We start from the raw sequence: 72,089 nt of genomic DNA, 5'->3' as shown, positions 1-72,089 counted from the left end.
AACAAAATGAAAATTGTTGGGCTGCATACTCCCTATAAAATAATGCTCAAAACACTGGTACTTTTTTATTATTAATTGATTGTATGGACAGACATCCCAGTTAATAAGAAATCAGCTGGTCCAGCTGCAGGATTAATCAGAATATTTGATCACCTGGGACAGCAGTATCTTGGAGGAAGGGGTAGCAAACAGCAGTTGCAGTGGAAGAAAAGCAACAGATCTTGACAAATACATAGTTAAAGAACCATTAGCAGGTTCTGTTAAGCATAGGGCCAGTGACCAGTTATCAAACAGTCCATCTATCCATGTAAATGATCTAGTACTTTGTCCTCATGCCTCATATGTGTGTGTATATATCACTCTGGGGTGATCATTGTCATGAGTGTTTAGTTTTAATATCAAAATACTGTGATTGGGGTGGGGAGTGAAGTGACCTCTAGGTGTCTGAACGTTAACTGAAGGGGTTGCAAAGCTTAGCATTCACTGAGGGTGCCAAATTCTCTTGCACCAGCCCTGGAAATCAAATTCAAAACTTTGTAGCTTTGGGCCTCTAGCCCTTTTGGTGACCCAATGCCTTTCCTATAAGGAAAACAAATAATTCCAATGGGAAATCAAGAACTCTGTCTCTGTGTCCTTTGCTGCAGGGAACAGAAGCAAAACAATCACATTAAACAGTTCATCTTCCTCTATAGCTGGCTTGGATAGTTAGCATCTCTTCTGCCCTCCTTGTTTGAAAGAACTTGGCAACTTCCCCTCCAGAATCCCCACACATTTGCAGCCAGCCTTCTAGATCTACTGCCAGAAAACAGACCCAAGCTTGAGAAAGCTGTGGCTGCTAGCTGAGGCTGAGATTCAGCCTTCCTGCTTTCTCAGCTCACAATCATCAGTCTCTTTCTTTTTCTCAAACCTTTTCTAAAAAGCTCTCCATGTCCTTCAATCAGCTAATTTGTTAACTGAAGGTGTGTCTCCTCAATTACCATTAAAACAGTTTTCTTTGTGTTCTCATAAATGCTTGGAAGCTTCTAGTGTGGCAAAATAATGACTCAGAATCCCTTGCTACAAGAGGTGTGAAAAATGCTTAAGTCTGAATGGATGTGTAACTTTTATTTTTTTCTACATGTATGTACTGTATGTGTGTGTGTATGAGAGAGAGAGAGAGAGAGAGAGAGAGAGAGAGAGAGAGAGAGAGAGAATGGCATAGAATACACTTTCATAAACACATAACTCATTCCTGCCTGTTCCTTTGGTTTTCGATCTCAAAAAACAACATCAGCCAAGTTATAGCACAGAAATTTTTTCTCATTTTATGAATCCCTCCCTTTCCATTGAGCCCATTCATTGCAACAGATATTCTGAACAGTGACTGGATAACACCATGGTTCAAGAACAGAGATTTCTGCTCTGTAGTAAGGAGTTATGAATGTGGGCTACTATTAAGACTTGTTATTTTACATTAGCTCATTCTATTTTAGCACAGGTCCAATTTTATGCAATAAGACCTAGGGGGGAAGTTATCAACCTGTGTTACCATTCAAATGAGTTATTTTACCACAAGTCATGCTATTTTAGCACAAGATGTCATTGCAGAAAATGTAAACCTGTGACAAAATAGCACAATTTGTGGTACAGCATCCTGTCTTAACCATAGCCCACGTTGATAATGTCCCGAATCCAGTTACTAATAACTATGGTTAATAGTAAAATAACACATCTTAACAATAGCCCACGTTAATAACATCTCCCTGAAGTAAATCATATTTGGGATGCACTGTTACTACCACATAGGTCCTCCAAAAGTGATTCTGGGTAAAATGATATACTTTCCTGCAGCATCTTAGCTGGTGGTGCTTTTGCTATTTTATTAAAGACAACTTTAAAAACTGCTAATCCAGCATTAGCTCATAATGAGTGAGCCAAGTGTCAGTTCTTAGTATTTAGATTGGGGGAGTAGCCTAATAGAGCAGTAGGCTGAGAATTAGAGAAACCTGGTTGATAATTCCACTGTAGCTCCTTGTGATCTCGTGCAAGTCACTTAAGGGCCTTTTTGCAAAAGGGTTGCTGCATGGCAATGGACTTGCTTTGCGGCAATCTGGAACTACCACCGGTCCAATGTGGCTGCCGGCAGTAGTTCTGATTTGAGTGTGTGCCATTTCTGGTGCGCAGGAAAATATTTTTGGAATTTTTACCACAGTGCTAACCTGGTGGTAATTGCTGTCCAGTTACCGTTGGAGCCCTTACCACCATCTCAATGGGTGACTGTAAGTGTTTCCCACCTCATGGACACACGGTAGGAGTAATCTTACTATTGGGCTCATTTTCGAAAGAAAAGGACACCCATCCTTCGACATAAATCGGAAGATGGGCATCCTTCTCACAGGGTTGTCCAAATTGGTATAATCGAAATCTAAAGCCAATTTTGGATGTCCCCAACTGCTTTCCGTCGCAGGGATGGCCAACGTTCAAGGGGGCATGTTGGAGGTGTAGTGAAGGTGGGACTTGGGCATGCCTAACACTAGGATGTCCTTGACCCATAATCAAAAGAAACAAGGACGTCTCTGACAACACTTGGACGACTTTACCTGGTCGTGTTTATCTTACAACCATGTCATACTCAGCTCCGTCACAGCAGTATGCAGGTACCTGGAGCAGTTTTAGATATGGTATACAACACTCACTCCTCGATGCAAGCTATGTTAAAAGAAAATTCAAATGATATTAAAACTCTCTCAGAAGCTGTTCTGATACAGGCACAAGTGACTGCACAGCAGTCCGTTAAGATTGAGAAAGTGGATACCAAAATTCAAGAAATGGGAACTTTGGAATCTGCTTTGATCAACGATAATAACTTTTTGCATAAACGTTTGGAATATCTGGAGAACCAGGCACGAAGATTTAATCTCCGATTCCTTAATTTCCCCAAATCTCCGTTAATTCCTCCGATTGAGATGGTGAAAAAATATTTGATAGACATTCTAGGAATGGATAAAGACTCATTGCCCCCCCATAACTCGGGCATATTACATCTGGAATACTGTGGGGACCTTGGGAGATCCCACAAGGCGAGAGATGGGTGAAGGAATGAATCTTACTTCCTTCCTGGAAAGTTCGTTGGAAGTTATTATCCATAGGACGACTATGCTGGTCACTTTTGGGCTTGAGCCAGATCGGAACGCTGTATTAAGACTTTCTTTACGACACTTGGATAGGCTTTTTATGGGTTCTAAAGTTAGAATTTATCCTGACCTCTCTAGGCCAACACAAATGAGGTGCAAGGCCTTTTTGGAACTGCGCCCCAGAGTCGAGGTCTTGAGAGCAAACTTTGTATTACGTTTTCCTTGTATATGTCAAGTAATGCTTGAGGGTAAACAATTTCAATTTATGGACCCTAAACAGCTTAAAGATTTTTTGGAAGCTAGAGTTAAAGTGACAGTTGTATGCCCTCCCACATAGTAGGCTGGAGTTTGAGCACAGAAATGGTAAATGTGTGTTAATTTTTAATTCTGTTTATTTTTATTTTTCCTTTTCTTGGAAACACTTTTTCTTTAATAGTGGACGGAAAATAATGTCTGTATCATTTCCTTAAGCTTTTTGCATTAATAAGTTTTTTTTCTTTTGAATTGATGATGGATTGCTAAGTCACATTGGTTTGTGAATTATTGAAAATATTAATAAAGATTAAAAAAAAAAAGAAAGATATAGTAGAATTGGAAAAGGTGCAGAGAAGGGCGACTAAATTGATAGCGGGGATGGGACGATTTCCCTATGAAGAAAGATTAAGGAGGCTAGGGCTATTCAGCTTGGAGAAGAGACGGCTGAGGGAAGACATGATAGAGGTATATAAAATAATGAGTGGAGTGGAACAGGTGGATGTGAAGCGTCTGTTCGTGCTTTCCAAAAATACTAGGACTAGGGGGCATGTGATGAAACTACAGTGTAGTAAATTTAAAACAAATTGGAGAACATTTTTCTTCACCCAACGTATAATTAAACTCTGGAATTCATTGCCAGAGAAAGTGGTGAAGGCGGTTAGCTTAGCAGAGTTTAAAAAGGGGTTGGACGGTTTCCTAAAGGACAAGTCCATAAACCGCTACTAAATGGACTTGGGAAAAATCCACAATTCCAGGAATAACATGTATAGAATGTTTGTACGTTTGGGAAGCTTGCCAGGTGCCCTTGGCCTGGATTGGCCGCTGTCGTGGACAGGATGCTGGGCTCGATGGACCCTTGGTCTTTTCCCAGTATGGCATTACTTATGTACTTCTGTCCTCCTTTTTTTAATACGTGGAATATATTTAGCCTGGGCTTCCAGGATGATGTTAATGAACAGCATCCACGCCTGATGTAAATTTTTGACCCTCGCAGTCGCTCCTCTGAGTTTTGTTTTACCGTTCTTCTCATTTTATCATGGTCTCCTTTTTTAAAGTTAAACGCTAACGTATTTGATTTCCTATGTATACTTACTTCAAAGCTAATATCAAATCCGATCATATTATGATCACTGTTATCAAGCGGCCCCAGCACCATTTATTTATTTATTTGTAGCATTTGTATCCCACATTTTCCCACCAATTTGCAGGCTCAATGTGGCTTACATTTGCTGTAATGGCGGTTGCCATTTCCGAGTAGCAGAATTACAAATGGTATTGCATTAAGGTGCATACATATATGGCACCAGATCATGCACTCCACTAAGGACTAAGTGTAGAATTTTTCCTTCTCTCATCGGCTCATATACCAGCTGCTCCATAAAGCTGTCCTTGATTTCATCAAGGAATTTTACCTCCCTAGCGTGCCCCGATGTTACATTTACCCAGTCAATATCAGAGTAATTGAAATCACCCATGTACCAAGACAGTTGGCTCCTCCCCAGCAGGGGCATAGCCAGATTTCGACAGGAGGGGGGTTCAGAGCACGAGGTGAGAGGGCACATTTTAGCCCCCCCCGGCGCCGCCGACCCTCCTGCCCGCCATCAACTTTCACCCCGCCACCGCCGCAACCCTCTCGACCCCCCCTTCCTGCCACCAACCCTGTCCCGCCGCCTACCTTTCCTGGCGGGGGACCCCAACCCCCGCCAGCCGAAGTCCTCTTCTTGGCCACTCGGCGTTGCTTGCTGAATGATCTGATCAAGTTTCTGTGTGTGCGTCTGATGTCCTGCACTTACTTCAGTTTTCCCTTCTCTGTCTCTCAGCTGTGGTCCCACCCTCATTTCCTGTTTTCGCAAGGGCAGGACCAGAGCTGAGAGACAGAGAGGGGAAAACTGAAGTAAGTGCCAAGCCTGCATGCTTTTTACCGCATGAGGTAAGTCAGGATGACTTTTAAAATTCAGAGGGAGGGGGCCTGGAACTGGAAGGGAGGGAGGGACGACGACCCTGGAACTGGAAGGGAGGGGGGACCCTGGAATTGGGAGGGAGGGAAGGGGGATGCTGGAACTGGGAGGGAGGGGGGATGGATGACGACTGTGGAACTCAGAGGGAGGGAATGAACTTCTGGTGGGTGAATATTATATTCAGCCTTCCCTTCCCTCTGAGGGCGGGGCACTGAGAGCGAGTGTGAGGCCTGTGGTTGGTCCCTTCTACTTCTGACGTCGCATTTCTTTCCCTGGCAACTATACAAAGTTCCCTCGAGGGCAGGGCGATTACGAACCCTATGAACACTACAAGGCTTCACTGCCACGCTGCCACGGAGTCAGCTTCAGAACATTGGAGGTGCGAATTATTATATTAGATATTGTATGATTTATTTAGTGTTTCCTTCTTAGATGGTAATGAAATGTATTTAAAACTCTGTAACAGCACTCCTTGCTTGTTACCCTAATTACAGTAACTGACTACAAATGAAGAGTTGTCCTACGGGTGGGCGGGTGTTGGGGAGGGTGGATGGGAAGACTAAACTATATCCTGCAGTGCCTGCTAGATTCTATCTGTTAATGCTGTTGTACAAGGTTTTTAAAACTAAGTGGAAAAGACTATGGAGATTAGTTGATAAAATTTGCTTTTTATATTTTTATTTTACCTAACATTAACCTGCAATTTCCTCCTTTAAACCCCAATCTTTAAGTTCCCAAAGCAGTAAGCAAAATAGTGTTCACTTACCAGAGAAATGTCCTCTTCTCTTGAAACTTCTCAAAAAGAAAGTTCAGTGGGACCTTTCCTCTTTATATAGTTTTGAATCTAAGGGGCCTTTTTTAAACAGACTCTTTGAAGCTGACTCAGCAACTTATGCAAGTATTCTACTTCCCCACACCTTAATTAACACTTAATTGAGGTCTCTGACCTGCTTATTTTCGAAAGAGAAGGGCGCCCATCTTCCCACACAAATCGGAAGATGGGCGCCCTTCTCTCTGGTGCAGCCAAATCAGCATAATCGAAAGCCGATTTTGACCGCCCTCAACTGCAGTCCGTCGCAGGAGCGGTGAAAGTTTAAGGGGCCATTTCAGAGGCTTTGCGAAGGCGGGTCGGGGCGTGGTTAACACATGGGCGCCCTCGGCCGATAATGGAAAAAAGGCTGGCCCTGACGAGCATTTGGCTGACTTTACTTGGTCCATTTATTTTCAGGACCAAGCCTCAAAAAGATGCCCAAACTGACCAGATGACCACCGGAGGGAATCGGGGATGACCTCCCCTTACTCCCCCAGTGATCACCAACCCCCAACCACCCCCAAAAAAATTTAAAACCATTTTTGCCAGCCTCTATGCCAGCCTCAAATGTCATACCCAGCTCCATGACAGCAGTATGCAGGTCCCTGGAGCAGTTTTAGTGGGTGCAGTGCACTTCAGGTAGGTGGACCCAGGCCCATCCCTCCTCTACCTGTTACATTTGTGGTGGTAAATGTGAGCCCTTCAAGACCCACCCGAAACCCACTGTATCCACATGTAGGTGCCTCCCTTCACCCATAAGGGCTATGGTACTGATGTACAGTTGTGGGGAGTGGGTTTTGGGGGGATTTTGCGGGGCTCAGCACCCAAGGGAAGGGAGCTATGCACCTGGGAGCAATTAATGAAGTCCACTGCAGTGCCCCCTAGGGTGCCTGGTTGGTGTCCTGGCATGTGAGGGGGACCAGTGCACTACGAATGCTGGCTCCTCCCACGACCAAATGGCTTAGATTTGGCCGGATTTGAGACGACCGGCCTCGGTTTCCATTATCGGTGAAAACCGAGGCCGGCCATCTCTAATTCCGGCGATCTCAACATTTAGGTCGACCATCTCTAAGGTTGACCTAAATGTTGAGATTTGGCCGGCCCCGTATTAGCGAAACGAAAGATGAGCGCTCATCTTGTTCGATAATACGGTTGGCCCCGCCCCTTCCCAGGGCCATCCTCGGAGATGGCCACCCTTAGAGATGGGCGCCCCTGTTCGATTATGCCCCTCTTGATGAGCTACCTCTCCAGCAGCCAAGGAACAGAAAATAACTGCCTTTTAGAACAAGAGGTTTTGGCTGTTTAGTTTCTACCTCTAGAAATGGTTTCAGTTTAAAACTATGGGAAAAATGCCTATTTCTAGAGAAAATTTCAGTTTAAAACTATGGGGAAAGGGTTTGTACACCATGGCAACTAGTTAATGATGCTTGCTTCTCTCTCTCGCTCTCTCTCTCTCTCTCTTTTTTATTCCCCCCTTAATACTAAACAAGGTTCTGCTTGCTTTTCCCTCTTTCTCTCTCTCTTTTTATTCCCACTTAATACTAAACTAGATCCTGCAGTGCCTGCTAGATTCTGTTAATGCTGTGGTACAAGGTTTTTAAAACTAAGTGGAAAAGACTGGAGATTAGTTGATAAAATTTGCTTTTTATATTTTTATTTTGCCTAACACTAACCTGCAATTTCCTCCTTTAAACCCCAATCTTTAAGTTCCCAAAGCACAAAGCAAAATAGCGTTCACATACCAGAGAAATGCCCTCTTCTCTCGGAACTTCTCAGAATGAATGATTGACTTTTTACACCTCTTTAACCAGTGGTTTGAAACGTATCTGACAGTGGGATTTTATTGCTGCACAACGTAGGCTGACTGCTGTCATCATAACTATTACTTTACAAACCTTTCACTGCCTCAGCCTGCTAAATTGTCCTGATCTTGATTCAGACTTCATATGCAATGACAATTGGAGAACACCTTAGAACATTTGGGAAAAATGTGAGTTAAGCATTGCAGCATACAACTGCACATAAATCTAAACTGGACACCTGCTTAGTGCATGCTAATGGAATTAGCGCATGTTGAATGCTAAGAAGCCTATAGATATAAAATGTACGTCTTAGGATTTAGCATGCTAATTCAGTTAGCATTCGCTAAACTTCAGTAAATGGGTCCCTAAGGAAGGCAGTTATTGAACTGCTTTATAGCTCTAATGTGCGTTATTTGCCCCTTAATGTGTGCTAAATCGTTCTAACCCAAGTTTTGGTGTTGTAAGGTAGGGATTTCTAAGTCACAAAAAGATACATACTAATGAGAAGGAAAAAATTCAAATATGTGCAAAACAGCTTATTAGTATGCAAATCTTATAAGGCAACATGCAGAGATACCAGAAGCCATGTTACAGCTTGGGAAAAAAACCCCAGCAAAAAGCTGTGGTTCTTTTAATTTCCTGAACGCAACAGGCTGTAAAGTTATGTCCCAATGATCCTGGGTTGCATCTTAAAGGATCTCTCCCATCACAAACCCCTTCCCAAAATGGCCCTCTATGTCATACCCCTCCCATTCAAGTCACCTCCAAGCAGAAGATCCCCCTTCCCCATACACACACCTGAAAGCTCCCTCTGATGTCAGTCTCCTCACCCTGATATACCACACAATATACAGCACTCACCTCCAGAAACCCCCTTCCTTTTCTCTGGCCTACATGTGATTTTCCATGGCCCCTAGCGGGCAGTTGCTCCTGCCCTTGCTGGCACCAAGTTCAAAATGGCACCAATGACCCTTAGGAGAGGTAGGACTCTTCAGTTTGGAGAAGAGACGGCTAAGAGGAGATATGATAGAGGTCTATAAAGTACTGAGTGGAAGGGAACAGGTAGACGTGAATCATTTGTTTACTTTAAAAAATACAAGGATTAAGGGGCATGCAATGAAGCTACTAAGCAGTAAATTTTAAACAAATCAGAGAAAATATTTCTTCACTCAAAGTGTAATTAAAATCTGGAATTAGTTGCCAGAGAATGTGGTAAAAGCAGTTAGCTTAGCAAGGTTTAAAATGGTTTTGATAATTTCCTACAAGAAAATATTTCCCATTTTTTAATAGCAATACTATACTGCTCGAGGTATTGAATGTCACTATAGGCAGAACTCCTTTTTTTCTGTATATTTGCTCTTGTGGAGTTTTCTTATTTATTTTTTCCCCTTTTGTATTTTTGTGATATTACTACTTGAGGTCAGGTTTCCATATAAGGTCAAATGGCCTTGATGGAACAACTTTCCTCAGGATTTAACAACAGAAAAATATGATTGTTTTAGAAAGAAATTAAAAATCTGGTTATTTTCACAATGAGGGTGGGATAAGGATTGGAATTTACTGATGGCTGCTGTTATCTATGATTTTTTAAAATGTGATTTTAATTATCTGTGCTGTTTCTTGTGTTTTTTTATTTTTCATGTACACTATTTTGATTGTTTCCTTGAAGACAGAGGAGATATATAAGAATTTAAGGGGCCCTTTTGCTAAGCCATATAAGCGCCTACGCGCACCCTAAGTACACCAATTCTGAGTTACCACCCGGCTACCACGTGGCCTGTGCGGTAATTTTATTTTTGGTGCGTGTCCGATGTGCGTATCTGAAATATTAGTATTTTCTGGTGCATAGGCGGTAATCAGCATTTGGGCGTGTGTACACCATTACCACCCAGTTACCATGTGAGTCTTTACCACTAAGTCAATGACTGGTGGTAAGGTCTCAGAGTCAAAACGGATGCGTGCCAATTTTTATTTTGCTGCATGTCCATTTTCGGTCAAAATTTTAAAAAGGCATTTTTTTTACAGGTGCACTGAAAAATGTTTCTGCACGCGCCCAAAACACACGCCTACACTACCGCAGCCCATTTGTCAGCGCACCTTAGTAAAAGGACCCCTTAATATTAGGATCACATCCATTTAACCTTTCAAAAAATTCCTGCATTTAAGATTGACTACCCCTCCAAATACAAAAAATATCATCAATATAGCATTTCCAAATGCAAATATATTGATAATATTTGGAGGGGTATACAATCTTGCGCTCAGAAAGGTCCGTATAGAGACAGGCAATAGAGGGGGCTACAGTAGCCTCCATTGCCATCCCTTTAATTTGGAGAAAAAAATCCCCTTTAAAGTTGAAAAATTCTTGCCCAAAATCTGCTGTGCTAAATTCAATAGAAAATGAATCTGGCTGAAAATAGAGACAAACATTGCATTTTCATCAGATTATTAAGACATATTGGAATGTGTTGCAATATCATCAAGTGTTTCAAGGTATTTCTCATTTTGCCTATCAACGTGATTTACTGTTTTGGAAGTAGTATCCTTACTCTGTGGAGGTAATATTTCAAATGTTCTTCCATGTAAAGAGCAGAGACATATTTTTGAATGGGGGTCAGTTGGAATGGGTGGATTGAATATGGAGGTGGAGTGTGTCAGCCTGTTTTGAATTGACTTTGAAACTTGCGCTGATTGGTCCTTTTCATTTTTGACGTCATCAATATATTTTAACCCAAATTGAAGCTGCACGTTTTTTGGCGGTTGATCTGGTTGGGAGTCGGGTACAGTTTCCTAGCCTGATAGCTCTGTTGAACATTATGGCTCACTACGAGTTCACCCGTTCCTCTGCTTTTTCTTTTTTGCTTCAAAGTCCTGGAATGACCTGCCCCCCCCCCCCCCCCTTATTAGGTCTGAGTACAATTTTACCAAACTTAAAATGCTCCTAAAAACTCATTTCTATCAATTGGCCGTTGGACCAGCTTCTGTTAATGTCTGAACTTCTCTCGACTGGCACCTGCAGACCCAGACTCCTCAGATCTCCGCCTCTTCTGTGTGACTGTTGACTGTCCATCTACCTATGGCATTTCATGCTAGTTTTATGTTCAATTGATTTTTGTTTCTATTGCTAAACGCTGTGATCAAGTGTTTTGTAACAGCAGTATGTATGTCAAACCATAAATAAACTATAAACTATATAGATGAATTCACTTTTAGATGAATTGTCTCTTTGGAGCATTTGGTCTTTAGACAAATTGTATCCTTAGACCAATTGGCCATTTGTCGAACTGTCATTAGCTGAAATGTACCAAACCCCAAGGACTCATTATATGTTTGGGTGTGTTAGTGTCTAGTAAGAAGATTAAGGAGCAAAGAAGAAAAAAAGTGTTAGGTTATCTGAAGTAGTCATGGATTTAAGGAGAATAAAAAATAAGTTTACAAAGAAATAGAAAAAGTCCAAGGTGAGGGGGTTCAAAGGCAATGCTATTCTTTTATTCATAAATATACAAAATTAGAGAGAAGCCGGGGAAGGGTAAATATTCAGCCTGCAGTGGTGAGTGTTTTGCTGACCACAGCCAGTGTTATTCCCGGATATTCAATGCTGGGCCACACCTGAGCTTCAGCACTGAATATTTATTTTTTGTGGAGCTGAGCATAGCCAATTAAGTCAATATGCAGCACTTAACTGGCCATAGGTTACCGCATAAAGAGGCCCTTTTACAAACGCGGTGGTAAGCCCAAGGCGGGCTTACTGCATGGCAGGGACATATCTGGACTTAGCTGTTAGGGGGGTCCAGAGCCTAGGTGAGGGGGCACATTTTAGCACCCCCCTGGCACCGCTAACCTCGCCCGCCGCCGCCGCCATTGCCGAACCCCCCCCCCGCCGCCAGAACCACCTCCAACAACTGTGGCCCGCCCGCTGACGACCCCCCGCCCGCCATCACCGTGACATCGCTTACCTTTGCTGGCGGGGGACCTCAACCCCCGCCAGTCGAAGTCTTCTTGCTTCGTTTGGTTTTTGGGTCTGTTTGATGTCCAGCACGTACAACATGCAGGATATCACACTCACAGAAACAGAACAAAGCCCTGCAGATCGCAAGGCTTCATTCTGTTTCTGTGAATCTGACATCCTGCACGTTGTGTACGTGCAGGACGTCAGACAGACTCAGAAACCAAACGAAGCAAGAAGACTTCGGCTGGCGGGGGTTGGGGTCTCCCGCCAGCAAAGGTAGCAGACAGTGATGGCGGGTTGGCGGCGGGAGGGGGGTTGAGAGGGTCATTGGCAGGGGGGTCCAGGGCCAAATCTACGGGGGCCCTGGCCCCCGTGGCCCCATAGCAGCTACGCCCCTGCTGCACGGTAATCTGGAGCTACCGTCAATGGTAGCTCCAGTCCCAGTGTGTGCCATTTCCCATGCTGGGGAAAACAGGGCTCTTTAGCATGGCACTAACCCAGAATTAATTAAGCAGCGTTGTGTGCTACCCGATTATCACTGGGTACGTGTGGGAGCCCTTACCGCCACCTCAATGGTTGGCGGTAAGTGCTCCCCCTTGCATGGCCATGTGGTAAGAACAATCTTACTGCATGGCCATGGCTATTTTCAGCCTTTTTAACTCATTGCGGTAAAAAGGACTTCAGCACGTGTCAAAAACGGCCCCCAACACTAGCATAGGGTCCTTTTTCATACAGCTTGGTAAAAGGACCCCAAAGATGGGACTGTGTTTTAGGCAGTCCCAGTTATGCAGTTACCCTGGCCAGTTACGTGCTGAATATCGACACTTAACCTATCAAGTGCTGAATCTGCCCCTGGAATGCCCCCAAAATAGCCATTTTTCGCATAGGTTGTACATACTAATTTTCAGTGGCGATAACCGATTAAGTGCTGCTGAAAATTAGCGGATAACTCCGAAAAAGCAATTTAACCAGTCAACAGATGTTTCCAGCCAGTTAAATCATTTTGAACATCAACCAGGGGGTTATTTTTCCTAGACTCCAAGCAGTTGCCAACCCTGGCAGGAAAATCTTTCAGGTGGGCTACACATTATTAGGAGTATATAGACTGCAGGAGACTTCTGTACTTACCCTATTTTGGGAAAGGGGAGGGGACCAAAGATTAAAGCTTCTTTGATAAATTTGAAGAGTGGGTTTGGAAGTTTTGGTGTTGAGAATGAAGGGGAAAATCTGGAAGGGTTTACCCCAGTATCTCTAAAGGATATTCAGTTTTACCTCACGAAAGTTAAAGTTTACTCATGTAATCTGGAGGTTTTCCCTCTTTTTACTTAAAAGTTGTGGCGATGAGGTATTAGAGTTTCACAGGGTTATGATGAACCAAACTCTAAGAATAGACTTTGTATCAAGGACATGGAAGACTGATAATTAAGATGATTATCAGTAAAACTGCATAGGGCATGCTATGAGAATTATAGACCAATAGCAAATTATAGACCAATAGCAAATCAACCTATGTTGACTAAACTATGAGAATTTAAAGAAGCATCATAGATTTTAAAAGGGCAAATTGGGACTTAGAAGCAAATCACAGAACTGAAACTGTGCTTACAGCAGCATCAGATTCAAGGCTTCTTTACCAAAGCCACACTAGCAATTTCTGCGCTGCAAATGAGAGGAAGCCCATAAGAATTGAATGGGCTTCCTCTCACTTGCTGCACTGAGAATCGGTAGTGTGGCTTTGTAAAAGCAGTGGCGTACCAATGGGTGGGGGCGGTCCGCCCCGGGTGCACGCCGCTGGGGGGGTGCCGCGCGCACCTGTCCTTTGTTTGTTCCATGCTCCCTCTGCCCCGAAACAGGTTCCTGTTCCGGGGCAGAGGAAGCATGGAACGACAGGCGCGCGCGGCACCCCCCCAGCGGCGTGCACCCAGGGGGGGTTCTTTCGCGGGGGGTCCTTTCACCGGGGGGGGGGGGGGCGCGCTGCATCTGGGGGGGGGGCACATCGGCGATCCGCCCCGGGTGTCAGCCCACTAGGAACGCCACTGTGTAAAAGAATCCCTCAGTGCTGTGGGACCGAGATAAAGGGAAAGATATTAGTTTTGCTTGATTTATCCTCTGCATTCTATGTGGTGAATCATCAACTGTTAAAGGTTGGATGTGTACATATAAATTTGTATGGAATGGTGTTACACTCCAACTTTTTTCTTTCAATTACAGTAGTTATATAATGGAGGTACAGACAATATGTCATCTACTAAAACCTTCACTCAAAAAACTCTTTCAAAACATTCAGCTTGAAGTACTTTACAATCAATAAACCACTTGTGAAGTACAATAAATTTGGAAGGGAAAAGCCCCAGTACCCTCACCTCCACTCTTTTAAACTTACAAGTTGGCAGGACTTAACAAGGGTCAATTCTCTTCACAGGCATAAAAAACCCCTTCCAAAAAAACAATTTTAATATTCTATTCGTGTTGAATTGCACTGGATCCAAAAACTAATGTGTGACTCAAATAAGAGAAAAGCTAAAAACTTAGCTTTCAAAAAATAAGTGCTCATCAACTTTTAATTCCAATCACAGCGACTGTTGTCAGAGTTTCGCTGCAAAGCTGTTTCAAGGTGTGACCAAAAGATTCTAAAAATAAACGTGAAAAAAAAGAAACATAAAAAAACCACAAGGTGAAAAAACTTACAAAACACACTTGCACACTAAAATTCTATTAATTAATACAAACTTACCCCCCTGTTCAGAGGTGTAGCCAGGTTTTGACGTAAGGGAGCAGACATTTCTAAAATAAGCACTAGTTAGTCAGCCAGACAGCAGGCTGATGTTCTTGCTCAGGTGCCAATGATTAACATAGGCTGTGTCTGCTGCATCCCACTTACAAGGAAATAGGAAGTTACAACAGGAGGCGGGATCCAGGAGAGGTCCTGTGACTGGCTAGGGCAGGCACCCTGTCTTCTTAAATGCAATTAAAAATATTCAGATTATGACCATCACCTCAATAATAGTATATATACTCCTTCCACTGCTAGACACTTTATTTAAATCAGATGGACTTTTGTTGGTGTGGTGACTCTGCAGGATGTGGAGACCACTAGTCCTGAGCATTTTTAATTTGGGTGACAAGGGTCGCCAAAGGTGGCCTTTGCACCAGAGCCTATTTTCAAATAGGACCAGACACTGTGAAATAACACAAAACCCTGCGAGAAGACACTTAAAACATATACAAAAAACTTACCACACTGTAACAGCCTTAACCCACCTATGAAAAAACAGTACTATAAAAATATTACACTGAGTCCTAGAGCACCAAACCTATCAAACCATAACAGCCCTAGCCCATCTATGAAAAGACAGTGCTGTAAATATTACACTGGGCCCTAGAATACCAATATACCTGCTACTGGGAAACTGGAACAAGCTGGACTGTTACAGATTCCTACACAGATGTCCTGCACTTTGCAAAATAAAAACAGAACAAAAATCCTTTTCACAAAGCAGGCACATTTCAGTCCTTAAAAAGTATTAAATAAATATAATTGTTTTCTCTTCTACCTTTGTTGTTTGGGCATTTTATTTCTACAGTTAGGCTGGTCCCAGTCTCTTTTCCACTTTCCACGAATCAGTCTTCTAAATTCTTTTCTGGATTCACCATTCCATTTCTTCTCTCTCCTCTTGTCTTCTTCTTTTCTTTCTCTACATATGTTTGGCACTGATCTTTCATTCTTTGTTTTTTTTCTCCTGCTTTTCTCTGTGTTTGCCCTTAGTCTCCTTTTCACTTTTTATTTACCTATAAGCTTTCCCTTTTTATCTACCTACTGGCTTTCCCCATCTCCCTCCCATTACCTCCCTCTGTCCCTCTCCTTTTCCAGTCTCCTATTCCCCTCCTCATCTTTCACCCACTTTCTTACTCTCCCGTTCCCATCCTCTATACTCACTGTCTTAGCCCTCATCTACCTTCCACTGCCTCTCATCCTCTCACCAGCCCCATCTCCATCTCCATCTCCATCCCTGTCTCTCCTTCCTTCTCATGCCTCCAGGTTATTCTTCTATCTTTTACCCTATACCCCATGTCTTACTGCCTCTTCCACCATCTTTTTAACCTCATTTCCATCCTCACACAATCCCTTCAGAGACCCACCCCCTTCCACCCTACCCCCTCTCCAGTATCCCCGTCCCTTTTCAGTGCCTCTCATCCTTTTCAGTCTTCCAGGTCATTCACATTATGTCACAAACTTCCCCCAAACTTCATCCCCATTTTTTGCCCCTCATCCATTTCACATCCTCACTCATCCTTCCAACCCATCAACATACCCCCCACTCAAACTTGCCAAGTACGAGCATCCCTCAAAATTCCTATGTCTTCTGTCCTATCTATAATTCCATGCTCTGCTCCCTAGCACTCTCTCATTCAATCACCAAGACCTAGTCATCTTCTGATCTGTCCCCCTTCTACCCTCATCCCATCCGTTTTGAACTGTCCCCCTTCTCCCCTAGTCCCATCAATCTTCTACTTTCCAACATCTCCTATCCACTTGACATTTCTTCTTGCTTCATGCCTACCATCATTCCTTCTGTGTTCTTATCTGTTAAGTCCAGCACCTTCCCTCTGTGTCCCTGCCCTTTTTCCCTCATGTTCAGTATCTGTCCTCTGTGTCATCATACCTACCCTGTCCAGTTTCTCCTCTCCTCCTCTCTTCCCTTTCTCCTGTACTTCCCCCTCCCCCAGCCAGCACTTCCTCTCTCTCCCCTGACCCTTCCCATGGTACTGCATCTTTCTTTTTCTCTGGCTCCAACATCTTTCCTACTCTCCTCACAACCCATCTCATCTTTCTCTTTTCCCTATGGTCAACCCCTCCCATCCCAGCATTTCTCTCTTTTTTCCAATGGGTTCAGCTTTTCTTCCCATTGTGGCATGGATGTCCAACCGCCACCTGAAGCTGAACATGTCCAAGACCGAGCTCCTTGTCTTTCCTCCTAAACCCACTTCTCCTCTTCCTCCACTCTCTATCTCTGTTGATAACACCCTCATCCTCCCCGTCCCATCTGCCCGCAACCTCGGAGTCACCTTCGACTCCTCCCTCTCCTTCTCTGCGCATATCCAACAGACTGCCAAGACCTGTCGCTTCTTCCTCCTCAATATCAGCAAAATTCGCCCTTTCCTCTCTGAGCATACCACCAGAACTCTCGTCCATGCTCTCATTACCTCTCGCCTCGATTACTGCAACTTACTCCTCACCGGCCTCCCACTCGGTCATCTATCCTCCCTTCAATCCGTTCAGAACGCTGCTGCTCGTCTTATATTCCTCCAAAACCGATATACTCATACCACCCCTCTCCTTAAATCACTTCATTGGCTTCCGATCAGATATTGCATACAATTCAAGCTCCTCCTCCTTACCTACAAATGCACTCAGTCTGCGGCTCCTCACTACCTCTCCACCCTCATCTCCCCCTATGTTCCCGCCCGCAACCTCCGCTCACAGGACAAAGCCCTTCTCTCAGTACCCTTCTCCACTACTGCCAACTCCAGGCTCCGCTCATTCTGCCTTGCCTCACCCTATGCTTGGAATAATCTTCCTTTACCCATACGCCATGCCCCCTCCCTACCCATCTTCAAATCTCTGCTTAAAACTCACCTCTTCAATGCTGCCTTCGGCGCCTAACCGCTCGAGAAATATAAAATACCCCAATCTATCCACCCTATCAGATTAACTGTTCACTCGTCCTCTAGATTGTTCACTTGTCTTTAGTTTGTTCTCTTGTCTTTTAGATTGTAAGCTCTTTGAGCAGGGACTGTCCTTCTATGTTTGAATTGTACAGCGCTGCGTAACCCTAGTAGCGCTTTAGAAATGATTGTTGTTGTTGTTGTTGTTCATCCAAGCTCTCTCTTTCATGTTCCTTTCTCCCTCCCTGTGGTCTGGTGACATCTTTCTCTCTACCCTCTATGCGATGTGGCATCTCTTTTACCTTCCCTCCCCATCTCCCTCCCTTTCCAACATTGCACCTTGTGTCCCCATCTTCCCTACCGTTCAAGCATAACTCCCCCCCTCCCCCCGGACCCAACCTTCCTTTTATTTCAGCACTGCCCCCATGTCCCCATCTCCTTCCTTTCAAGCATAACCCTCCCCTGGGTCCCCATCTTCCCCTTATTCCAGCACTGTACCACCATGTCCCCATCTCCCTCTCTTTCCAGCATAACCCATATGTCCCCATCTTCCTCCCTTTCCAACATTGTCCCTGTATGTCTATTCTCCCTCCTTTTCCAGTAGTGTCCCTCTCTCTCCCTTCTCCAGCATTACCCCCTTGTATCCCCAGCTTCCTCCTTTTCCAGTATAACCTCCATGTCCCCATCTCCCCCACCATTTTCCAGTAGTGTCCCTGTTTCTCCCTTTTTCAATATCTCCTTCTACCTTCAACCCCTCCCAGTCCAGTTTCTGCTTCATTAAACCCACCTCCCTGAGTCCAACACAACTTTCTGTTTTCCCTCCCCTCCTCCCAGACCATCAAATCTGCTTTGTTTAGCGTCCCTGCAGTGTATAACATGCTGCCTGAGCACACATCGGATCCTTCCCTCTGCATTTCCCGCACCTCTGACAAAACTTCTTATTTCCATGAGGGCGGAACACGCAGACAAAAGGATTGGACGCAGCTGAGGCAGAATTTTGTATTCTGCAGGGGCCGCTAAACGAAGCAGGTTTGACGGTCTGGATGGAGGAAGAACAGAAAGTGGTGTTGCACTCGAAGAGGGAGAGGTGCCGATTCCATTGTCTAAGGAGAGAGGAGGGGAGAAAGTCAATACTGCAAATTTAAAAAAAACAAATCCTCGATTGAGAACAGCTGGCATCGGCGTAGGCTCCATTTTCTTTAAAATCCGTTTGGGTCGCTCCCATTGCGCCCCCTAGCTATGCCTCTGCCCCTGTTTACTAAGCCACTAGCATGGCTGCCATGCACTAATGCTGACACAGTCCATTTACTTTGAATGGGCTGTGTTGGCATTGCCACGCTGCAGCCATGCTAGCGGCTTATTAAACAGGTGGATAAGAAAATTGAATAAAACACCAATGCTTGCCAGCATTTTCAAGCACAAATTTCTCCATGTCAATAGGATCCCTCTAATATGGCTGTGGGATCGCTTCTGAAGACATATTTCTTCAACAAGGCCTACAATGAGAACCCATAGCCTCACTAATCCACCTCACCAACCCACTCAGTTATGAAAGCCCACCTTCTATAATTACCCTAATCACTCCCTTCTTCTTTCTTCCCTTACTTAATCTCTGCACAATACTAACTGTATCTGATATCCTGGAATGACAATGTTAACAAAACTATGTAAGCAAATAGGTGGGAAAATGTGGGATACAAATGCAATAAAATAAATAAATAAATAAAATAAATAAATTCCTTTAGCTTGTATATAACAAACGTCACTTCCGGTTTAATGCTAGAACTTTTCTAAAGACATTTTGCATTCAATTTTTAAATTTATTCCATTTAGCTCTTCGTTTTTTTCATTGAAAACCCGTACCACTGAGAATATCCCTGACACAGACATAGGACCACTTTCTTAAACTTCTGTGTAATAGACATCACCTCTGATCGAACTCTAGAAATCTTATCTCTCAAAAAAAAAAAAACTCTTCCATTCAGTTCTTGAATTTAATCCATTTGGTTGTTCTGTTTTTAAATTGTAAATGCAATACTGTTCCTTCTGTAACAGCAATTTATCCTGATTCATTTGATCAGCTATCACAAGGGCTATCACACAAACCTGTGATCCTGAAAAAATACGTCCAAAGTTCATATGATGCTCTACTATTGGTCATTTTAAACAACTCTTCTGTTCCATTAAATGAATATGCAATGGACATATAGTTTCTCTCATATAAAATTTTGAACAGGAACAAAAAATTAAATAGACCATATGGTCAGAATTACAGTTGGTATTATACTTCAAGAAATATTTCTTTTTCATGATTTGATGAGTAAAATATGTGTTTAACTCAAATGTGACATCACAGATTTGATAATGCTGACAGTTAAAATGTCGTCCATTTACTATATTTGTCTGGCCAGTTCTCTGAATATCTAATGGACTCATCAAATCCTTTAAATTAGAATTTCTGCTAAAAGATATTCTTTAATGTACATCAGGAAATGCTAGTGTGCTAAATATGATACCCCAATGTCTTTTCAAAAATTTCAATACTTTCTCTATTCCAGGTGTATATTTAAGATCACAAGTAATAGACTTTTTTTTACATTTTATAATATTCAACTTAGCTTTGTAATGAGGTCGGCTGTCGTCAGCGAAGATTCTTGTCTGCATATATGGCAGGCAGTTAACTTGTGGGGGGGGGGGCATGTCCTTGAAACAGCTGCTAGTCAGAGAAACATGTTCAAGCTAAGTTGACTATTATAAAGCAAAAGCTATTACTCAAATATAGTAGTTTTGAAAGACTTTAGACGAAAGTTTCTTCCAAATAAGAACACCATGATCAATGGTATGAAATTATTAAAAATTAATATATAAGGAACAGTGACGATTCTGAGTGCTCAAATACTGCACTGAAGTTTATTAGCCACTTGACTCCCATACTGAGGTCTGAAAAAAAAACATTTGGTGCGTTCTATATACAAGCTCAGACTTTTCATTGCTAACAATCGATTGTTGGCATAAATTGGCACCAATTTGGAGTAATGTGCACATCTTGCTAGGTGCTAGTCTATAAATATTTGCACACAGATCTTAAAGCACACAAACCAAAAGGTTGGATAATGGGAGGAGCATGGGCAGGTCTGAGGTGTTCATTAAAGATATATACAGTACTATTGAATACCAAGGATCCAGGCCTAACATATGCGCCAGGATTTACATAAGGTTTTAGTTGATGTAAATCCTCGTGGCAAAACGTTGGCATGGAGATGATCTCTAAGCGCTATTCTATAAAAGCTGCTGATCTCAGAATGTCCATTATAGAATACTATTCAGCACTGATTTTATTTGGTGCCAAATTTTGAGCATCATTTACAGAATTAATCCCCATATGCACATAGTGTGTCCTCTTTGCATATAGAGCACATTCTTTCCCAATTTGGTGCCCATGATCAATGGTTCACACATGCACTTTAGTCTGCATGGTTTATAGAATAGCATTTTTTTTTGTGCCATATATAGAATCTAGTCTGTGCACATAGGGCTGAATTCAGTAAATGGTGCTCAAAATTTGGTATAAAATAATCAGCGCCAAGTGCGATTATAGAATCGTGCTAAGTGCTGATTCCCATGCCTAACTTTAGGTGCCAAACTTACACCTACTGAAACCTGGTATAAATGTTGGTGTCCACATTAGATGCGCTGAAGCCATAGTCTATAATTCTGCACACAACCTTTTGGAACACCCCTGACACACCAGTGGTCACACTCCTTTTCGGAGTTATGTGCTACTAGAGTTAGGCGTCAAGCTTTTAGAATAGTATGCAAAAAGATTCATGTGCAACTTTTAATGAGTGCCAATTAACATCAATAATTGGTTGTTAGATGCTAATTATTCATGTTAATTGGCTTGTTACTCAATTATTTTGTGCATGCATCTTGGACATGTACACAAATTTGAGTGCACAAGTCTGGACACCATATATAGAATCCGAAGAATAGCGTGCTCTCTTGAAGAAGAAGGCACACTATTACCATTGGACGACTTTTGTTTCAGACGAAAGCCCATCCCTAAAAATTACTCTTATAATATAACCCAATGACACTTACACATGTTACTAAAGTCTATGTTTTACCTTACATGAGGGAACACCCAGCTATACTATATCATAATTGTTAATACAGTGAAAAGCATTTAACCTGTAATTTAATGGAGGTTTTCTCCCATATGAGAACTCCTGCAAACTCTGGAAAGTCATGTGAATATGTATGTGCAGACATTGCTAGCTTAAGTCAAGATGTATCTCTAATGAGAGAGTCCAATGATAAACCAGAAAAGTGGAAGTGAAGCTCTGACATCAAATTCCCAGAGATTTCTATTGCATCTAAGCCTTCTTTCACTTTAAATCTTTCACAATGTTATATCCTGCCATCAATGCTGAAACCTAGGTTTATGTTTACTATACTTTTAAGAAAGATTCTACTCTTGAATGAATCTTTTTTTATAAATGTAGGGTAAATTATTTCTAGCATAGATTCTTTGTTCTTTTTCTGTATATGCTGCAACAAAAGTCTCCTTACCAATACAGTTCTAACCAATGGATGTTGTAAAATAATTAAAGAAGCATTGCAGTTTGATTCTGGCCATGCAGACATTTAGGCAAGCTTAGAAGATATCGAGAAGGAAATAGTAGTCTTCCTTTTGGCAAAACACAGTCAATGATTACGTACAAGACAGTAGGTAAATCAACAAAGATATTCTCTCTGTGTACTGGCAGGAAAAGAGCACCATCTGGCAACCCTTATCCAAGGTGACTTGTAACAGGGCAGCTGGGAGAGGAGCAGTAACAGAGATGAACTTCACATTGAATTTACAGTTTAAGTGCTTAGTAGCACTCTTTATCAAAGTTACAAAGATCTGGGCCTCTAGCCATTTAAATAAGCCTGTAAGTAGGCCAGGAAGTTTGAAAATTGCCCTAGTAATTCAACTGACAGTATTGCAGGATTCAGAATGAATGATCATACTAAATATCTCTAAGGTATGTATTCATTACGGTATGCAGAGAGTTGTTTCACTTCATTTTAAAATTAGGGGGTGGGTTTGTTTCATTTTCAACAAGTTCTTTATTTAACTTTTGGTCAGAGATTTTGTTTTCAATGTGTGCTATTTACCAGGAGCTGGGGAGAACAGACGGAGCACCCACCGGTCTGGATGTGAGGACCTACGACGCCGAGACAGGCCCACATGGTACCACACTACACGGGCTGACTATCGCAGCGAGAGCAGCTTACCCGCGAGGGACCCAGCCCAAGCCTCCTACCAAGGAATACCCACTGATTTACTGACCACAGGAGGCTGTTCGGGAAGATCCCAGCCCAAATGACCGCCACCTGCTAGACACCCAGCATACAACTCTAACCCAACCAAAAGAACAATGCTTTTGCTAACAGAACCTCTCTGCCTCCAACCACTGAACGGCGCCAGAGCAACAGAGCTCAGTGCCCAGGACATCACCCCTGAGCATCTAACTGTGAGTAACCTACCATCCCCAAACTGACACCAAAATGAATATAATCAAAATACACCTAACAATCTACTCCCTTTCACTGATCCACCTAACATTATCCATCCCACATATAGAAAATAATATACCCATTCTACAAAATCACCAAAGGCTGATCAAACACTCCACACTTCACCAAACTGACACCCATCAAATTAAAGGAAGACTATCCAAACACGTACAATACCAACAAAATGGAAGGAAAGATCACAACAAACATACACCACCCAAGGAACGACAACTAATAAAAATCTATACATCACCAAACCTAGCAGCCCCATACCAAAATATCCAAGTGGGCTACATCAATGCTAGGTCCGTAGTTAACAAAACAACAACAATATCAGATTGGATTAGCTCAGAAAACCTCAATCTTATCTTCATCAACAAAACGTGAATCCACAATCAAAAGGACCCCATAATCCTTGAACTATGCCCCCCAGGCTACAAAATCACCCACTGGACCAGAACAGAAAAGAGAGGAGGAGGCATAGCAATAATCTACCAAACCCAATTCACCATCAAAACCATCGCCGAATCCATAACACCCCAACTAGAAACTGCATCTTTCAGAATCCAAAACAAATCCCTGATTGATCATCTGAACTGCGTCCTGTTCTACAGACCACCTGGTAACTGGAATGAAAGCCAGCCTATTTTCACGGACTTTATCTCAAACACTTGTGTAAACAACTCCAATACATTAATACTAGGTGACATAAACCTTCACTTAGAGGACCTCAACTCTACCAACGCACATGAATACAAAGACTTGCTACAGTCCTGGGATCTCAAATGGCCTCATATGCATGCCACCCACGTCAAGGAACACATACTAGACCTCTTATTACACAAACTGTCCACAGATCATAACCTATTAATAACAGACATTAAATGGACAGAAACACCTTGGACCGACCACTACAAACTGAATTTATCTCTAGACTGGCGGAAGAAGGGATTAAACCACACACCAGCACACACAACTTACACCACGAGAGGGCAAATAGATCTACAAGCATTCTGGCATATGACAATGAATGGAATACCCAAACAGACTCCATACACTACCTCAACCATTGGGAGGATAGATGCAGAAGCGTACTAAACAAAATTGCACCCTTAAAGACAAGAATATCAAGGAAACAAAACTCAATACCATGGTTCAATGACAAATTTAAAAAAACTCAAGACACAAACCAGGAAACTTGAACGAGCATGGAAAAAAACAAAAGATGAACATACACTCAATGCATGGAAACAAATACACAGAAAATACAAATACACAATAAGATAAACCAAAAGGTCCTATTACAAAACTAAAATAGGACCGGATTACAAAGATCTGAAAAAAAGTATATCAACTCGTAAATAAATTATTAGACACCACCCCCATCACCACAACCGATACAGACATCCCACCCGCAGACAAACTTGCTAACTACTTTAATGAAAAAATAATAAAATTACGAAGCAAACTTCCTCAGCACAACACCAACATCGAAAACTTCTTCAATGACATGGACCTAACCCCTGAAGTATGCCCAGCTGACCGTATCTGGTCAGCATTTACTCTCCTCACCACTGAAACAGTTAAAAAAGTGACTCATAGGTTTGCCAACACCCACTGTAAATTGGATACATGTCCCAGTCACCTACTTAAATCTGCCCCTGACTGCTTCATAGAAGACCTAACATCCCACCTAAACTTCATGCTACAACAAGGTCTCTTCCCCGAGGAATATGGCAACATCCTACTCACCCCAATACCAAAAGACACCAAGAAAAGTACAAACGATCTAACCAATTACCGCCCAATCGCATCTATCCCGCTAGTAGTCAAACTGATGGAGAGCTTGGTGACGAAACAGCTTAAGGAATACATGGACAAGTTCTCAATATTACACAATTCACAGTCAGGATTCCGCCCCCACCACAGTACTGAAACTGTCCTAGTCACTCTCCTGGCCAAATTCAAGCAAGAAATAGCCACAGGCAAAAGTATACTTCTCCTCCAATTCGACATGTTGAGCACATTCAACATGGTAAACCACAACATACTACTAAGACTCCTCGGCCACTTCGGGATTGTTGAAAATGTACTTAACTGGATAAAGGGCTTCCTAACCACCAGAACTTACCAAGTAAAATCAAACTCAAACATATCTCCACCTTGGAAAGCCACCTGTGGAGTACCTCAAGGATCACCACTATCACCAATACTCTTCAACGTGATGATGATCCCACTGGCAAAGTCCTTATCCAACCGAGGCCTCAACCCGTTTATCTATGCAGACGACGTCACAATATAATGTAATGTAATGTAATGACTGCATCATAATAACACTCTAAGTCACATTGAGCCTGCAAAAAGGTGGGATAATGTGGGGTACAAATGCAATAAATAATAATAAATAATAATAATATACATTCCCTTCACGCATGACTTGTCAGAAATAACTAATGAAATCAATGACGGCCTGAACATTATGGACTCCTGGGCAAATTCATTCCAACTGAACACTGAAAAAACACACTGACTCATCCTTTCATCTCAACATAACAAGTACAAACCCGCAACTATAAACACCTCAGAACACACCCTCCGTACCTCAGACAGTCTAAAAATACTCAGCATCACAATTGACCGCAACCTTATCCTTGACAGCCAAGTAAACTTCGTAATAAAGAAAATGTTCTATTCAATGTGGAAACTTAAATGAATAAAACCTTTCTTCCCGAGGGAATTATTTCAAAACCTTGTAAAATCAATGGTCTTAAGCCATGCAGATTACTGCAATGGAATCTATGCGGGATGTAAAGAAAAACTCGCAAAAAACTCCAAACTGCCCAAAACACAGCTGCCAGGCTGATATTTGGTAAAACACGCTTTGAAAGTGCTAAACCCCTCCGAGAAAAGCTGCACTGGCTCCCAATTAAAGAACGGATCGTCTTCAAAATCTGCACCTTGGTTCACAAAGTCATCTACGGCGTAGTCCCAGGATACATGACAGACCTCATAGATCTACCAACCAGAAACAGAATCGGATCATCACGATCATACCTAAACTTACATTACCCAAATTGCAAAGGACTCAAATACAAAACAACTTACGCATCCAGCTTTTCCTACATAAGCGCACAACTATGGAATGAACTCCCAAAAACTGTGAAAATAATCCATGACCATCTAAACTTCAGGAAATCACTAAAAACTAACCTCTTCAAAAAGGCTTACCCCACTGATCCAATGTAAATCCCCACACCCAGCAACACAACATAACCAATGATTGTACTGGACAATACACAATCTTCACTCCCTCCGACCTTCATGGTACCTGATGCATAACTACCTCATTTGACCACAACATAACCTGGTATTTGTTATCAACCGACTGGCGAACGCCTTTACGGTATTATGTAAGCCACATTGAGCCTGCAAATAGGTGGGAAAATGTGGGGTACAAATGTAACAAAAAAAAAAAATAAAAAATAAATATAGTAGTAAATATACCAAAACATCTGAACACCAAGCCAATATAGCTCCTTAGGCTTAATCTATCCTTTAAAAAAATGAGGGTTTTCTTTTAGTGTTTGTTGGATAACTGAATACAAATTATAGTTTTTTCAACACAATGCCAGTCATGTAAAATGCCCTTATTTGGCAGCCGACCCCCCCTAGAGGTAATAATGTGAGATTATAGCTAGTGATCATGGCCATCATTTTAACCTGGTGCCAGGGAGAGTAGGAGAGATGCTTACTTCTAGGTACCAGGGGTAAAGATTGGGACTGAGAGTTCTTGTGAGTGTATGGGGGGGGGAGGGGTATTATTGTGCCGGACAGCATTTGGAGGAGATTTGAGGGGGAGATCAGATTGAAGGGAGTGTTATTTTGTCAGGTGGGTGGTTAAATAGAAGAGGATGCCTTGCTAGGGGGGGGGGGGGGGATTGAAATGAATGGGGTTTTCTTGTCAGGAAAGATAAGTTTGAAGAGGGGTGCCTTGTTGGAGGAGGGATCACATTGAAGTGGGGATTACCTTGTTTGGGTGGAGATGGAGAAACAGGTTGAAGAGGAGTTCCTTATAGAAGGAGTGATTGAAGGAGTGTTGCCTTGTAGGAGAGATCATATGATAATCTGATGCTGTGGGAGGGGTTTAGAGAGGGATTGATGCTGTGGGAGGGGTTTGGAGAGGGAACAATGTCAGGATACTAATTGGGGGGAGGAAGTGGCAGGCACATATTTGTACCTGGTAGCAGGTATAACATCAATATGGATTCCCTTTGTAAAATGGAGAGTCCACATTGATGTATTAGGCCTGTCCAAACCTCTCTCTCTCTCTCTCTCCCTAACCTTACCATGTGTTCCTGCAAAATAAGGGGCCCTTTTACAAAGGTATGACAAGCCTACTGTGGGCTTTTCACGTGCCAATTTGGCACTATCACCGGGCTACCGCAGAAGCTCATCAGTAGTTCCTGCCCCCACCGCACGCCATTTCTGATGCTTCAAAAATATTTTAAAGCAAAATTTATGAAATTTGGCCCATTGTAATTAAACTCATGTGTATACAGTGTTTAACATGTTCATGCTCATGCTGTTTTACTGGCAACTTTGTCATCACCATGCACAGTATTAGCAATGTAAGTGAATGTTTACTATGTTTATTTATTTATTTAATTTGCTTTCTCTATGTCTTTCCTTCAAACAATCTGAGGTGATTTCCATTATCCCTCCTCCATTCCACCATTCTCTTGCCCAGTTAACACATACATCAGTTATACCAGGAAATTGCAATTCCTACAGTCCTTCGGAATAGCCTAGTGGTTAGTGCAGTGGACCTTGATCCTGGGGAACTGGGTTTGATGCCCACTGCAGCTCCTTGTGACTGTGGGCAAGTCACTTAACCCTCCATTGCCCCAGGTAAAAAATAAGTACCTGTATATATGTAAACTGCTTTGAATGTAGTTGCAAAATACCACAGAAAGGTGGTACATCAAGTCCCATTTCCCTTTCCCTTCTCTTTGAGCCACAGCTGACATCCATTCAATTCTCCAATAAGCTAATTAGTACCCAAAAATAGCTGTTGAAATAGCCTCCATGAAATCTATTCCCTTCGGGCAGAACATTTCACTGGGTAGACCAGTAACTGAGAATACATCGCTTCCTAAATGCTGAAACATTGCATAGCCTCTTAGTTGGCATTTTGTAGGCAAATTAAAGTTTAACTAACTAACACAAGATATTTTTAGTGAGAAGTAACTTGTTCTTAAAGACACAGATTTTCACTATCATTCTATTCATTACATGGTTGCAGATGCTCATGGATTTCTTACATGACTATAATGACTTTGTCAAGGTATTTATAGGTGATTAATACATTCATAATGATGTTTCCAAATTGCTACCTACAAAAGATTTAATAGCTTTCTTGAGAGCATTAGAGGAAGTCAATCTTATTGCACTTGTTTATTATGATTAGAACTGTTGAGCAAAAAAAGGAAACATGTCAAAAAAGCAGCACACAGAAAGCAAAAAATCAATTGGAAAAGTAATGGTTGAAAGAGAGCAGCTGCACCAGGCCTCCCGCAGAAGTAGTCCTAACTCTAATTTAGAGATAATGACCCAGAGAGGGTTCCTATATGTGACAGAGATCAAATGAAGAAATGAAGAGGACAAGCACACATTCACATTTCACTTTGATATACTGCAAAATCATAACATGTGTAAGGGGTTTACAATAAATACATAAAAGGGGAAAAGAAATTAGTAGGGATCTAGTGTACAAAATCCAATGCTATAGCAGTATAATAGAAGACACAAAATACTGTTAATCACTAAGGGGCCCTTTTACTAATCTGTGCTAAAATGTGGCCAGCGCTACCCCTGCATGGGGGTTTCCCAAACGTTGAGACCATTTTTAGGATGGTGGTAAAATGGCCCCCTTTTCCATTTTTCCTATTAATGGCCACATGCTTATTTCTCCATTAGCGTATGGCCATTAGCATGTGAGCACTTACTGACACCTATTTTCTAGGTGGTAAGGGCTCATGCGCTATTCCTGAGCTAATCAGTTAACATGCGGCAATATAGCTGCACTAAATGATTGGTGCAGAACACACCTAGTTTCTGCCCCAGACATGCCCCCAGCTCTAAAAAACAAAATATATGTTTTAGTCTGTGGGAAATGCGCCAGTCCCCAAACTACCACGGGATGCCTGAGTGCACGCTGTGGTAGTGGTTTTTAACCTGCATTTAGCACTCATTAGTGCTGTCCAAGGCTTAGTAAAAGGGGCCCTAAGAGGCAAATGGTGGGGAAGGGAAAAGAAACTGTATAGCAGAAAGTTTTTAAAAAGGAAGTTGGATTGAGGAAAGATTATCTGAAATTATGATATCATCTGAAAATGTTATAATCCAATATCAGAGCCAAAAAAATTCAAAATACTTCTCAAGCCTATCAATACCAAAATCCTTCATTCTCCTCCCAGCGCAATGGTGCTCAACTGCTATCACAGTAGAAATGGAGGAAAAGCCTCAAGAGACTTTGAATACCTCCATTGTTAACAGCTCAATGGCTTTCAACCTTATGGAGTACTCACTGTCATCATCGGCATAAAAACCTCTAAATATTCCTATGATCTCTTTATTCTTGACAAAATCTTATGTACTTTTTTATTTATATATTTTTTACATTTTTCCAAATAACCAAAGACTTATCTTTGCACTTGCACAGTCTCATTATCTTTCCACGGCCAACAATGCTCAAAGTTTCGGGTCCTGCTTCAGGGTCCGTGGCCCGCTCAACTGTCTGCAAAAAAAACACAGGAATCTTCAATAAAAATGTCCTTACCGCAACTCAACCTTATCAAGAAGTCAATGCCTCACTTCACTTCTGCAGACTCTTCTTCTGTCTGGTACTCTTCGTCAGATAGAGGGAAGTGGGAAGTGGACCAATGACTCCAGGGAGACGGGATCCTGATGTGCAAAGTACCACTTTATTCACAGACTCGACACAGTACCGTGTTTCGGCACAGGCCTGCCTCAGGAGTCTTAAATGATTCTGGTGCAAGGAATCGATCTGGAGGTTAGGAAATAAGGATCAGCCTGAAGGTTAAGTGGTCTTTAGAAAGACCCTTGGAGATTTGATATGTCTCTCTGCAGTTGGTTAGAAAACGGAACAGCGTGTAGACTGCTGGTCAGGTGTAAACAAAATAGCGTGGGAGTTAGTGTTCATCCATCTTGGTGGATCACCTCCTCCTTGGTACTCTTCGTCAACATAGCACATAAATTTATATGTCACACACCACTGGCCTGAACTGACCAATGAACAACCTTAAAGAATTTAAAGGTCCCATATTCAGAAAGACTAATTCCACTCAATCCTAGAATTGAAAGCCCCTGGATGTAGTGTCTGCAGACCTCAAGAAAATTAGCCATACAGCTAGCGGAGCACAAAAGCAACATTCATATTAAAAAGAACACAGCACCGCTGGCTGCACATTGTGTTAAAGAGAACCATTCATTTGATTCTCTGAAATGTGTTGTTTTACAGCAAGTTAAGTTCAATATCAGAGGGGGTGACAGAAAACTTGTGCTGTTACAACAAGAACAAAGATGGATTTACCGTCTGCAGACACTACATCCAGGGGGTCTCAATTTTAGGATTAAGTGGAATCAGTTTTTCTGGGGGTGACTTTCTGAATTACCTTGTTTCCTTTTGTCACCCCGCCTTCTAGTTTAAATGTCTAGTTTAAATATGCATAAGATTGATTCCCATACCAGGGAGGCTATATATGCACATCAATATCATAAATACTTATTGTGGATATCCTGAAAACCTGACTGGCTGAGGTTCTCTCCAGGAAAGTTTCAGGAATCACTGCTCTATGTATTTCCAAAACTGACTTTAATATATGTGAAGGGCAATTCTATAAAGAGATGCCAATATTTAGGTGCCATTAAGGAACCTATTTTGAGGTTATTCCATTCAGGAAAATAAGCACCTAGCTTCCTTTAGAGAATACTAGCATAGCAGTGCCCGTAGGTGTGCATAATTTAGATGGAACCAGGGCCACTGACACAGCCAGGTCCGGGGCAAAACCACCCCCCCATTTGACCACCAAACCGCTGCCCCCATAATCACCCACCCCTCCAAATATACATACTCATACCACCGCCCTCCACATTTGGGCTGCCCACTCCTTTACCTTCTGTGTCTGACTGCTCCTGCTCCTGTATGCCAGGCCCAGGACCCAGATGATTGCATTAATGCGATATCCCGGGTCATGTCATGGGGGGATAGTGGGCATTCCTGCAATAACCAGTTAGTGCACCCATATTATCATGCACTAACTGGTTGCTGCACGGATCACACAGGAGCTCTTACCCCCTACAAAATGCATGATGGTAAATGCTCACATGGAAATTTTAAAAGATGGCTTTAGAGTGCTAATGGCTAATGAATATATATTTTTGTGAAGTTAAAGTGAATTATATTAGTGGAGAACCTATACTGATTTGATTTTTATTGCAGGGGATGTCTTGACAAGGCAAAACAGAAAAAGTAGAGGCTGACAAATGTGCAAACCAAAAGGGAGATAATATCAAGAAACAGTTTATTCAGAATATTCATATCAAGGACCCGACACGGTCTGTGTTTCAGCGCCAAAGCGCCTGCCTCAGGGGTCACAAACAACTTTCTCTGATAAGAAACTGATTGGCTTGAATAAATCCTTTATGTATACACGTGGTTATAAAAACAAGTTAATCCACAGAGAGAGCAAAGAAACAGCCAACCGATCCTTTTGACAGGAAAAAGGGGATGTCTTGAAACAGCCTATCTGAGCGAAACATGAATTTGTGTCGGCACCAATTCCCCTCTTCATTTAAAGATAAGTACTTTTGAGTGAAGATGTAACTTCCATAAATATGTGATATAAATTTGAAAATAGGAAAAAAATTCAAGAATATAAGGAGTTTAAAAATGAATAAAGTAATTTATGGTAACTGATGTAAAGTGATTGGACCAATGAAGATGCGAGGTGAAATATGTCTTCTCTAAATATAACCAAAGTTCACCACTGATGTTCCATACCTTGTAACAACAAATACACAGTATAATATGTGATATTGGATTCTATAGTAGTTTAACATTACCACATGGCCATTAATGCAAAAACTAGAAAAAAGCCATTTTTATGGCCACAATCAAAATGGCCGTTTCATGCGAGAAAGACCCACATGAAGGTGTGCTGAGGCCAATTGTTACCGAAACTTAGTAAGAAGATCCCCAAAATATCAACATTTAGCTGCTTACTTTCCACCAATTCTTATGTGGTTCCTTATAGCATTACCTCCATGTACCCAAAGGCAATTTTATAAACTTCTACTTCAGTGTATTGAATGTTTTTAAAAATTACCCCCTTAGTGACCAAGGATTTGTCATCCATAAAAATGTTCCAGTAAATAAAAAAATTATACCATATCAAGACTGGGTGATACATACATTGTTGCTGAATCTCTTTTTTAAGCCTTTCTTGGTAATAGCTTGATTACTCACACATTCTACTTCAGTCTGTGCATTATAAATCTTTATCGGTGCCAAAATCTGATGTAGTATATAGAATTTATGTCCCTGAACTCCGCATGTAAATGAATGCATAGGAGATTGCAGGTAACATGAGCAGCTAATTTTATTTCTGACTCTGAAAAACATATATATATATATATATATATATATATATATATATATATATATATATATATATATATATATATATATTTATAATGTTAGAGGGGGTTAAAAGAGGGGTGGCCTGGGACAATTAGGCATGTCCCAGGCTTGGAAAGGCATACGGGAAGGGCTCTGGTGGGGTGGTCCCTTGTTTCGGGCTGATTCGGGGCCTGGCGTTTGAAGGGGCGCTGCAGCAGGCAGCGCGACAGTTCGGTGTGTCTTCGGGCCCTGTTTTAGGGCCGGTTGAAGAGAGAGGGACTGGCGCCAGGTTTACTGTACTCCCGGGAACAATTAGGCACGTTCCCGGGAGCGAAGAAGAGCACCGGGCAGTTCCGGTGTTGGAGGGGCCGGGATTGGGCTGATTACGGCGACTGGTGGGTTTCCGGGGCCGTTTTGGGTCTGGTGGTGGGCGCCGAGGTGCCAAAGAAGCGTGAGAGGCCCGTTCTGCAGGGCTGGAGTGAAGAGGAGAGGCGGGAGGAGCGAAGGAGTTCGTGCATGAGGCAGCGCGCCTCATGCACAAATCGGCGACACGCATCGGCAAAGAAACTCCGGGTAGGCCAAAGCCGGGGCCTTAAAGTTTGGGCCGGCTTCAGAGCTTTTTTGTTTTTAGCTCCGTTTTGGTTTGGGGACGTCTGAGACCAGAACGGAGGGAAGTCTAGACGTCAGAAGAAAATCAACTTTAAGGTAAGGGGGTTTTTATTTAAAAATTTTAATTAGTTTAATTTTAAATTGTGAAAATGTGTTCTTTTATTTTTAAAAAATAAAGGGTTAAAGTTTTTAAAATTCTGATTTTGGTTTTGTGTTCGGGGAATTTTTTAGCATTTTTGTGGTGATTTAGTTTTTGAATTTTTAATTTTTAAATAGGGGTTTTTGATGGGCATGGGTTTAATAGGGTTAGGAAAGAGTTAATTTTTTTAATTTGACAGAGTAGGTCCGGGAGGGGATTTAGAAATTTTTGGGATGATTTTTGATTGGATTTGGGATTTTGAGAAAGGTTTAGGATAGGTTGTTTAGGGGCGGACTTTGGAATTTGGGATTTATAAAATTAGAAATTAGGGGTGTGTAGGGAATGTGGGGTTGGATTTTTGGTTGGAGTTAGAAGTATTTCTGATAATTTTTTGGGTAATTTTTGGCAAAAATGTATGGTTTCCATTATTTTCAATGGGAAAAGTAGTTTCAAAATGGAGCTGGAGCAGCGCTGCCCAACATTCCGCAGGTCAGCTCAGCCAATTCGGAATGTTGAAAAGGGTTGGTGATTGGCTGAGTGGACCTCGGAATGGCAAGCCGGGCTGGTCTCCTAGGAAACGGTGGTTGCAGGCAGTTGGAGAGAGTGTATTGGACAGTCTGAGAGAGAGGAGGTGTAGTTGGTATTGTGGAGAATTGTATGGTGTTTGAGAGTTTTAATTTGAGAGATTTTACTGTGAAATTGGTTAAGGCTTAGTGGGAAGGTTACTGGTTAAAAGAGAAGATTTTTAGGGTGTTTTAGTGGGATTTTTGGGATTAAGGGGTTAATTATAGGGGAAACAGGGGAAGGGTTTAGAAGGGATTGTTTAGGAAATAGTGTAGTTAAGCAAGAGTTAAGCATATAGGGATAGGGGTTAAGTAGGGGTTAAGTTGTGGGTTAATAGGGGCACAGCTTAGGTTTAAATTGAATGGAATGTGGAATGAGGATATGTGTTGTGAATAAATGGTGAAAAGAAGAAGACTGCCAAACACACCTGTGTTAGTGCTAGTTAGGGAATAAAAAAAGTTTAGGTAGAGAAGGAAAGGATCTGACAGAGGGAATTTGAAATTATTTTTATTTCTTCAGCTAGAAGGCCACAGTGCAGTAAAATAAAAAACATTTGCTTCCCTGAAGTGCCGAATCCTTACTGGCTTGAACAGAGTAGAGAGGGTCTTGCGTCCATTTACTTTAAATTTAAGGAAAGGTTTAGGAAGAAGAGTCGTGCACACATTTTTCTGAAGACGACTGCAAGGGCCCCGACGCAAGAAAGATTTTGCTGGCACGTTTGGGAGAAAAGAAGCCTGAAGCATCGACAGCTAAGTGACTGTGGGGAAAAATGGGACTGGGGTAAAAGATAAGGGAAAAGTGGAGAGGCTTACCTGTGAAGGGAAAGGGAAACGAGAAAGAAAATAAATAAAGCACTTACCTGTTCCTGTATAAAGTGAGTGGAGACGTTTCCTGAAAAACATAAAAGTTGACACAAAGTATCAAATTCAGAAAGAAAGTTAACAAAAGGGGTATTAAGAAAAGTTTAAAAGGGGAACATAACTAAAGAAAAAGAAATATAATACTTATCTGACTCCTTTAATCTGATGCAGCGGTGTGAACTCCTGGAAAGAAAAAAAAGTATTTTGAGAGTTAACTGTTGGGTTTGTTGTACAATTCTTAATTGCATTAAAATTACTTTGTCTATTTCACTGCAAAAGGGGTACTAATAAATGCTACTTTGTTATTGATAAGAAACCTGTTGCTGTCTGGGTTTGTACGCTCAAGCAAGCAAGTATCCTGAAATTTAGTTTCATTTCCTCACTGGGCCTGAGGGGCTGAGTGACGTGGTTAGTTATTGTACTCACTCCTCATTCTTGGTGTCAGGTGTTCCGACAAGGCTGCCACGACTACAACCATCAAGCTGTTGGAACACCGCCATCTTATACATCACACTCCAGAGTGTGGGGGTGTGGAACAATATATATATATATACATATGTAAAGCTGAAGATTTGTTTCAGTATCACACGCATAATAAAAGTTTATGCATTTAAGAATTGCTCTTGGCAGGGGAGTTATTAGGTACATAAGAGATCCAGAGTACAGAGCTTTGTGCTCCTTTAGCCTGAGATTTTGATATTTAAACAAATCAAGATCACAATCAACAGCTTATTGCCTCCCTTCCCCCAAGAACAATACTGTAAATCTTACACTTATGAGGTTTTGATTTTACAAGCCTATGTAAAAAGTCAAAAAATCACCTATTTAGGCCTGTTAAAAAAAATAGCACATAGATCCAGCTCCAACAGCTTGCAAATATCAAAGCATACATTTACACCTATTCTGGACAAGATATAAATGTGTACATGTAATCTATACCTGTACACATGTTTTATAAACCCTGCCTCCACACTGACCAAACTATCTCCCTGTTTACCAAGCTGCACTAGTGGCTGCCATGCGTTAATTCTGACACAGCCGATTCACTTTGAATGGGCTGTGTCGGCATTGCTGCACAGCAGCCAGTAGCACAACTTAGTAAACAGGAGGGTATGTCTCTGGGAAAGCCTATACGCAGATCATAAAAAGCTAGGTGCACACTTTCCCCAGGATTTTGTGCTGAGATTTCTGTGTGGAAATCGAAGTGTATTCCATAACAATGAGCTAATTGGTTAACAAGCTAATCAGCTTTGATAATTGAATGTTAACAACCAATTATCAGCACTAATTGGCATTAATTAGAATCTACACACAGAACTGTCTAAGCGTATTCTGTAACGTAGTGCATGTAAATTCTAAGTCGTGTAGTTGAAAAGTGGGCATAGCCATGGGTGTGGAATGGGCTTGTCATGGGTGTTTCTACAATCTTTACACATTGTTATAGAATACATCTGGTCTGCGCCTAATTAAGGCATTGGGCTTTACATCAAGTTTTACTTGACTTAACTGCCCAAGACTAAATTTAGTCATGCCAAGCAGTGCTCAATATATTATATATACTGCACAGAAATTTAGGTTTATTCTATAAAGTACACCTAAATTAAGCTACTTTTATTTATTAGGATTTATTTACTGCCTTTTTGAAGGAATTCACTCAAGGCAGTGTACAGTAAGAATAGATCAAACATGAGCAATAGGCAATTACAGCAGTAAAAATATTCAAGTAACAATACAAAATATGGCATGGTATACTACTTGCAATGACAACACAATACATAATAGAACATTATAATTAGTAGTGAAGGGTAAGGCATGGAGGGGCATAATCGAATGGGGACGACCATCTCTAAGGACGCCCATCTCTGAGGACGTTCCTGCGAATGGGCGGGGCATTCCCGTATTATTGAAGCAAGATGGGCGTCCATCTTTCGTTTTGATAATACTGTCGGGGATGCCCGAATCTCAACATGTAGGTCAACCTTAGAGATGGTTGACCTAAATGTTGAGATGGTCGACCTTAGAGATGAATGACCTTGGTTTTCACCGATAATGGAAACCGAGGATGCCCATCTCAAAAATGACCAAAGCCAAGGCATTTGGTTGTGGTAGGAGCCAGCATTCATAGTGCACTGGTCCCCTCACATGCCAAGACACCAATCGGGCACCCTAGGTGGCACTGCAGTGAACTTCACAAATTGCTCCCAGGTGCACAGCTCACTTACCTTGGGTGCTGAGCCCCCCCCACCCCCCAAAAAACCCACTCCCTACAACTGTACACCACTACCATAGCCCTTAGGGATGAAGGGGGGAACCTGCATGTGGGTACAGTGGGATTTGGGTGGGTTTTGGAGGGCTCACATTTACCACCACAAGTGTAACAATTGGGGGGGGGGGAGCCTGGGTCCGTCTGCCTGAACTGCACTGCACCCACTAAAAACCCACTAAAAACTGCTCCAGGGTCCTGCATACTGCTGTGATGGAGCTGTATTTTAATTTATTTTTTGGGGGTGGGAGGGGGTTGGTGACCACTGGGGGAGTAAGGGGAGGTCATCCCCGATTCCCTCTGGTGGTCATCTGGTCAGTTCGGGCACCTTTTTGAGGCTTGGTTGTGAATAAAAATGGACCAAGTCGGCCAAATGCTCGTTGGGGATGCACTTCTTTTTTCCATTATCGGCCGAGGACGCCCATCTCTTAACTACGCCCCCGTCCCACCTTTGCTACGCTGCCGACACACCCCCGTGAATCTTGGTCGTCCCTGCGACGGAAAGCAGTTGAGGACACCCAAAATCGGCTTTCGATTATGCCGACTTGGGTGACCCTGAGAGAAGGACGCCCATCTCCCGATTTGTGTTGAAAGATGGGAGCCTTTCTCTTTCGATTATGCCCCTGAAAATTGTAACATATAGATGAGTAAGAAAGTAGGAAGAATTTGAAAGTAAGGTGACTGATTTGAAGAAAGTTGCACATGAGATCAGAGATGGTTAAATATTATCTCATTTAGGCTAGGAGTGGAAAAACATGTCCCGCTGCAGTATGTCCAGCCCGACTCAATCCTTGTGTGTGTGAGTGAGACTAACAAGTTAGTTACTTCTTCCATTAAAGGCTTGGTTGAAGAGCCAAGCTTTCACCTGCTTCCTGAAGTAGAGCTAGAATACACTTAGGCGAATTTCATTTTGGTGCCGATTTTTTAGGCGTGATATATAGAATCTAGTCTTTTTTGTGCATATATACGCAACATGTTTTAAAAATCCCTTTTTCTCCTTGTGATATTTTTCTTATGCTCATTACAGCTGTATTAGGGAGTCATTCTACATGTGGGATGGGAAAAAAAACATCTTGTTACAGTGGCATAGCTCAGGACTCCTTCATATTCTCCTTAAAACTGGCAATCTCAAAATATCTCTTGATTATATTCAATTGAAGCAACATATAGCATTAGCATTCTCTGTGAGGAGAAAAAGCCTCAGAACTCAACCTTCCACCACAAGTCTCTTTATAAATAGTGATAGGATTATCAGAGTAGTTCCAGTTATCAGCATACAAAAAAATATATCATGCTGTGAACCCCACCTACTTTGGCAAAGTTTCATTCATGGCTGTTTCAAGGTGCTGTGGTCAAATCAGCTGAAAGAAAGAAGTGCAAAAATAAGTTGATTTGACTGCAGCACCATGAAACAGCCACGAGTAAAACTTTGGCCACAGTCGGTGGGGTGCACAGCATGATATATGAAGCACTTTTTTTTAAAAAGCTAAGTCAAGGTTGGGTTCTGAGGCTTTTTCCCCTCCACAGCTTTTGTTCACTCTCATGCACACCCAACCTTTCTCCCTCTTATGAACAGGATTGGGTACTTGTCCAGGTAGTAGATGGGGGGTCTTTGGAAAAACATTGATCACGGTCTGGTCCCCTGAATCTCCCCAGTCCAGGAACCATGTAACACTCAAGGAGGTTTAATGATAACTGGAACTTTGTTTAAAACTGTATCAACTTGCAATTCTATATCAATGATCTTTCCTTTTAGCACAGTTAGTAAAGATAGCTTGCATAACTCCAAGTGAAACCTCAATCATCAATGGGAACTTCTCTGCACCCAGCAGGAGTTTTGTAGAGAACAGTTTTCTCTTACAAGGCTATACGCATAGCCACAACGTTACTATGCCTATCCTGCAGCCAGATAGAACACCAGGGCTAATTCCTCCTCCCAGCAATGATTTATCATCACCAGGTTGGAACCCCTATGTAGCTATGTTCATCCATGGGTACTACTGTAGGGTTAATACCCGGCTGTGGGCAGAGTACATCATACCCCGAGCCCTGTTTATGGGTCGGAGTCGGACTCCCTAATCCACCCAAGGTTCTGACTCCTGTATCAGCTTCTACTAATTTGACAGCCTCTGTTCACCTCTTGGATCAGCTTAATTGGAGTTGGCAATAGAGGATCCCCCTTAATCTTCTAAGGGTCACTTGGCAGGGGGCTTTGAACCATTCAGGATCTAGGCAACCATGGACAATTTTTCCCCACATTTACTCTCCTTATTCATTGCCTACCAAACTCCTCCCTACTCTGTGGCTCTGCAAATCAGGGCACTCCTTTATGGAAATAGTTTCATAACCCTCCCTGGGCTGGGCTCCTTCCCACCAGGGCTTCTTTAATAATCCTCAGTCTAAGCAAGGGTTACACAGTGCTCCACTGGCAGCATTACAGAAGGTCACCTTACTGTTTTTGTTCTCCCAAAAGTGATGCTAGACAAGTGTAGTGGACTCTGTGACAGCATTGGAAACAAACATGTATGTTTCTAAAATGGCTAGCATAAACTTGCATGTTTGTATGCACTGCCATATAAACATATATGTCCTCTAATATCAGCCTGTTGATATTTAAGATGATTATATTTCTGAATTGGATGCTGCTGCCACCCATAACTGGTGCATACATGTCCATTTCACCATGTATCACAGAACAAACTGTACATCAGCAGATCCAGTTCTAAAATACTAGCAGAACTTGAGACATCCCCAACCGAACATCTCAATTCCAATGTGCCTGACCTTTCTAAAAATGCTTCTCTATAGAAACTGAATTGAACTTTAAAGCCACAAAGCAAATTCAAACAGCCTCAGTGATGACTCCTTTCACATGAGCTCACAGGCTCATGGCTCACCAGCCTCCTCATCAGCTGTAACAGAACATTTTAAATATCAAAACTTCACTTTTAATGATAATTTTACAAATAGTGACACTTACCTTAAAAGGGTCTAACTTGTAGAAAAAAATGATTGTGTTAGAGGACCTTTCCCTGATGAAGCCTTCATGGTGAAACATGGTCCATCTTGGCGTTTTGGTCCTGGCATTTGGTCTGTTTGACCCTTTTTAAGATCAGTGTCACTGTTTGTAAAAATTATCATTAAAAGTGAAGTTTTGATATTTAAAATGTTCAATTACAGCTGATGAGGAGGCTGGTGAGCCTTGAGCCTGTGAGCTCGTGTGAAAAAAGTCACCGTTGAGGCTGTTTGAATTTGTTTTGTGTCTTTAAAATTCAATTCAGCGCTGGACTGTGCTTTTTTTTTTGTCTATTCTGTGTAGTGCCTTCGCTTATCAGTTTGATTAAGGGACTTGATTAAAGTGCTCTATAGAAGCTAGCACCAGAGATGGTGAAGTGTATAGTTACAAGACAGGGAACGAAGAAGGTAAATGGGAGGGACTAAAAGAAAATAGAGGGAAGTCAGCTGTAGTAAAAGGGGAATTCTATAATCGAGCCTTTTGCACATGTAAATGTACAGAAAACTGGCAGCTTTGCAAGTAAGCGTACACCTCTGGAAGTACCGTAAGTGATGTGCACCCTTGCCACATTTAAGTACATGCAGTTATGCTAGGCCAATGGCTAATGTAACTGTAGGTGCATCAAAGTGTGGCACATCAGTACCGAGTTATGCTAGTATTCTGTAACAGAATCTGAGTACCCAGATGTTGTTATCAGTGGCGTAGCTACATGGGGCCCGAGGGGGCCTGGGCCCCCGTAGATTTGGCCCTGGCCCCTGCCGACGATCCCCTTGAACCCCCCTCCCACCACCAATCCTCATCCGCCATCGCCGCCGCCGCCCGCCCCGCCGCCGCATCAGATACCTTGTTTGCTGGTGGGGGTCCCCGAACCCCGCCAGCCGAAGAAAGACCTCTTCAGCGCCGGAGTAGCGCCTTCATTCAACAAAGTTCCTGGTGTGATCAGCTGTTTCTGATGCCTTACGTCCTGCACGGGGCTACATGCATGGTGCAGGACGTAAGGCGTCAGACACAGCTGATCGCACCAGGAACTTCATTGAACGAAGGCGCTACTCCGGTGCTGAAGAAGACTCTCTTCAGCTGGCGGGGTTCAGGGACCCCCGCCAGCAAACAAGGTATCTGATGCAGCGGCTGGGCGGGCGGCGGGTTCAAGGAGGTCAGCGGCAGGGGGGTCCAATGTGGCGGCGGCTAAACAGTGCCCCCCACTCGGGCTCTGGCCCGCCCTCCCAGCGAGGTCTGGCTATGCCCCTGGTTGTTATTGAACAGACTCTCACTGTTTAGCATTCTTAACTTTTTTAAAAGAAGGTGTTTACTTTTAGAATTGCTACCTAAGTGGCCCTTTTACTAAGCCGCGCTGGCACCTACGCGTACCCATCACATTCCAAATTGGAGTTACCATCTGGTTACTGTGTGGCCCTTGCGGTAATTTCAATTTTGGCACGCGTCTGCTATGCACGTCTGAAAAATATATTTTTATTTTCTGGCACGTCGCAGCTACACACGTCAAGTGGCATTTGACGCGCGTAGATCATTACTGCCTGGTTACTACTACTACTACTTAACATTTCTAGAGCGCTACTAGGGTTACGCAGCGCTGTACAATTTAACAAAGAGAGACAGTCCCTGCTCAAAGAGCTTACAATCTAATAGACAAGTGAACGGTCGGTCCGATAGGGGCAGTCAAATTGGGGCAGTCTGGATTCACTGAACGGTACGGGTTAGGTGCCGAACGCAGCATTGAAGAGGTGGGCTTTAAGCAAAGACTTGAAGACGTGCAGGGAGGGGGCTTGGCGTAAGGGCTCAGGAAGGTTGTTCCAAGCTTAGGGTGAGGCGAGGCAGAATGAGCGGAGCCTGGAGTTGGCGGTGGTGGAGAAGGGTACTGAGAGGAGGGATTTATCCTGTGAACGGAGGTTACGGGCGGGAACGTACAGGGAGATGAGGGTAGAAAGATAGTGAGGGGCAGCAGACTGAGTGCATTTGTAGGTAAGAAGGAGAAGCTTGAATTGAATGCGGTATCTGATCAGAAGCCAGTGAAGTGACCTGAGGAGAGGGGTGATATGAGTATGGCAGTATGAGACATGCAGCAGAGTTCTGAACAGATTGAAGGGGGGATAGATGGCTAAGTGGGAGGCCGGTGAGGAGTAAGTTGCAGTAGTCCAGGCGAGAGGTAATGAGAGCGTGGACGAGAGTTCGGGTGGTGTGTTCAGAGAGGAAAGGGCGAATTTTGCTGATGTTAAAGAGGAAGAAGCGACAGGTCTTGGCTATCTGCTGGATATGCGCAGAGATGGAGAGAGAGAGGAGTCAAAGATGACTCCGAGGTTGCGGGCAGATTAGACGGGGAGGATGAGGGTGTTATCAACTGAGATAGAAAGTGGAGGAAGAGGAGAAGTGGGTTTTGGTGGAAAGATGATAAGCTCGGTCTTGGACATGTTCAGTTTCAGGTGGCGGTTGGACATCCAGGCAGCAATGTCGGATAAGCAGGCGATACCTTTGCCTGGGTCTCCGCGGTTACCGTGTGAGATCTTACCACTAGGTCAATGGCTTATGGTAAGGTCTCAGACCCAAAATGGACACGTGGCAATTTTCATTTTGTCGCACATCCCTTTTCAGCAAAAAAAAAAGGATTTTTTGTAGGTACATTAAAAAATAATTCTGTGCACACCCAAAACACGTGTCTACACTACCGCAGGTCATTTTTCAGCACACCTTAGTGAAAGGACCCCTAAGAATGGAACTCAATAAATGGCGCTGAAAAACTTCAGGGCTGAGCAATCTATATTAATAAATCCCACCTTGAACGTTCTGAAGATCACTCCAAGGCAGAGAAGCTCACTCCAAGGCAGAGAAGCACAAAAATCCTGTAGTCTGCATAGGCTAGGACCAGTCACCCTCACTCATAGACCCACCCTCAGCCACGCCCCATCTGTACATAAAACGCTACCTCAACATTCTGAAGACAACCTGCTGAAGCCATCTGCAAAATCCCTAAACAGTTTGTAAGTTCATGGTGGTGAAGCCATCCAACTCACCATGTCTCTGTGCCCCGCCCTCGAGGGCGGAACACAGAGAGTAAAGGGATCCATAAAGGCACCCCTACCAACTGGCAACCCCCTCCAACAAACAACAACCCAGGCAGGGGGAGTGTTTCCGTACTCCTCCCCCTACCTAGGAATTGCTACAGACTGCTGGCAAACTCCCCAACCACACGACCACAAAAGCCACCCACAACCCTCCCCACACACACACACACAAACACACACACACACACACAAACAAACACACACACAAACACACAAACAAACACATACACACATAAACACACACACACACATACACACACATAAACACACACACAAACACACATACAAACGCAAACACGCACACAAACAAACACATACACACACATAAACACAAACACAAACACACACAAACACACACACACAGAAACACACAAACACACACACACACACACACACAGAAACACACACACACAGAAACACACATACACACACAGAAACACACACACACAAACACATACACACACATACACACACACACAAACACAAACACACACACATAAACACACACACAAACGTACACACACATAAACACACACACACACACAAACACACACACACGCAAACACACACACACACACACACACATAAACACACACACAAACACACAAACAAACGCAAACACACACACAAACACACACACATAAACACACACACAAACGCAAACACACACACAGAAACACACACACACAGAAACACACACACACACAAGCACACACACAAACATACACACAAACACAAACACACACACAACACACACACACACAAACACATACACACACATAAACACACACACAAACGCAAACACATACACAAACGCAAACACACACACACACACACATAAACACACACACACACAAACACACACACACGCAAACACGCAAACACACACACACATATAAACACACACACAAACACACAAACAAACGCAAACACACACACAAACGCACACACACAAACACACAAACACACACACAAACAAACACACACACACATAAACACACACACACACACACACAAACACACACACACATAAACACACACACAAACACACAAACACACACATAAACACACACACAAACACACAAACACGCAAACACACACACACACAAACACACACACACACATAAACACACACACAAACACACACACAAACACAAATGCAAACACACAAACACACACACACACACATAAACACACACACAAACACACAAACACGCAAACACACACACACACAAACACACACACACACATAAACACACACACAAACACACATGTAAACGCAAACATACACACGCAAACACACACACACAAACACACACGAATGCACACACACACGAACGCACACACACACACAGAAACACAAACACACACACACAAACACACACACACACACACACAAACACACACACACACACAGAAACACAAACACACACACACAAACACACACACACACACACACAAACACACACACAAACAAACACACAAACACACACACACAAACAGCCTCGACGGTGCACCTCTAAGTGCCCCCCCGCCGCATCGCCACAACAACCCGTGCAACGGGGCATCAGAAAGTCCCTACCCCCTTCCCTCCTCGCCGCATCACCCAACCTTTCCCCTGCTGCTTCACCAAGCCCCTCTCCCCCCACATCGACCGCCTCGCCACCCGCGACCGCTAATACAAACTCTGTCCGGCTGCTGCTGCTGCTTCTATTCAGCAGCAGCAGCAGCCCATACATAAAGAAAACAAACAAACAAAAAAGCAACCTCCTAAAACGCACCTCCGTGGAGAACCATCTCACATTGGCTGACGTCTCTGCAGCCACTCCTCCTCTCCCCTCAACGTCAGTGCCCCTGCCGGAAGACCCCGGAGAAACGCCGAGACGTCAGAGGGGAGAGGAGGAGCGCATGCTGAGACTTCAGCCAATGTGAGATGCTTCTCAACGGAGGTGCATTTTAGGAGGATTTTTTTTTTGGTTTTCTTTATGTACGGGCTGCTGCTGCTGAATAGCAGAAGCAGCAGCCGCCGGACACAGTTTGTATTAGCGGTTGCAGATGGCGAGGGGGGTTGATGAGGGGGGAGGGGCTTGGTGATGTGCCATGGTGGGGGAGGTCGGGTGATGCGCGAAGGGGGGGGGGACAAGGGGCTTTCTTTGGGTGCTGCGCCGGCTGGGGGGGAAGGGGGAGTCTCGCTGGACATGGGTGGCTGGAAGGAAGCAGGGGGAGGGGAGGGTCACTGCACATGGGTGGCTGCAGGGGGGGCAGGGAACAGGGAGATAGGGATGGGGCTCCACACACCACATGGGTGCCTGCAAGGGGGACAGGGGATACAGGACGGACACTGCAGGGCGGGCAGGGGGACAGAAGGGTTGGTGGTCATCAGGGGGGACAGGTGGGTCGATGGATATGGCTGGCCACAGGGGAGGAACAGGGAAAAAGGAGAGGAGCGTCCTCAGACATGGGTGGCTGCACAAGAGAGGAGGGTCGCTGGACATGGGTAGCTGCAGGGGGGGCAGGGGGACAGAAGGGTCGCTGGACATGGCTGGCTGCAGGGGGGACAGGGGAGAGAGGAGGGACGCTGCACATGCGTGCCTGCAGGGGGACAGGAGGGATGCTGAGGGGGGCCTGAGACCACATGGGTGGCTGCAGGGGGAGCAGGGGAGACAGGAAGGACGCAGCAGGGGGAGAGAAGGGTTGATGGACATGGGTGGGTGCAGGGGGATGCTGGACATGGGTGGCTGCAGGGGGAACATGGGGAGAGGAGGGTCGCTGCACATGCCTGGCTGCAAGGGGCAGGGGAGAGGGAGGGGGTGAGGGGGTTCCTCACACCACACACGCAGTCACTCATTCTCTGTCTGCCACATACACTCTCACTCACACACTCACTGTCTTTGTCCCTCTCTCTCACACACAGTGTCACACAGAAACACAAACACTGTCTCTCACACACTGTCTCTCTCGCACAAACACATACACTCTATCTCTCTCTCTCTCACATTCTCTCTCTGACACACACGCTCCATCTCTCACACACGCTCTTTCTGAAACATACACTCCAAGGAAAACCTTGCTAGCGCCCGTTTCATTTCTAACAGAAACGGGCCTTTTTTACTAGTATTCTATAAAGGGAGCACAGACTTTATAGAATAGTGTTCGCTGTGAATCCTGTGCCTAACCTTTGGGCGCCGTTCTTACGCCTGGTGCAGCAGTGCATCACAGCTTACTGGTTCTAAATGCTGTACAAAAAGGGAAAAAAATTATATATTCATAGCATGGTTTATTAGTCCACAGTAACTTGATAGCTGGTTTTGGTGCCTCAGGTTAACCGGTTGTGGCATTCTTAACTGGTTAAGGCTTCCTACCTTGCAATCACTTCATTTTTGCATTAGATCCATATTAACTACTGTAACACACTTCATATGAGTAGATACTTTTTTCTCTTTTTGTACAGTAGTCAGGACCAGTACCAGGCACACTTTGTTTGATTTGACTGACAGAGGTAGGCATGAGTTTTAGGTTCTTATTTTAAATGGTTTATGTAGTTAATGTATATAGGTTATACGGTATTTTTAGTGTGCATGTTACTTTTATTCAGGCATGTGACTTGTCAATACATGGCTTTTTAGACCATGTGTTAAACTAGTAGATTTATACCATATATATGTGTACACTTTATATATATTTTTTAAATATATGTTATATTAGGGCTGCATTTCAATTAAAATTTCTAATTGCGATTAATTGCACGATTGAAACCTTTCAACCATGATTAATTGCACAATTAAAGTTTATTTGTTTATTTATTTATTTCCCACTGCAGCTCCTTGTGACGCTTTGCAAATCACTTAAATCTCCATTGCCCCAGGTACAAAATAAGTACCTGTACATAATATGTAAACTGCTTTGACTGTAACTACAGAAAGTCAATATATCAAATCCCACCCCCTTCCCTTCCCTAAAGGACTAATAATCTCCCTCCCTCCCCCTGCCCAAGATCCAACATATCTCTCTTTCTCTTCCTTCCCTCCCTTTCCTCGTCCCCTAGGTCCATTATCTCTTTCTTTCTCTCTCCCTCCCTCCTATTGTTCAGCACCAAACCCTCCCTCCCCTCCACCCTCAATACAAACTTGGTGGTGAAAAACACAAAGTTCTTTTCATGGTTGCTGGATCTTACTTCTTTGGCAATAGCTTCCACTGATGACCCCTCCAGTTCTTCTTGCAGGTCTGTAGCTCACTCCACTCTTCCCACTCAAGGTTTGACGTCTGCCTCCTCTCAATTCCTCTCTCCCCCCCAGGTTTCCTTCAAGGTAGTCTTCTGTTGGTCCAAGGCAGTGGTTGCCTGTGGCTAGGTCTGAAGCTGTCCCTCTGACCCATCCTGCCCATGCAAAAACAGGAAGTGATATCAAAGGAGGTAGAACGGGCCAGAGGGAAAGCTTTGGAACAGACCACAGGCAGCATATGTGTACCACTGCCACTGTTGGAGACCAATAGAAGACCATTTTTAAGATAGGCTGATGTGCGGGGGATGGAGGAATGTTAAATCCTGGTTGAAGGGAAAGATGCTGGATCATGCTGAGGACAGGGGTCGAGAGTGGAAGAGAGCACAAGAGACATTTGGAGGAGAAAGGAGATGCTGCAATGTGATTAAATTCTTTAATCACGATTAAGGATTAATGCATTAATAGCATAGTTAACTGTGATTAACTTGCAGCCTTAATTTATATATTATTTTATATGTATCTTTATATTTAAAAATGTACAATTAAAGTTTTTCCTCACACTTTCATGGTATCTTTCTTTTCACATTATTTATTATTTTAATTAGATATCAATATTAATGTAATATATATGTGTATTGATTGTGAATCATCTTTTTTATGTAGTTTGTGACCCCTGATGTTGGCAGCTGTGTCCTCCGAAACATGGACCGTGTTGGGTCTATAATTCTGGTGCTTTTATTAAAGAATTTTGAAATTCATCTCCCTGGTTGGTCGTCATTTGCATCATCCTCTATTACTTCTTGGTTCCAGGTGCTCATACCACCATTAGCACGTGACCAATAAAAATAATTACTGGGTGAGCACTTACCATCATCCATTTTGTAGGCAGTAAGGGCTCACGTGGTAATCATGTGCTAATCAGTGAGTGATAATAGAGACACCCTACCTAAATAGTGCAGACATGCCCACTTTCTACCCTCAGACCCCTCCCCAACCCAAAAATAAAAATATTTTGTAACATGCAGGTAGTGCATGCACATTTGGGACTAACCGCAGGATGCCTGAACGTGTGCCGCAATAACACTTTTAAGTTGAAGTAAGAATATGCTGATGCTTAACGCAGCTTTGTAAAAAGACCCCTATCAGCGGCATAATCGAAAGAGAAGGATGCCCATCTTCTGACACAAATCGGGAGATGAGCATCCTTCTCTCAGGGTCACCCAAATCGGCATAATCGAAAGCTGATTTTGGGCGTCCTCAACTGTTTTCCATCTCGGGGACGACCAAAGTTCATGGGGGCGTGTCGGCAGCATACTGAAGGTGGGACGGGGGCATGGTTAAGAGATGGGCATCCTCGGCCAATAATGGAAAAAAGAAGGGCGTCCCTGACGAGCATTTGGACGACTTTACTTGGTCCAATTTTTTTCACAACCAAGCCTCGAAAAGGTGCCCGAACTGACCAGATGACCACCAGAGAGAATGGGGGATGATCTCCCCATTGAGGGGCATAATCAGACGGAAACGCCTATCTCCATGGGCGTTTATCTCTGAGAACGGGTCCATGAAGGGATGGGCCGAACCGTATTTTCGAAAAAATGGACGTTTTTGAGCTGGGCGCATGTTATTTTTTAGCGATAATGGAAACTAAAAACACCCAGCTCAAAAACGTCCTAATCCGAGCCATTTGGTCGTGGGAGGGGCCACAATTCATAGTACACTCGCCCCCCTGATATGCCAGGACACCAACTGGGCACCCTAGGTCAGTGCGGTGGACTTCAGAAAAAGCTCCTACATGCATAGCTTCCTTACCACGGGTGCTGAGCTCCCAACCCCCCTCCCCCAAAACCCACTACCCACAAATGTACAACACTGATGGAGGGTAGGTGAGGGGAGGGCAGGGGAGGGGACGGAGAATCGTGACGGGTAATGTTAAAACGGAATGTGGGGCAGGAATGGACGGGAGCGGGGCCTCACGAAAAAGGTGCCGGTACGCTGTACCGGCACAAAAAAAGCACTGATAACACTACACAGGATCTATCCCTCCTCATCTTCAAATCCTTGCTTAAAGCCCACCTCTTCAATGTCGCTTTCGGCACCTAACCATTGGACTAACCAGGAAACCCAGATTGCCCCAATTTGATTGACTGCATTCTTGTCCTTTAGATTGTAAGCTCCTTTGAGCAGGGATTGTCCTTCTTTGTTAACTTGTACAGCTCTGCATAACCCTAATAGCACTTTAGAAATGTTAAATAGTAGTACTATACAAAACTGTTCCATCATCAGCTCTTATTTTCCTTTCCTGCCCTTACTCTCCCCTCCTTCGTTCCTCCAGCACAGCCCTGTCTCTGATTCTAGCTTGTTCTGCTCTCCCCCCCCCCCCCCCCACAGAAATTTCCTCCTTGCCTCTCATTCTCCCTGTTTCCTCAGCTGGAAACCTTGGGGTCATCTTTGACTCTTCTCTCTCCTTCTCTGCTCATATCCAGCAGATTGCCAAGACCTGTCGTTTCTTTCTTTACAACATCCGTAAAATCCGCCCCTTTCTTTCCGAGCACTCTACCAAAACCCTCATCCACACCCTTGTCACCTCTCATTTAGACTACTGCAATCTGCTTCTTGCTGGCCTCCCACTTACCTGCTTATAATCGAACGAGAAAAACGCCCAAGTTCCGACCTAAATCGGGAGATGGGCGTTTTTCTCACAAAAACAAATAAAGCGGTATAATCGAAAGCCGAACTTTGGACGCTGTCAACTGCACTCCGTCGCGGATGCAGACAAAGTTGACGGGGGCGTGTCGGAGGCGTGGTGAAGGCGGAACTGGGGCGTGGTTATCACCCGAACAGAGATGGGCGCCTTTCGCCGATAATGGATGCGTTTGTAGCTAGAATTTAGGGCACTTTTCCTGGACCCTGTTTTTTTACGAATAAGGCCCCAAAAAGTGCCCTAAATGACCAGATGACCCCCCAGAGGGAGTCGGGGATGACCTCCCCTAACTCCCCCAGTGGTCACTAACCCCCTCCCACCACAACAAAATGATGTTTCACAACTTTTTATTTTCACCCTCAAATGTCATACCCTCCTCCCAAGCAGCAGTATGCAGGTCCCTGGAGCAGTTGTTAGGGGGTGCAGTGGACGTCAGGCAGGTGGACCCAGGCCCATCCCCCCCCTACCTGTTACAATTGTGCTGCTTAAGCTTATTAGTCGTCCAACCCCCCAAACCCACTGTACCCACATGTAGGTGCCCCCCTTCACCTCTTAGGGCTATAGTAACGGTGTAGACTTGTGGGCAGTGGGTTTTGAGGGGGATTTGGGGGGCTCAACACCCAAGGGAAGGGTGCTATGCACCTGGGAGCTCTTTGACCTTTTTTTTTTTTTTTTTGTAAAAGTGCCCCCTAGGGTGCCCGGTTGGTGTCCTGGCATGTGAGGGGGACCAGTGCACTATGAATCCTGGCCCCTCCCACGAACAAATGCCTTGGAGTTATTCGTTTTTGAGCTGGGCGATTTCATTTTCCATTATCGGTGAAAAGCAAAAACGCCCAGCTCACACCTTGGCGAATAAAACATGGGCGTCTATTTGTTTTGGAACATACGGTTCACTCCGCCCCTTCACGGACCCGTTCTCGGAGATAAACGCCCATGGAGATAGGCGTTTCTGTTCGATTATGCCCCTCTTAGTCACCTCTCCCCTCTCCAGTCGGTTCAAAACTCTGCTGCCCGTCTCATCTTCCGCCAGGGTCGCTTTACTCATACTACACCTCTCCTCAAGACCCTTCACTGGCTCCCTATCCGTTTTCGCATCCTGTTCAAACTTCTTCTACTAACCTATAAATGTATTCACTCTGCTGCTCCCCAGTATCTCTCCACACTCGTCCTTCCCTACACCCCTTCCCGTGCTCTCCGCTCCATGGATAAATCCTTCTTATCTGTTCCCTTCTCCGCTACTGCCAACTCCAGACTTCGCGCCTTCTGTCTCGCTGCACCCTAAGCCTGGAATAAACTTCCTGAGCCCCTACGTCTTGCCCCATCTTTGGCCACCTTTAAATCTAGACTGAAAGCCCACCACTTTAACATTGCTTTTGACTCGTAACCACTTGTAACCACTCGCCTCCACCTACCCTCCTCTCTTCCTTCCCGTCCACATTAATTGATTTGATTTGCTTACTTTATTTATTTTTTGTCTATCAGATTGTAAGCTCTTTGAGCAGGGACTTTCTTCTATGTTTGTGCAGTGCTGCGTACGCCTTGTAGCGCTATAGAAATGCTAAATAGTAGTAGTAGTAGTAGTAGCCTTGTCTTTCTTTTCTTCCCCAGCAGCTGGCCTGGTTGGTTCCAGTTCCCCCACCCAACCTGCAGCCTCGATAAGTCAAGTGTAGGCCAGCCATTACAGTAATGAAAAGTTAACAAGGCAAAACCGTCCTTCCTTACCAATGATGTGTCCACCAGTCTGACTTTCTCTCTCAAAAACTAAAATTAATGCGGACTTGGACTTGCGGAGCACTGCGGGAGCGGGCAGCAGCAGCAGCTGATCATCCAATGATCCTCAAGCAGCGGCGCCGGCTCTCCTCCTCTCTCCTCTCACAGCACTACTCCGTCTCCAGCGCAGCGTCGGCAACACCCGTCCTTCAGAGTCGGACTGCCTGCGAGGCTCCAGGCGCGATGATGTCACGCCGTGTGTAACGCTGGGGCGGTGCTAACTAAGCTTAAACAGACGAACGAGTGCAGCAGCGCACGGGAAGGCAGCAGCCAGAGCCAGCAGCGCATGCGCATATAGGCACCAACGCGAGAGAGGGTTATATTTTATAAAACACAACACTGACTTGGCCGGCGGCGGCGGCGACGCCCTTGAAGGTGAGGCACCCTCCTGCCATGCTTACCCCACTTACCGGGTCAGCACGGCCCTGCACCACAATGCAATGCTGATATGACCCTGTAGTGCACCCAAGAGCCACATCTGACCCAGGAAAAGGCTGTGAGAGGATCAAACACATTCTGCTGTCATGGAGGTGGGTACGGCATTTGAGGGTGGCATAGAGGCTGGAAAAAAAGTTTGTAAAGTGGGTTTTTTTTGGTGGGAGGGGGTTAGTGACCACTGGGGGAGTCCGGGGAGGTCATCCTCAATTCCCTCCAGTGGTCATCTGGTCAGTTGGGGCACTTTTTTGGGACTTGTTCGTGAAAAAAAAAGGTCCAAAAAAGTGACCCAAAATTGCAGTAAAAACGCCTTTTTTTTTGATTATCAGCTAAAGACGCCCATCTCTCCTTGGCTGCTATCCACGCCCCAGTCCCGCCTCCGACACGCCTCCGACACCCCCCCCCGTCAACTTTATTCGTTTCCGCGACGGAGTGCAGTTGGAAACGCCCAAAATCGGCTTTCGATTATACCGATTTGGGTACCTTTGCCAGAAAAACGCCCATCTCCCGATTTGGGTCACAATATAGGAGTTTTTCTCTTTTGATTATAAGCAGGTTACTCTCCCAGTGGTCACTAACCCCCTCCCACCCTCAAAAAATTTAAAAAACATTTTTTCCAGCCTCTATGCCAGCCTCAAATGTCATACCCAGCTCCATCACAGCAGTATGCAGGTCCCTGGAGCAGTTTTTAGTGGGTGCAGTGCACTTCAGGCAGGCTGACCCAGGCCCATCCCCCCCTACCTTACACTTGTGATGGTAAATGTGAGCCCTCCAAAATCCACCCGAAACCCACTGTACCCACATGTAGATGCCCCCTTCACCCCTTAGGGCTATGGTAGTGGTGTACAGTTGTGTGGAGTGTTTTTTTTTTTTTTTTGGTGGGGGGTGGGGGGCTCAGCACCAAAGGTAAGGGAGCTATGCACCTGGGAGCAATTTGTGAAGTCCACTGCAGTGCCCCCTAGGGTGCCCGGTTGGTGTCCTGGCATGTCAGGGGGACCAGTGCTCTACGAATGCTGGCTCCTCCCATGACCAAAGGGCTTTCATTTGGTCGTTTTTGAGATGGGCGTCCCCGGTTTCCATTATCGGTGAAAACTGAGGTCATCCATCTCTAAGGTTGAGCATCTCAACATTTAGGTCAACCATCTCTTACGTCGACCTAAATGTTGAGATTTGGGTGTCCCCGACCACATTATCGAAATGAAAGATGGACGCCCATCTTGTTTCGATAATATGGGATGCTCCGCCCCTTCGCGGGGACGTTCTCAGAGATGGACGTCCCCATTCGAAAATGCCCCTCCACATCTTGCAAAGTTGAAATTGCTGTTTAAAATTCAGTTATTCAGTTTAATTCAGGCAGTGATTTTTCTGACTGGTTTTATAGAGTTTTCTTTAACTTGGTAGTGCTGCAATGGTCTTTCCTTAATCTCAAAGGAACAATAAAGATTTTACTGCATTTTTCCGCATTCTTAACTCTACAAGATGACCTGGAGTGGAGGAACACACTAATGGTAGAGCAGCAAGCTGAGAACCAGGGAATTCCAGTTTAAATCCTATTGCAGCTTCTTGTGATCTAGGGCAAGTCATTTAACCCACTGTTGCCTCAGGTACAAACATTGATTATGAGCCCTTCAGGGACAGAAAAATACCTACTGTTCCTGCTTTGATGGATTGCAGCTGGTATATAAGAAATTATATGAGAAACAATGAAACTGAATAACCCACATGCTAGTGGCTACCGCATGGCAATGCCAACATGGCGCATTCAAAGTGAGTGGCTATGTTGGCATTAGCACATAACAGCCGCTAGCACGGCTTAATAAACAGGGGCGGGTAAATGTTTATCTCAGGGGTCTATTTACTAAGGTGCACTGAAAAATGGGCAATGCTAGTGTAGGTGCATGTTTTGGGTGCATTCAGATCCATTCTTCAGCCCCTGTAAAAAAGGCCTTTTTTAAATTTTTGCCGAAAATGGATGTGTGGCAAAATAAAAATTGGTGCACGTCCATTTTGGGTGTGAAATCTTACCGCCACGCATCAACTTAGTGGTAAGGTCTCACGCAGTGACCATGCCGTAATCGTTTATGCACGTAGAAAGATGATTACCGTCCGGTTTCCACCGTGTGCAGGAAAATAAAAATTATTTTCTGGCGCGCATAGCGAATGCGCGTAAAAAACAAAATTACCGCCCAGGCCAAGCGGGAGCTGGGTGGTAACTCCAAATTGACACACGTAGGACATGCATATGTGCCTAAGGGGCTTAGTAAATGGGTCCCTCAATGTCTACATTCTCCTGTACTACTTCTTCTTGCTTGGAATTAACCTAAGTGTCAGGAAACAATTCTTTACTAATGAGCCCTTGTACTAAGCCGCGTAGGTGCCTATGTGCACCCAACGAGCGCCAAATTGGAGTTACCGCCCGGTTACTGGGTAGTTTCAATTTTGGCAATCAACCGCTACGCACTTCTGAAAATATTTTTTATTTTCTGACACGTGGCAGCTACGTGCATCAAGTGAAATTTGACACATGCCCAGTTACTACGTGAGACCATACCGGTACATTAATGGCTTGTGGTAAGGTCTCAGACCCAAAATGGACACGTGACAGTTTTCATTTTGCTGCACATCCATTTTCAGCAAAAATTTTAAAAAGGCATTTTTTATAGGTACGCTAAAAATAATTCTGTGCACGCCGAAAACACGCATCTACACTACAGCAGGCCATTTTTCAGCGCACCTTAGTAAAAGGACCCCTAAAATATCTAAAAATGTCCTTGACAAAAACCTCTAGGATCCTTGTAAGATACCCTGCAAAATGTCACTGGGTGTAAAAGGATACTAGCCATCAAGATGCAGGTTAGTCCACTTGAACTATACTAGTTCAATGGCTTCTCTGGAACAGCAGCTTTTCTCGGTATTTCAGATCCTTCTTTCTCCTGTTTTTCTTTTCTTTTTTTCTAAGTCCTTTTCTAGAGTCTCTTTCAGTTTCTGTAATGTAAAATATGCCCCCAAGTACTCCTTACTATAGCACCAGGTGTCTCCAGAACTATAAAGCAAGGGCCATTTATAATAGGAGTTCTTATATAATCTTAAATGTATATAGAGCTGAAAATACTAAATGGACCGTTGCTGTCAACATTTGTCTTAGCATATGCATTTAATAAAGCCAGGTCATGCCAAAATGGCATCAGATGTAATGTTCAGTGCAGTCAGCCCACCTTCAGATTTAATCAGTGAGTAATAATTACACATTCTGTATAGAATGTTATTAAAACCAATCCTTAGCTGAAAAGGGAGTTATGATAATATCGAAGGCATATTATTTGCCTGACTGTAATAAAAGGTCAATTTTTTCTCAGAAGATTTAACTAGTAGGAATATATATAAATATACAGGCACTTTTGGGTTCTATATCCAGTCCCAAAGGCAGTCTCCCATATGGGCCCTGCTGCAGATAACTCAAGCTAAGCTTTTAGTAAACAGGGAGGATAGACTTTTCCCCTTAATGTGTAGATTATACTATTCCTTAATTTATGTTTATACTTACAGAAAGCTAGTATAAATGTTAGTGTCTACGTGTTCTTGTATTCTTTCTTGCCTACATTGGTATTTTATAATGTCAAGCAGGCATGCAAAAACATGGGTTAACTAGGCTTAACTTTATAAAATTACTCTATAAGCCAATTGGTGAATGCAGTCCCCCTTCCACTTCCTTGGAGTATAGTTGGTGGCATCATACCAATAACAGATCAATGGCAGTCCTCAAACCTACGCTCCTGTTGCAAAAGAAAATGTTTAACCAGTGCTTTTGTATTCCCTCTACTCGGATTTTCATTGAAACATATTTTGAACTTTCAAGGGCACAGTATGCTAATAGAGATTATCTGCAGCAATACAGATGTTGGCAAGAAGAAAATAATTTGATTCATGTCCTCCCCTATATGTTGGAATCTAAATGTGTGTGTGGATTGATCTATAAATATTGACATATTCTTCAGACAAATTGGATATTTGTTGAACCTCCTCTTATTACTTATATTAGAAATATTGGACAAATTTTATCATATCAGCATATATCACTATGTCAGCATAAGAGCTCATGGTTTCTACCACACCAGAAGGACATGTTTGGACTTACCCAAAGACAAGAAAATGTTTTACATCTCAGTTTGCTACTTCTTATGACTTGTGTTATGTTATATATCTCTTACTGTGCCCTTGCAGTCTGAGATATGAGGAGCAAGTTCACAGAAAGATCAAAACATGCTTCAATGAAGACAGAAGTAGGGTGAATACAAATGTACTGGCTGCACCTTTAGCTGAACATTTTTTGCAACAAGTGAATAGGTTTAAGGACTGCTGGTGGTGGTTATTGACATGGTTCTCTCATCTGTACAGAAAAGGAAGGAGTGGGAAGCAGATAACGGCTCTTCAAAAACAAATCATGGAACAATCAAACATTGCAAGAACACTCTTTATTGATGGTAGCTAAAGACTTGACTTGGCACTATGTTTTGGCTTAAAATGCCAGCCTCCAGAGTCTATAAATAACAGATAAATACACAAGTAAAATACATAAAAAGATACAGTAAAATCATAAACACAATTTTAAAAATAATGCTCAACACATTTTATCAACAATAGATGAATAAATAATAGTAATTAAAAATGGACGAAAAATGGTCAAGAGAATATTACATTGCTGGGGGAAAGCTGTCAGCGAACTCTAAGGAATTTGTCACATTCACAGTGAAATTTCAGCATCTCCTTACAATGGAAGGCATATCAAGGAACCAGATATACCACTGTGATGAAAACAGGTTACATTTTAGAATGTTGCCATCAAGAACTCTTGCATCACGGCTCAAAGCTTCAGCTCCAGGTTATAAACAGTGTAAAGAAAGAGTGACTAACTATTCTGGCCTGTAGCAATGCAACTGGTAAACATAAAGTACCACTGGCTTTCATTGGAGAGTCAAAAAATCCTAAGGCCTTTAAAAATATGGATTCTGCTGCACTTCAGTGTCCTATAGGAACCAAAGGAATGCATAACTGTTTTTTTCAAGGAATTTGTTTCTTGAAAAAGATAAACTTGCCAAGGAAAGCAATCCTTCTCTTGCAAAATGCACCATCTCATCCTGATGAGTAGGAACTGAGAAGTGCTGAATCTTGAGTGCTTTTTCTGCATCCCAAAGTCACATCATAGTGTTAGCCAATGGACTAGGGCATACTGGAAGCCTTAAAAAAAGTGCTGCAAGAAAGTGAACATCAAAGATGTTATCTATTGGATTGTTCAGTCATGGGATGAAATTAAACCTCCAACCTAAGAAACATCATGGAGAAAGTGAATTCCTGGGAATGAAAATCAACAAGGACATGACACTGAACACGGAGAAGTTAAGGAAGTTATCCTTCCTTTGCTACAGGAAATACTGGCCTGTGAGAATGTTTGTGAGGATGACATACAAGAATAAATGCAGGTAGATGAGCAAGAAGAGCTAACTGACAATGATGTGATTACTATGGTGAACAGGAATGGGAATGGAGTAAGGTTGAACATTCAATTGTAAAAGTCAGGAATAGTGACAGCAGTGGTGTAGCCACAGGTGGGCCTGGGTGGGCAGGGGCCCGCCCACTTAGGGCTTAGGCCCACCCAACAGTAGCACACATTTAGCAGTAGCTGGTGGGGATCCCAAGCTCCTGTAGTTGAAGACTTCCCCCCAATGGTAACGAAAACGCTACTCCCCACTATACCGGCACCTGCACATGCTCAGTTTTTAGCACATGCCTGCTGCAGACTGCCAAGGTGGAAAGAAGTGTTTTCCCGCCAGCTGAGATATTTTCTTTTGGCAGTGGAGGGGGGGGGGGGGGGGAGAACACTTGGTGCCTACCCACTTCTTGCCCTGGCCCACCCAAAATCTATCATCTGGCTACGCCCCTGAGTGACAGCATCAAGGCAATTGAGGTTGCACTGGCATATGTGGAACAACAAGAGGAAGTGACAACTACTGATGCAATGTTATTGGGAAGCTGAGGTGACCTTGCAGTGAGGAAGAGAAGTAAAATGGAAAAACAAACATTAATCACACAATTTTACAAATTAATTGTATAATTAATGTTTACCAGTTGCATTGCTACTAGATATACAGTACAGTACACTTTCTGATTGTGTTTTTACTGTTCTATATTGGTCTTATTTTATGGTATAGTACAGTGATTACAGTATGTTTTAGAGCTCTAATCATGCTGCAGAATGTTCTATTGTGCTGTTTAAGAATTTTTTGAAAATTGGGAACTGTTTTTAATTCTTTATTTATACAATTTTTACAATACACATAAGTATCCACTTGCTTTAGAAATAAAGACCACATAACTGTGTCATGCATTAATTGAATCAATTATATAATGAAGAAAAAAGATTCAGTCCTCCTTAGAACACAAAAGCAGGGAGAGTACTCAATTAAGGATAAGAAGGTAAAAAAAAAAGTAACAATAAAGGAAATTTGTAAAGATACCATGGTACTTAAGAACTTTCTGGCTGTATGACCCAAATGTAGAGGTACACCACTGATGCTTTGGATGGTTTGTTAATCTGTGGCTTATAGTTAAATATACATACAACCAACTGAATCATTGGGTATCTAGTTAAAGCTTCAATGTGACATGTTAGTGACCTTCATTTATAAAGACTACTTAGAGAATTTATTATTAGAGATAGGCAGCTATTAATAAAGGAGGAGGAAATATCAGTGACATTTCCTCTATTGTTTCTTGTTCTTGGCAAACAAAACTGGACAGGGTTTCGTTTATCAACAAGTTTTTCAATGGAAACCCACCTTTCCCCACAATTTCAACTCCCCCCCCCCCCATGATCCAAGCCTCTCAAGTTGCCCCTTTCCCCCCTGCAGCTGCTCCTTCTGATACCCATTCCCTGTGGGACCCAACTCCCCAAAGGCCCCTCCTGGGTTTACTTTAATCCATAGTGGTCCAGCGGTGGTTTATTAGAGAAGAAGCAATGCCCACTCACTCACTCCTGCCTATGACCTCAGGCTCCTCTGATATGACAGCCATTATATTTTACCCAAGCTTCATGTATTGCAAAACTAGGGTATAAGCTTGTGGATACTATATTGGATGCAGCACTAGCCATGGGCAGGAATGAATGGACATCACTCATTCCCCAATGATCCTCCATTGGAACAGTAGGGATTGAGATAGTCTGTGTCGAATGGGGGTTCCAGCAGGGAGAGGGAGCCAGAAGATAGGCTTGGATCATGAAGGTGTGCAGGGATGCATTACGGAGGGCCAGAACATTTTCATTTTGTGTCACCACCTGTGATGACACAAGGGGACTCTGTTCCTTCTAAACTGAGCAGGAGTTCTCCATCTACAGTCCTGCTAGTGGGTGGTGCTGTTTCACTATCACATTTTCAATAGTGAGGGACAGGCAAGCTCTCCAGGACATCAGGGAACCTGCCTGTCCCAAGCAGTTGAAAACACAATATTGAAGCACCACCCCCACTGGCAGCAATGCATCAGTTTAGAGGTTGCATGGTTATTTCTGATGTTAATAGGGGAGTTCAGTCTCCCCTTATCTACTATGATTACTATTCCACAAGGTATTCTACTGATGTTCGAGTCAGAGTCTAAGGCCCACTTGTATACCTCAGATAAAACATATATTATCATGTTAAATCTTTAAGATTGCCTCACTACAATTATATTTCTTAAATGTAAATGTCCTGAACCACCCTATCAAAAGAAAAAAAAAAAACCTTACCTATCTGAAAAGGCTACTTTCTACAAAAATTAATGATTCTAGTAAATTCAAAGCCACCTGCTAGTAAAAAGCAACTATTTTCCCCCTGTATTGCAAGCAAAAATAAGAGAGAACAAATGTGATGTTGCAATCTTAATCAATAATTCTGCCAATATTTCCTTCATATCATAGATGATTGATGATGCTGACAGATGAATGAAGCTCACCATACTAACAGGCTTAGCCATTCTAATGCTGTTTAATATATATGCTCCTAATAATGCCAAGCCATCCAAGTTGTTTCATAAAATTACTGCTTGAATTCTGAAACATGGTCAAAGCCCAGTCATGTATCACAGGGGACATTTACCAACTCCTTAATCCTCTCCTTGTTATACAGCCAAGAATATAGCAAGGTGTTTGTTGTTTGTTTCATTTATGGCAGTTTACGATTAACATAAAAACAATATTCCTGACCAAATGAATGCTTCCGGGGAGCAAACTACTATTTTTGAAACGTCTTCCATCAAGATATTCACTAAGATGTATATAAATATAGGATGTGGAAATGTATAATCTCATAATAATTTCCACTACTTAAAGAATTAAAGGTATTCAACCATAGGACCGTTCGGTGATTAAGAAGGAAAAAAGGCCTCACAGAGCTCCTAGATTGTGGTTATCTATCGGAGCTAAAACGGATCTATACCTACCCTCTGTTCATCATTGGCCAAAAACCGTCAAAAATGTGTGGTATTCTACTCTTCTTCACACAATTTGTCTAAATATATAGATTGTTAAAGATATTCTATCTCACTGTGGTGCTCAAAAAAGCTACTCAATACGGTGGTACAGTGAATATGTATGGTTCAAAAGAACACTTATCTTTTGAAACTGCTTGCACTAGGAAGTTTAACGATTCCAACTCGTTCCTTCTCTCCCCTCGCCCCAAGCCAACAATGGCCAGCGTTTCGTCCCGCTGCGTCAGGGTCTTGGTGGTGGGACTGTGGAACTGGGTATTCACTCTACATGAATTGAGCTAGTTGTGTTGAGATGGATTAGGAATTCTGTATATACAATAGGGCTATACCGAATATTCACATTTGATTCAGTTTGCCCCGAATAGTGCCCTGAATATACTATTCATATTCAGTCAAATAGTGATTTAAATTTGAATACAAATAGTCCGGGTCTCTATAGTGCTAAATTCTACTGAAATAAACACTTGTTCTCTGGTTTAATGTTGCTTTTTTATTATTTGTTATGTTAAAGCTCAATGTTTATTATTCGTATTTTGGTATTTGTGTTCCGTCAAATAGTATTTTTCATCATTCATATTTGGCCAAATAGTAAAATCTACTATTCGGTACAACTCTAATATAAAGTGTGCATCTGTCTGTAGTTAGCCCCTCTCCCAGAGAGGAGGAAATATCAGTGCCTGATAATGGGAATACTGAAGCACAGGACTATCAGTCAGTGACCACAGCAGCAGCTGCAACAGGTAACCACAGCAGCCCTGACTAGTTAAAAAACAAACAAACAAAAACACTATGGCTTACTACATTAAAAGAAAAAAAAAAAACAAAACAAGCAATAGCTTACTGCTTCAGCATGGACAGTTCAAGCTCTCTACATGCTGAATCTATGACTTAGGTACAGCTACCATCTCTCTTAATTCTCCTCAATAAAGCAATTGGAGGGAGGGGGCACTCTACTCCTCCCAGCATGCTCAGAGGCAGGCAGAAACAAGAAAGTTCCAAAATATGCTGAGAGCATAACACAGGTGCTCATAAAGGCTAATCACAGAGGACTGCATAAATACAGAGACCTGGTCCATATACACAGTTTAACAAATATGCAGACATGTAATCTGTTCCACAAAAAAAGCACAAGTTGCAGATATTCCCCACCTGATATCAGTAGATACCACTATTAGCCCATTACCAATAACTAAACATTTTAGGCATGCAAGTCCATGCAAGCTGGATCTTTTGTTGCTTTTACAAACTCCTTGATGTCTTAGACTTTCTTTCATCCAGGTGACTTCTCTCTGTCTCACAGGAGCTGAAATGAGAAACAGACAACACAAGACAAGACTACATAAAAGAGAGAAAGAGGAAAAGTCTCTGAGTCTCTGGAGTAGACAGTAGTCCATATAGCTCATGTCTTTGTGAGATACAAGAATCACTGGTTCGAAAGCCGATTTTGGGCATCCGCAACTGCTTTCCGTCGCAGAGATGACCAAAGTTCACGGGGACGTGTCAGAAGCATAGCAAAGGCGGGACTGGGGCATGCTTAACACATGGGCGTCCTCGGCCGATAATGGAAAAAGGAAGGGCGTCCCTGATGAGCACTTGGACGACTTTACTTGGTCCATTTTTTCTTGCGACCAAGACTCAAAAAGGTGCCCAAACTGACCAGATGACCACTGGAGGGGATTGGGGATGACCTCCCCTTACTCACCCAGTGGTCACTAACCCTTTCCCACCCTAAAAAAAAACTTTAAAAATATTTTTTACCAGCCTCAAATGTCATGCCCAGCTCCCTGACAGCAGTATGCAGGTCCCTGGAGCTGTTTTAGTGGGTACTGCAGTGCACTTCAGGCAGGCGGACCCAGGCCCATCCCCCCCCTACCTGTTACACTTGTGGTGGTAAATGTGAGCCCTCCAAACCCACCACTGAAAACCGGGGACAACCATCTCTAAGGACGACCATCTCTAAGGTCGACCTAAATGTTGAGATTTGGACGTCTCTGACCGTATTATCGAAACGAAAGGTGGACGCCCATCTTGTTTCGACAATACGGATTTCCCCGCCCCTTCTCCGCGACGTCCTGTGAGGACATCCTCAGGAAAACTTGGGAGCCCCTTTCTATTATGCCCCTCTTGGTCTTCTTATTCTGTTGAAGCAGACATCACCTACTATCACTCATCCCAAGGCAAGTTGTTAGGCACAGTGGCGTAGGAAGGGGGGGGGGCGGGAGGGGCTGTCCGCCCCGGGTGCAAGCGCTCGGGGGGAGTGCCGGCCCCACTGGTTCCCTGCTCTCTCTGCCCCGGAACAGGTTACTTCCTATTCCGGGACAGAGAGAGCAGGGAACCAGCGGGGCCGACGCAGCTCCGAGTGACATGCACGCGGGGCAGATCGGCCCTCCCGCAGATAAGAATGCGGTTGTGGGGGGGGGGTTGCGCTGCAGGGGGTGCACTGCAGGGGGGGTCACACCGTGCTGCACCCGGGGGGGGGGGTGCGCAGCGGCGACCCGCCCCGGGTGCCATTAGCCCTCGCTACGGCACTGGAGCATATGGAGCGATGGGTGGACCAGCATGTGACTTTTGAACTCTAACTAATACTGGCACATCTCTCCCTAGCAGAAGTAGAATTACGGCATTTGGATCTAAAGGTTGCAAGTGTTTGACTATCCAGCTTATTTTCAAAAGAGAAAGACGCCCATATTTCGACCCAAATCGGGAGATGGGCGTCTGTTTCCCGTGGGCGCCCAAATTGGTATAATTGAAACCCAATTTTTGGCGTCCTCAACTGCAGCCTGTCACGGAGATGAACAAAGATCACTGGGGTGTGTCGGAGGCATGGCGAAGGCGGGACTGGGGTGTGGTTATCGGCCGAGGAGAAATGGGCGTCTTTAGCTGATAATCGAAACAAGAAGGGCGTTTTTGACGAGAATTTGGTCCGCTTTATTTGGACCCTTTTTTTTCAGGTCCAAGTCCCAAAAAAGTGCCCCAACTGACCAGATGACCACTGGAGGGAATCAGGGATGACCTCCCCTGACTCCCCCAGTGGTCACTAACCCCCTCCCACCAACAAAAACCCACTTTACAAACTTTTTTCCCAGCCTGTATGCCAGCCTCAAATGCCATACCCACCTCCATGACAGCAGAATGTGTTTTATCCTCTGGCAGCCTTTCCCTAGTTCTGATGTGGGTCTCGGGTGAGTGTGACACCTTTTCTGTTAAGGGCACTGCATAGTCACATCAGCAATGCATTGTGGTGGGTGTAGGGTATTGGGCTCCGTGATTCCACTAGCTTGTGTTAAATGCTCACGATGTTGGTAGTTGGTAGGCTCTACTCCCATGGTGCTTTTCCCTCTGCTTACTGGGTCAGAGTGTGCCCTGTTTTGTTTCCAGTAGTCCATGAGGTAGTGGCCATTTGTGTAAGACACTTTTAGATCCCTTTCATGTGTTAGCCAAGTTACAGCACTTAGTTCTTACCTTGAATGTTGCTGAAAGAGGGCATTATACACCATTCTGCCAGCTCGGACCTACTGCTAATCTCAGTACCAGCGAGACTCGTTGCCAATGGGGCACAACCTCTGATCTGCAGTTAACTGTGAGTAAAGGTGCTTATTCAAATAAAGGACATTTTCAGCGAGATTAGTCTTCAGGTGTCAACTGCTGTGCCAAGGTTATACAACAGCAACAAGTCCTGTCCCTGGAGCACTTTTAGTGGGTACTGCAGTGCACTTCAGGCAGGCAGACCCAGGCCCATCCCCCCCACCCATAACACTTGTGGTGGTAAATGGGAGGCCTCTAAAACCCACTGTACCCACATGTAGTTGCCCCCTTCACCCCTAAGAGCTATGGTAGTGTTGTACATCTGTCCCTCCTGTGACCAAATGGCTTGGATTGGGACGTTTCTGAGCTGGGCATTTTTAGTTTCCATTATCGCAAAAAAAAAAAAAAAAACGCCCATCTCAGAAGGGACCAAATCCATGGCATTTGGTCCGTCCAAACCATATTTTCGAAACAAAAGATGGACGCCCATCTTTTTCGATAATACGGTCTGTCCCGCCTCTTCACATACCCGTTTTCAGACACAGACGCCCATGGAGATGGGCGTTCGCGTTCGATTATGCCCCTCCACGGGTCTCAGATGAATGTCGTGCTTTGCAACTTCTGGTGTGGGAATTGTATCCTGGCTATCAGGTATCTGATTACACTGTGGAGTTCATTTTCAAAAGAGAAAAAACATTCAAAAAAGTGGCATAAATCTGCATTTGGATGTTTTTCTCACAAAAACTACCACATTGGTATTTTCAAAACCAATTTTTAGATGTTTTTCTATGAAGTCCTTCAGAAGTGCATTCAAATCACAAAGGTGTATGTCAGGGATGACCTCCCCTTACTCCCCCAGTGGACACTAACCACCTCCCACCCCCCAAAATATGATTAAAGACATTACTTGCCAGCCTCAGCTGTTATACGCAGGTCTATTAGAACAGCATGCAGGTCCCTGGAGTAGTCTAGTGGTGGATGCAGTTCACTCTAGACAGGTGGACCCAGGCTCATACCTCTCCCTACCTGTTAAACATGTGGGGGAAACTGTGGTATAAAATGGGGGGTAGTGGATTTTGGGGGGCTCAGCAGATAAGGTAGGTTATGCCTTTTTGAAGGGAGTATTTGATTATCTGCTGGTTTAGATTTGCTTGTATATCCCCTGCCATTGACCAGGAGGAGAGAGAGGGTATGGATGAGTGAGGTGACATTAGCCATGAATTTGAAACTGAACTGAGATCTGTTTTGTGGCCAAAGACTGGAGCTAGTGCACGGGTGAGACCCGGGTTACAGAAAAATGGCGCCCAACGTTGGGTGTTTGGGAGGCTGAAGAGAAAATCATCATTACCAGTGGATTACAAATTTGGTGATTTATTATTGAGGCCAGAGAGAAAGAACTATCAGTGTGATTATAAATACCAGAAAGACTGATTTTCACAGACCTGAGATTTACAATTTGTTGCTTAAAATCGGGAGTGAAACTGTTGGTACCAACCAGGTAAAAGTTTGAAATTTCCCACCCAGTAAAGACCATGCAAACAAACCCCAAGAAATCTCACCAGCACTGTGAGTATCTGGAAGGAGGTGTGCTGAGTCATCATGGTGATGGTTCCCATACCGGCCAGGAAGTAGGAAGATAGAGTACTCCAGTTGATAGTGTATAGAAATGCTAAGTAGTAGTAGTAGTAGTGTGCTGCAGAGATTTTTGGGAGTGAATTTCTATTGAACAGTTGGGATGTCTGACATCACATGTACCCTCAGAGGATGGAGAGCATGTGTGTGTGGGTCAGATGCAGGCTTCCACCTTATAAAAGGAGAGGTGCACCTGCCCAGCCATGTGGGAGATTTGGAGACCATGGCAGATGAGGTGGAGAGATGGTTAGAAAGGATGGCTCACCATCTACAAGCAATTCTTAAGTTGACCATGGAGGAGAGCACGGTAGTGGGGCAATTTGTTTGTCCCAGATGCCCTTAACAGAGTGAGCCAGCATCGGTCAAGCTGTGCTGCCCAGTGTGCAGGACTGGTTTCTACCTTTGAGAGGAGAACAGTGTGTTATCCAGCAGCATGAGCCCAGTGCCTTTTAGAGAGGGGGCTAAGTCACTCAAGGGCTCGGTCAGAGGACCGGTTATGGAGGACATCTTGGGGGAGTATCCTGGGGCAGAGCCAGAAGTGCCAGTTAGTCCTGCAACTACTGGGAGACTTCACGAGATATGCCATTTGAGGGGTTGCCAGAGGAAATGCCCAGAGTGGATGCCCCAACTACCCTAGATCTAGTCTGGAAAGACTGGGGGAGCCTGGGTGAGAAGGATCCAAGTGATAGCATTCCCACCACGTCGTCTTCCTTATCTGAGAGCAGCCCAGAACCCCCAGTGGTTTGGATCCATGGCCAGGGCCACAGACAACATACTGTGGACATGGATGTGGTCGTGACTAGGGAGGGAGCCACTGTGATACCAAGGAGGTCTGCGCCAGTGCCCAAGTTACTGAGGGGGAAGTTGGAATCCATAAATAAGACTCCATAGTTCCTGCATCCTTATCAGAACTGCCTGCTGTTGAAAGTAGAAAAAAATCCAAAGACAGGACTACCGATGCCAGCTATGATGCTGAACTTTTTATGCCTAGCTACTGGAGAGCTGGATGTCAGCATACCAGTGAACCTGGCCTCCGAGTGAGTTGTCCATAGTGCAGAGGTGGACCACCTCCTCTGGAATCTGTGGATCCCTATAAATGTTGTGGATACTGAAGGATGACTTAGGGTGAACCCCGTGCCTCTTAAGGGTGCTGGCTTGAGAATCAGTACATGAAGAACTCCTCAACAGAGTCTGGATCAAGAACAAGAGATCTGCAGCAACAAAACTATCCATGGTTAGCAGAGTGGACCATTACTTGAAGATGGTAGTCTTCGACCTGTGGGAGTTGCCATACCCCCTACATTCCCCTAAAAGTGATGTTCCTGGTGGATGCACAGAGAGAGGCATAGAGCAAGGAGGTGATCTTCAGGTGCATGAAGAAAAGATCCCACCTATCCTGGGGAGATAGAGAACCCAAACATGAATGGCCACATCCTGGTGCTGTATGCTGATTGGTCAGTGGGGAGCTCCATCTGGACACATTATGTGGAGGTCATGGATGTGTATCATGATCCAAAGTATTTTGGGGTAACCCGACCATTTCGGAGTGGGATGATAGCTCAGAAACCCGACTCCAAGTGGTATAGCTGAGCCCATTTTTGAGTAGGACTCAGGTTCTTGGAGGGAATACAGATGTTGATTATTGAACACTAGTAAAAAAGCCCCGTTTCTGAAGCAAATGAAACGGGGGCTAGCAATGTTTTCTTCTGTGTGCATGTGGGAGTGTGTGTGTCCCTGCCCTCTGGCCTCTCTCCCCTCCCCCCTCTGAGTCCTTCACTGTTACAGAGCCAGCGATTTGATTTCGTGACTGTGTTACAGAGAGGGCGGGGCAGACACTCATAGGGAAACCGGATATCTCGCCCCCTTCACACTTCCGGCTGGAGGCTTCATAGAACGTTGGTTTTGCCTTTTATATAGAGAGATGTCTAGCTTATAAGCTTTAAATAAAAATGAGTAGGTATACAGTAGTGTGGAACAGTTGGGCCTAGACCCTGGTTATGAAGAAAATATTTGGGGGAAAAAAACTTTTTGTTGAGTTTAAGAACAAAATGTGTTAAAGTGTGAAAGATGATGTTGAGATGGACCCTGATCCTGGAGGCAGGTGGGTTGGTCATATGAGTGGAAGGAGGGAACATATGAACATTATTACCTGACTCATTACAATCTTGAATAAAAGTTGAGGGAAAAGAAAGCAGTGCCCTGACTCATGCTACCTGAAAAAAAAACGTGGGGGTAAAACGATAAACAGAATACAGCTTAAACACGTTGCTACTTTGTCAAGCATTTGGGTGTCCTGTTTAAGTGGCAAAGGGGTTGGAGAAAAACTGACCCATGTGAAAGAGAAATCTCCCTGATGGAGGAGATTGTGGGAAAGAGTGTAAGATTCTCTCTGTAGGAAGAGATCTTGACAGAGGAAGAAAAATATCATTAATAACATGACCAATGATTGATGAAAAATGGAGTGTGTGATAAATGGTAAATTTACTTGTGATATATGAAGTGTTGGAAACAAATTGATAATGTTGTGTGGAGTTTGTGTTTCTCGAAAGGGAAAGGAGAACAAAACCTTGAATTAGTATCCCTTGAGGGCAAGGGGTTTTCTAATTGGAAGGAGAATGTAATACTGCTTGGAATGGGTATTATTAGAGTAATAGATTTTTCCAGAATCCTGAGAGGAGGGAGATCCCTGCTATGGGGCTGGTGTTGTGGGATGTCCCTGGGTGGAAGGAAGCCCAGCCTATGGGGAATAGTTTGAAATAGAATACAGAGAAATAGTGTCCTGGTACTGAAGAGTAATGGGGGGGGGGGGGGAGGAGTAGGGAAGGATATAAAGCTAGAGTTATGTCCTTTAGGAGGGGGTCTTTGGTTGTCTGCAGATCTGGATTTGCCTGTACATCCCCTGCAGTTGACCAGGAGGAGAGAGGGGGAGTCAATTGGAAAGATCCACTGGCTTTGAGAGGCAAGTTGTGGCTCCAATAAGTTACAACTGAGAGATAGTGTGCTACAGGTGGGTAGAAGAGGGCCCAGCCCAGGAGCAGGGGACTGGAGCCAAGGAGAGCTTGTTCCAGAACTAGGGTGGACCAAAGGTGAGTTCACTGCTGGAGGAGGGTCAGATTGAGGGAGGTCTGAGCCCGCAAAAGTAACTCAGTGTAAAGAAGAGGAGTACAGTCTTTGGGGACAATATCTCTCTGCAGGATAGGCACGGACAGGAGAAGCTGTAAATAACTTTAAATATAATGTAAGTATCCTGTAAATATAATTTGGGGAAGAAGTGGAAAAGGGAGTTCCCTTTTGATAATAATAACAAGGAATATTTTGGATTGATAATTTGCCAGTTGCTGTTTGCTTGTTGCAAGAGTTCAAATAAAGGGTTTGCATTTGTTTGAGACTAGTACTGCCTGGTTTGTGGAAGAGAGAGGGCTCAGGGAACTGATCAGCTCCAGAGGATAAAGCATAGTCTCTCAAACCTTTGGATCGCTATTCCAGACCATAGACCCACTCCCAAGCTCGACTGCAGGTGATCTGGGATGGATGAGTGAGGTAAGGTTGGTCCAGAATGTGAAACTGAACTGAGATTTGTTTTGTGGCCCAGGACCACAGCTAGTGCACAGGTGAGACCCGGGTTACACTTGTTACTCTATTTGTCATAAATGCTTTATCAGGATGCTCTTTGGGATATACTCTGATTGAGCATATCTTGGTGCATGAATTGGCATTGCGGCCTTCTCCGCATGTGATTTGGAGTGACATCAGGTGTTGACATACGTGGAGGGGCATAATCGAAAGGGGCACCCAAATTTTCCTGAGGACATCCTCGCAGTATGTCCCGGCGAAGGATGTCCATCTTTTGTTTTGATAATACGGTCGGGGATGCCCAAATCACGAAATTTAGGTCGACCTTAGAGATGGTCGTCCTTAGAGATGGTCATCCCCGATTTTTGGCGATAATGGAACCTGAGGAAGCCCATCTCAGAAACGACCAAATCCAAGCCATTTGGTCGTGGAAGGAGCCAGCATTCGTAGTGCACTGGTCCCCCTCACATGCCAAGACACCAACCGGGCACCCTAGGGGGCACTGCAGTGGACTTCAGAAATTGCTCCCAGGTGCATAGCTCCCTTACCTTGTGTGCTGAGCCCCACAAAACCCACTCCCCACAACTGTACACCACTACCATAGCCCTTATGCGTGAAGGGGGGCACCTAGATGAGGGTAAAGTGGGTTTCTGGTGGGTTTTGAAGGGCTCACATTTACCACCACAAGTGTAACAGGTAGCGGAGGATGGGCCTGGGTCCATCTGCCTGAAGTGCAGTGCACCCACTAAAACTGCTCCAGGGACCTGCATACTGCTGTCATGGAGCTGGGTTAGATATTTGAGGCTGGCATAGAGGCTGGGAATTTTTTTTTTTTTTTTTTTGGAGGGTGGGAGGGGGGTAGTGACCACTCAGGTAGTAAGGGGAAGTCATCCCCGATTCCTTCCGGTGGTCATCTGGTCATTTAGGGCACATTTTTGTGGCTTGGTCGTAAGAAAAAAAGGGCCAGGTAAAGTCGTCCAAGTGTTCGTCAGGGACGCCCCTTCTTTTTTCCATTATCGGTCGAGGAAGCCCATGTATTAGTCACGCCCCAGTCCCACCTTCGCTAAGCTTCCATCATGCCTCAATGAACTCTGGCCATCCCCGTGACGGAAAGCAGTTGAGGACGTCCAAAATCAGCTTTCGATTATGCCGATTTGGCCGACCCTGTGAGAAGGACGCCCATCTTGCGATTTGTGTCGAAAGATGGGCGCCCTTCTCTTTCAAAAATAACGCTGATAGTAACATAGTAAATGGCAGATAAAAACCAGAATGGCCCATCCAGTCTACCCAACAAGATAAAATCATTTTACATGGTATGTGATACTTTATACCCGAGTTTGGTTTGTCCCTGCCTTTCTCAGGGCACAGACCATAAAATTCTGCCCAGCACTGTTCCTGTACTAAAAGTAACCTGTCCAGCACGGTTCCTGTATGTCTTTCTCTGTCTCCTTCTCCCTGCCAAGGCTTGACTCAGGGGTTGAGGTTTCTGGAGGAGCACTTTTAACCAGGGGTGGACTAACCATTCGAGCCCAGAGACTCTAGGGGCACAAAGGCTCTGCCCAGATGCCCGGTGCACCACTGGTGATTTAGTGGCCTTAGTGGGGGGGGGGGGACATGTTCTTTCCTGCTTGGCCCACTGGGCTGCCACTATTCCCTCCTGCCCGGTACAACCGTATTTTAAAAAAGGCGGCCAAAACTCCCCGCAGAAGTCTTGCAAGACTGTTCAGACCTGCAGGACTACGGCGGCAAGTCTCAGCTGCCATTTTGAAAACACGGCAGCGCTGGGAGGTGGGGGAATAGAGGCAGTGCAATGGGCAGGAGAGAACATATCCCCCCGCAGAGGCCACCAGACTACCTTGACTCCTCAGGTAGGGCTTGGACAGCAGGGACATCGGCTGTGGCGGCAGGGGCAGTGTGGGGCAGCAGCTGGGAGGGAGGGCCCAGACCATCCTCAGTGCCCAGGGGCCTAGACCATCCCTAGTCCGCCCCTGGTTTTAACTTTAACAAACAATACAAGCAGACCAGTGGGTGTAGGAAAATGCAATTTATTCACACAAAGTACCCAATGTGGCCACATTTTGCCTTTATAGGTGCATCAGGGACATGGTTATAGGGAATTTATGCCATAGCTTTCCCAATAGCAAGATTATATTCTCGTACAGATTCTCCAAACAGAACATCAGTATTTCTCCTCACTAGGTTAATCACAGAGGACTGCATAAATACAGAGACCTGGTTCATATACACAGTTTAACAACTATACAGCCATGTAAAATGTTACACACAGACAGCACAAGCTGTCTCACATAATGGGGAAAGAACAGGGGTGTCTCATGAAACCATAGAAAATTCTACATTCTATGGGAAAGGA

This window comes from Microcaecilia unicolor, chromosome 4 (genome assembly GCF_901765095.1).
Source record: "Microcaecilia unicolor chromosome 4, aMicUni1.1, whole genome shotgun sequence".
Taxonomy (NCBI): domain Eukaryota; kingdom Metazoa; phylum Chordata; class Amphibia; order Gymnophiona; family Siphonopidae; genus Microcaecilia; species Microcaecilia unicolor.
This window is presented reverse-complemented; position numbering follows the sequence as displayed.